This window comes from Chenopodium album, chromosome 21 (genome assembly GCF_948465745.1).
Source record: "Chenopodium album chromosome 21, dcCheAlbu1.1, whole genome shotgun sequence".
Lineage (NCBI taxonomy): Eukaryota > Viridiplantae > Streptophyta > Magnoliopsida > Caryophyllales > Amaranthaceae > Chenopodium > Chenopodium album.
In genome coordinates, this window is record NC_137854.1 from 40,049,401 (window position 1) to 40,110,348 (window position 60,948).

The 60,948-nt window shown below is 34.7% G+C and overlaps 7 protein-coding genes across 8 annotated transcripts in view; 4 read left to right on the forward strand and 3 right to left on the reverse strand.

Moving 5' to 3' along the window:
- The window catches only part of LOC145601110 (UDP-rhamnose/UDP-galactose transporter 6), a 9,997-nt gene extending 6,042 nt beyond the window's left edge, over positions 1-3,955 (reverse strand). The window contains exons 1-3 of the mRNA XM_081657051.1: positions 3,659-3,955; positions 813-1,058; positions 75-259 (exon numbers count right to left, since the gene is read on the reverse strand). Of these exons, the coding sequence (XP_081513177.1) occupies positions 75-259; positions 813-942 (315 nt within the window). The 5' untranslated portion in view covers positions 943-1,058; positions 3,659-3,955. The remainder of the gene's footprint in view (positions 1-74; positions 260-812; positions 1,059-3,658) is intronic.
- Positions 3,956-10,440: 6,485 nt separating this feature from the next.
- On the forward strand, positions 10,441-17,589 carry LOC145601689 (uncharacterized). Its single transcript, XM_081657747.1, has 9 exons — positions 10,441-10,577; positions 11,741-11,863; positions 12,511-12,708; positions 13,061-13,139; positions 14,099-14,244; positions 14,806-14,919; positions 16,060-16,191; positions 17,095-17,208; positions 17,318-17,589. The coding sequence occupies exons 1-9, from the start codon at positions 10,524-10,526 to the stop codon at positions 17,342-17,344; spliced, it is 987 nt and encodes a 328-aa protein (XP_081513873.1). The 5' UTR covers positions 10,441-10,523; the 3' UTR covers positions 17,345-17,589.
- A 2,699-nt stretch (positions 17,590-20,288) lies between these two features.
- Positions 20,289-23,487, forward strand: LOC145602595 (origin of replication complex subunit 6-like). The gene is made up of 10 exons (XM_081658777.1): positions 20,289-20,470; positions 20,563-20,609; positions 20,700-20,804; positions 20,887-20,967; positions 21,289-21,400; positions 21,513-21,575; positions 21,665-21,752; positions 21,841-21,911; positions 22,977-23,076; positions 23,170-23,487. Exons 1-10 carry the CDS (start codon positions 20,351-20,353, stop codon positions 23,247-23,249), a joined length of 867 nt encoding a protein of 288 aa, XP_081514903.1. The 5' UTR covers positions 20,289-20,350; the 3' UTR covers positions 23,250-23,487.
- A 2,338-nt stretch (positions 23,488-25,825) lies between these two features.
- LOC145601621 (sphinganine C4-monooxygenase 1-like) lies at positions 25,826-33,286 on the forward strand. 2 transcript variants are annotated; one of them, XM_081657674.1, is made up of 3 exons: positions 25,826-26,095; positions 26,216-26,453; positions 32,279-33,286. In XM_081657674.1, the coding sequence occupies exons 2-3, from the start codon at positions 26,217-26,219 to the stop codon at positions 32,831-32,833; spliced, it is 792 nt and encodes a 263-aa protein (XP_081513800.1). In that variant the 5' UTR covers positions 25,826-26,095; position 26,216; the 3' UTR covers positions 32,834-33,286. The 2 variants fall into 2 exon arrangements, with proteins under 2 accessions (XP_081513800.1, XP_081513799.1); XM_081657673.1 differs by having other exon boundaries at positions 25,827-26,453.
- Positions 33,287-35,800: 2,514 nt separating this feature from the next.
- On the reverse strand, positions 35,801-37,788 carry LOC145602241 (protein PHYTOCHROME KINASE SUBSTRATE 1-like). The gene is made up of 2 exons (XM_081658415.1): positions 36,813-37,788; positions 35,801-36,680 (listed from the first exon to the last, which is right to left on the reverse strand). The coding sequence occupies exons 1-2, from the start codon at positions 37,608-37,610 to the stop codon at positions 35,973-35,975; spliced, it is 1,506 nt and encodes a 501-aa protein (XP_081514541.1). The 5' UTR covers positions 37,611-37,788; the 3' UTR covers positions 35,801-35,972.
- A 4,174-nt stretch (positions 37,789-41,962) lies between these two features.
- On the reverse strand, positions 41,963-47,920 carry LOC145600087 (putative methyltransferase PMT2). The gene is made up of 7 exons (XM_081655937.1): positions 47,388-47,920; positions 46,165-46,813; positions 45,818-46,028; positions 45,302-45,593; positions 43,371-43,745; positions 43,166-43,243; positions 41,963-42,555 (listed from the first exon to the last, which is right to left on the reverse strand). The coding sequence occupies exons 2-7, from the start codon at positions 46,804-46,806 to the stop codon at positions 42,321-42,323; spliced, it is 1,833 nt and encodes a 610-aa protein (XP_081512063.1). The 5' UTR covers positions 46,807-46,813; positions 47,388-47,920; the 3' UTR covers positions 41,963-42,320.
- A 5,559-nt stretch (positions 47,921-53,479) lies between these two features.
- On the forward strand, positions 53,480-59,829 carry LOC145602076 (uncharacterized). The gene is made up of 10 exons (XM_081658212.1): positions 53,480-53,879; positions 54,201-54,292; positions 55,538-55,645; positions 56,503-56,585; positions 56,827-56,960; positions 57,538-57,587; positions 57,772-57,864; positions 58,134-58,225; positions 58,894-59,000; positions 59,432-59,829. Exons 1-10 carry the CDS (start codon positions 53,622-53,624, stop codon positions 59,471-59,473), a joined length of 1,059 nt encoding a protein of 352 aa, XP_081514338.1. The 5' UTR covers positions 53,480-53,621; the 3' UTR covers positions 59,474-59,829.
- The last annotated feature ends 1,119 nt before the right edge of the window (positions 59,830-60,948 follow it).

The window sequence follows — 60,948 nt, forward strand, 5'->3', positions numbered from 1 at the left end:
ATGAAATAACAGCTACAGAAACTAATAACTACAGCTTTAAAAGCAAGACAAAACTAAGAGCAACAAAAATTCACCTGATAAAATCCTACTGAGTTCCACATAAGACTAACATTCATGCCCACAATGGAAAAGTTAGCAAATAAAACAAATCTCAGCAGATCTGGCAATGGCAAATGAGAGGGTTGAATATATCCAAGCCATCTGAGGACAAGTGTCATTATAGTTGTGGCAGTAAAGTGCAATCCCGTCAATGTAGTAGCTGCAACATTAAATGGAAATTTTAATCTTTCAGACTAATGATTGAATCTCCAAAATTAAAAAGAAATTTAGCAAGCATGTCATCTGAAGTATGTGGAAGATCAAACTTATCTGAAACCTGAAAAATACATTGGAACACAAAATGAAGTTGCCAGGCGCTAGCTAACAAATGCCATACTATTAAGGTCTAAATTCATGCTTTGCAATTTCTGTTCCCAACTTCTCTGCCTTTTCCATCACCAACCTTCTAAAGGTAAGGTAAAGTGAAGGGAGCATCGATAATTTATTACTTTATAGGGCCAATAGGGGATATCTAAAGTAATTATTCTTGAACATAAATTTGTATAGATAATGTCAGTGTTTAACATGGATACAGTGTCAAATGATGACTGCCCTGCAAATCAGTGAAACATTGTGCAACAAAGTGGATTTTAAACCTCATCTGTAAAAAATTACGATTTTGTTTCCAAGAATTGTACTTATATATTAATAATACAAGTAATGAGTAATATTGTAGATTTGTAGTGCATAATATTAAGCTTAAGAATAGTTACCAAAACTAAACCCATATGTGGCCATCAGAGCTTTATTGACAATAATAATTCCCACTGATGTGACAACATTGAACATCCAAGCAGATGCATCAACAGCTGCTTTCTTCTCTGCCTTAGAACTTGGAGCCATTTCTTCTTAATTCTTGAACAAAACAAAATGCTCAGTCTTTGACTTTAGTAGTTTAGTTATACGATACACACCATTTCTAGTACAGAAGCAATTACTTATGCTTTACCACAACATCTCTGCAAAGAGCAAAATACATATTAAAATTGGAAAGTGGCATTTAATATACTACCAATAGTAGCATCACCAAACTATTCTTTCAACAATACCAAAAGGCTTAACTACTAGTATACTACTCTTACTATTAGCATTAGTACTGCTCGTTTACTAGATATTCCCTTCTTTTTTGAATGTGTGATAATGTATGAGCTTTCATAAACCTCTCTATGACTATCAGATATGGGTAGCTAAAGGCAAGGTTGCAAAGATCTCAGACTCACCACAAGTAGAATCCAAAGTGGGGATTGTTGACATTGACAGTAAACAGAGAAGAACAAATTTAAAGAACTTAAAGGAATAGACAGTGTGTTAGACCTTCTCACACTAATTACCTTCTCACAATGATTTGTTGGAGACATCAAAAGTTACCCCAATAGAAAAATATAATATAGGTCGCCCTTAGTTATACTTCCTCCGTTTTTTTTATTATAGCACCATAAGGGTTAGGTACAAATATTTTGGTAGTGGAAAAAAGTAAGAGAGAGAAAGGTTAAATACAAAATTGCCCACGTGACATATTGATAAACTAAAAAGTAAGTGTGAAAAAGCAAGGGTATGTTGGGTATTTGTAGTAATGAATGCTACATAACTGCATAAAGATATGCATCATTATCTGGAAATTTAATACAGTTCCCTAGTTTCTGGTGTCAAAGAAATCCCTTAAAGTAATGATAACGATAACAAGAGACACAGAAACGCTGAGGGTAACAACTGTAAAACCTTGACCCTCTTCAAATGCCTCTACATAAATAGATACAACAAATTGGTGATATTACAACTCAACACAGAGACAAAACGCCGAATAAAGAAAAAAAGGGTAAAAATTAAAAAGTATATTTCCGAAATTTATATCATTAAAGTGAATCCAACAACATTTTCAGAAAATTTCACGGATAAATTAGTTCATTGTTCAAGACTAAATTGTTATTTTTGTCTCCAAGCAACTACAAACAGCCAACCAATGCAGAAGTCAGGATCCATGTTCAACAGCGATATATGTATAAAGTAGATATCCAACAGTTAAAAAGGAAAAAAAATGAAGAACGACAAACCAACAACTAAGGGCTTGTTTGGCATTATTTTTTTTTCAGTTTTCGGTTTTTTAGAAAACAAAAAACCAAAAATAGGAAACAAGAAAAAGGTTTGTCGTGAGTTTTTGGTTGTTAGTTTCAAAATTCATGATAACAAACACCTTTTTCTAAAAAACTATATATTCACTTTTGGTTGTCGTGAGTTTTTGGTTGTTAGTTTTTCAAAATTCACTTTCGGTTGTTAGTTTCAAAATTATCATGAGTTTAATGTATTTGACTAATTTTTTATACATCATATGACACATAACATATGATTTTGAAAAACAAAAAACCACAGTGATGCCAAACGAACCCTAGTCTAATGAATATATAGCACATTAAAGTCTTACTTATGTAATTTAATACAGTTATAACTTGCACCAACATAATTACCATGAGACAACAAAGGGTCTATGTTACGAAGTTACCAATAAGGTGCATCACAACATAGATTGCATAAAATGAAGACCTAAGACATTTCCATGTCGACGAGTTCTCTAAGACCAACTTCGCTCAATATAACTCTCTCATCAACCGTCATTCCAACTCAAGCCCAAAGTAAAATTCCTAAAGCCTGTTAAACTCTAGCTCTCCACCTCCCACTAACAGACCTTGAAGAGGCCATGGTTGAAAGACAAATGATCAAGTCCTGCTAAGTCCTAATTAGATCTGACAAGATGTATTAATTGCTCAATAGGTGTTCAGCAACAATTTTCCTTTAGGCTCACGGCTAACACCTGTTTCCCCTTTATTGGTGCGACACGAAAGCAAAACATACATTGAAGTTCCTTGTGACACAAATCTAGACACTTGAGTTTCTTTATAGCCCATTGAACAAAAACATACTTCGGAAGTTTGGATCCAGATTACATTTAACCCAATCCAACTACTGCCTACACAATAAGAAATACAAAAATCAAATCTTCATCCATCACTCAAGGATCACCACAAAATTAACATCCCAATACTCCTCGAGTAATGTAAACATCAAAATTAACCATTTTTAAGCCGGGTTGCATCATATAACTCGAAACATCATAACCCTATCTGAATATCACTCAATCTACTGAACCTTGATCTTCCAAAAGAGTAAGACAAAAAAACCCCATTAAACAAGTTCAAATTTTCCACATTTTTGCTCCACAAATCCCCACTAACAATTCTCAAACTTACTTAAATCGCCAGAAACAATCCATAAGTAAATCACCAATTAAAAACTCCAAATAAAACCGCTCATTTGCACATAATCATCACAAATGCACAATCCACATCAAACAAGCTTAAAACTTTGACATTTTAGCACTACAAATCACTGATACAGCTAGAATTACAAATAATAATTCAAAAAAAAAAAAAAAAAAAAAAAAAACCCCAGAATAAGTAAATCATCAATTAATAAAGCCCAAATCAAAAATCATGATTGCACAATATAATAATTATACCATATAGTACAACCCAGAAACCAAAAGGAATTGTAAGCAAAAACAAACCTTAAAAATTGTGAAGTGCAAACTGTAATACGAGTAGTAATTAAGAGTGAACTCTGTAGATCTGTGACAAAGGAATGAAATCAATCAAGGGAAATGTCGGAAATAATAAATGAATTGATTGAATCAAGGATTTGATTGATTGATCGATCTCGATTTTGTGAAATTAATAAACACTGGAAATTCTGTGTGTAAATTCACAGTTTCACAGAGAGCAATGGAGTAAAGAAGAAAAGAGGAGAGAGAAAGTGTAAATAAAAGAGCGAATGATATTTCGCACGAAGTTGACAATGAGTCTTCGTTTCTTCGCTGGATGGAGGCTTTGGTTGGTTGTACCACTTTGTACTAGATGCGTCGATTCGGGTCATTAGGTTGGGTTTTGGTCTAATTCTAATTTAAGTCATGCTAAACCATTGTGACCAACTATCGTGAAAGTTGAATTCTGGATTGACTCGCTTTCGGGTTAAGTTAGCCGGTTCAACTTTGTACTACTGTCTATTAAAGGATTTTAACCAAAAAAATTTAAGGCTTGTTTGACATTGTTTTTTGTTTTTAGTTTTCAGTAATCAAAAACAGGGAACAAGAAAAAGGTGTTTCATTACTCTGCTATTAGTTTTCAAAATTATCATGATTTTGATAAGTTTTGAGTAGTTTTTGATTCATTATATTATATATAATATGATTTTAAAAAACAAAAAACCACAATGATACCAAACGAACTCTAAGCTAATAGAGTATAAAATATATTTTTGGATTTCAATCATCAGTTTAAACTTTTAATTAATTTGGTTCTTTATATTTCCTCCGTTCTTTTTTACTTGACTCGCTTTGACTTTTACACTATTCATCACCCCTCCTTTGACCGTCTTTTGTGAATAATATCCAAGGAAAAATATATTCATGTAAGATCTTTTTTAATTCGTCTCAATAAGTACTATCATAATATGTAAATTTTACAATTTTTACTTATGGAGAATCAAAGTTATTGATCGTTAAAGATTTGCATTAGCAAGCGTGATAAAAGGAACATGTCAAGTAAAAAAGAACAGAGGAAGTATATATTATTTGAATTATCTACTCCTAAATTAATAATAACTGAACCATCAGACTTCTCTATTCAAGGGTATTTTATGGATTAATAATCGCTTAATAATTACGTTATTTTTATTCTACGTTATTATTTTTTTTTTAAAGCAAAATAATAATAATAATAATAATAATAATAATAATAATAAATAAATAAATAATTCTACTTGATTCCCAATTCCCAATTTTATCCTGTCAAAAAAAAAAAAAAAAAAAGGTAAGAGATTTTATGCATGAAAATAGCTAATTGCTCTTGCTAGGACTTATAGGATGTCGTTCTCAACGTATGTAATATGTATGATTCCATGAAAATAGGTATGATTGAATGTTAGGGAATTGAAGCAATTAGTTGATAGAAAGAAACTCTTAGTATTGTTACAATTATTAGTACTACTGCTACTACTATTATTATTTACTTCTTATTAGGCCCCGTTCTCTTCACCTTATTTTTGCTGAACTTAAATTATTTTTACTGAACTTAAATTAATTTTACTGAACTGAAATTATTTTTGCTGAACTGAAATTATTTTTACTGATATTAAATTATAATTATTCTTTAAGTAAACTAAATTTAACTGAACTGAACTTATTTTTACTGAACTAAAATTATTTTTACTTAACTGAACTTATTTTTATTGAACTAAAATTATTTTTACTTAATATTATTTTTTTAAGGTGAAGAGAACAGGGCCTTAGTTAATACTTCCTCCGTTTCTTTTTAGTTGACACGTTTCTTTAGTCACGTTTTCCAATGCACTTATTTAATCATTAATATCTTTAATTATCGATAAGCAAAAATTATGAAAAGTTGGTACTTTGACAGTATATAACGTGACGAATCTAACAAGATCTCACATGACTATATTTTTCATTACGTATAGAGCACAAAATACGGTCAAAGGAAGGTGGATGAATAGTGCTAAAGTCAAAACGTGTCAACTAAAAAAACGGAGGTAGTATTGTTTTAGTATAGATTTATCAACTTTGATTGGTTACTTGTTTAGTATTAATTTGAGTTAGTTTAGTTAGTTAGTCCTTAGTCTCTTAGGATTCGACCCCTACTTCCTCAACTACATAGTATAGTTAGTTCGGTTATTTATGTTAGGTACGCGACACGCTTATCAAACAAAAATAAAATTTTCATATTATTATTAGAAGATACATTTATAAGTTGGGATTATTCCAAAATAATCCAAATTTGGGATTATTCAAAGAAAATCTGTCAAAGTTGGCATTACTAAAACCAATTTTTTCAATAATTAATCCCAATTTCCTATTCTATTCCCAATTTTTAATTTTCAACCCACTTTATGAGCCTTAACACACTCATAATATCTATCTCCATCTCAATTCCCCGCCTAAATCTTCTTCTCTCAAGCAATAAGTTTGGCTAGAAATTTTGTTTCGGATTAAGGATTAGTATAGACTCTTATTGCTTATTGTTATAGATATGCCGATGCTTGTAAGGATGTTTTTGACAAAGATTATATATGTTTGTTATTTAAGTGTCTGACGTATAAGGTTATTAATATATAGTTTGTGGGTAAATATAAGAGATGCAAGATGGTATTGTGTTGACTTTAGATTTTAGATAAATAAATATATGAGTTATATACAACTTCACTTGGAATAATAACACAGTCTATTCTAACTGCATTTTAGAAACAATTTCAAATGTTTAGGGTAGATCTAATTTCCTTGAGAATGTAGTTGCTGAGTCGAATTCGATTATTTTGAATCCGTCATCCTGTCCGAACATAAGATTGTCTAGTCTAATGCCAGAGTGGGCTTTGCAGTGTGAATGTGCATCAACCCTTGGACCAGGCCAATACCTACTCCGATGAATTCTCGAAACCGAAATTTTTTACTGATGTCCTTTAGTGTCTGGGGGCAATATTCAAGAAACAGGTAAGAGTATTCATCGTCAGGATCTTCGTAACTCCCTAGTAACTTGACAACATTTTTGTGAGGACACATTGCTGATAAAGTCGTCTTTTCTGTCTCAAAATAATATAAAAATTATGAGTATATCAATACCATATGTGTAAACAATGTGCAATATAATATACGTGTAACTTCACGTAATTTGTTAATTTATAAATTGATTAATTTTGATTTAATTTGAATCCATTTGTAATTTAGATTTCTATGGCATTATCACACCACTGATTACAGATGTAGCTTGATTAACTTATCTGGATAACCTGATCTTTTAGTTTGAGAGTTTGTTTACCGAGTTAGTGTTGTCGATCAGACTCTTCCTGTTCTTTTGTCTTTGTGATATAGATGTTAGAGTTATTTAATATCCTAATGCTTTAAGTTCGAGACTAGATAGTAATAGTACATTTATGCACACATATTTACATTGTAAAAGATTACAATGGATGTGCGTCATATCATCAGGCATCACCACTTATGAGTTGCAAACAAATTAACATTTAGATGACTTGTTTACAAACATTGAACGTGAAAACTTGAGAACTCATATGACCAAATTTAGCCATTTTTCTTCACATAATTATATGACTAAAAATTTAATAATGATCTTTTTCAAGTGACAAACCAGTTCTCATTTCGGCGATATTGTGAGTCATTTTTGCGATTATTGGGATGCGTAAATATTTTAAAATTCAACCTAAGACTTTTTACCGTTGTCCAAAGTCAAAAGCTAATGAACATAATCTTCAAATTATAATAACAAAAATTAATAGTGAATTGTAAATCTCTAAATTACATAGCTAACTACAAAGCCCCCATTACTAACCCTTTTGTTAAACTTCGTGAAGTAAGGGAAGAGAAGGATAGGTGAGAGGATGGGAAAATGAGCGTGGAAGAAGACACAAGAGGCAAAAATTTGAAAAGAAAATGAAAGACAAAAGAGAGTAAAACTAGACAAAAGAGAAGGAAAAAGAAATGCAACCAAGGGTAGTTTCGGTTCAATTTGAAATAAAATTGGTGATTCTGAGAATTTTTTTCATTCGAATCCCATTTTTTAGTGATGTAAAACAAAAAGTGACTAAGGAGCGCACCAAAGAGCGCGTTTTTTATAAGTAGTTTAGGGCCACTAGCCTGCACTCTTGTTACCCTTGTGCTTAAGTGCGCCTAAGGCACATTTTTTAAAACTAAGTTGTCGACAATGGTGGATATGGCGATGATTGGGGAAAGAGGAGGGGGAAGCTTCTGTAATACCCTTCATGATTGATTTAAAGGATTTGATATACTATTCATATCAACAAGATGCATTTTCTTTTTAGGGAGCTCATGTCTAAGATACTCCGCAGTTAAGCGTAGTGTTGGTTGAGAGTAGTCTTGGGATGGGTGAAGTTATATATTGTGATAATAATTATTTAGACGAATCTAACAAGATCCCACGTGAACATAAATATTTTCCGTCAAAGGTAGATTGGTGAATAATTAAAGGATAACGGATGTGCTAGCAAGTTTATGATTAAGGACAATAAACACAATAATCGAAGAACAAAACAAAGTAAAACAAAAAACAAAAACGAATTTACAGTGGGAACCTGAGTGCCGGGAGGAAATCCACCAATCCACTATGGAGTAACTTAATGATGATGATTACAAACTCTCAATACACCATAAAAGTTCACACTCACACCTCACTTAATTCACTCTCTTAAACTCTAAGAAGATGAACTAATCTCAAGAAGCTTTTTCACTCTCTTAAATCTAACTACATAACCTAATAAATGAAATACATGAGTATATATAGTCTAAGAGTATAAAATACAATCCAAGGGCTAAGATTAAAACGCAGCAAACATTGAGAAAATCAGCGGTTGAAACAGAGCGCAGAGAGTTCGACCGAACGTACCCTGAGTTCGGTCGAACTTGGGGTGGTGTGGTCGAACTTCTTGGAGGTGTGACCACATCTGCTGTAGAAATGAAATTGCTGCAGGTTATGCCTCTTTTACCTGGTTCGACCGAACATTTCACAAGTTTGGTCGAACTCGACGGCAAAACAACTTCTTTGCAATTCACCTTATGCCTCCATACTCTTGAACCACACTCCACACATTACAAAACCCAAATAATATAATATAAAGGAAAAATACACTTTAATAAGCCCTACTATTGCCGATTTACCTACAATAATCCTAACTAAGGTTTATTTTCTAATAATCCTAACTATTAGGTGAGTTTTCCTCCAGCAGTCCCAAAAACCGGTTACCTGCTAAAAGGGTAAACTATTTTTTTAAAATGCCACATGTCAGCACATAATTGGCTTAATATAAAAAGTAAAATAAAAAGAAAAAAATTTATCTAAAGTCATCCCAGCCACCCCCTTCTCCCTTCAGCCACCTTACACCCACTATGAAACCCTAGGCCATGGCGGCTCTACCCTTTTTCTTCGCCCAACACCGCGGCTCCGCCGCCTCCACCATCGCCTCGACCATTCACCTAACCCCTCCAACCAACTGCGGCAGTGCAGCCCCACGCTGACGAACACCCATGAAACTCCCTTCTCTCTCCTTCTCGTGCCTCTTTCTCTCTCCCCCACCCTAGCGAACTACCACCAGCGCCACCCACCTGAATCGCCACCGCTGCCTGCCGCTACTGCTCCCCCTCCTTCTTCCTCCTCCAACCCTAAAAACCACCAGTCACCCCTAAACCACCAATCGACATGCCTCATAACCCCAAAACAACCAGCTACCGACACATCACCACCGAATTCTCAACGTTGACCTCATCTTTAACCTCAAGACCCAATCAACGCCTGTGACGACCTTTAAGGTAGTCGAAGTCAAGGTTGGGCTCTCTATAAATCGCAATATTTAAGGTCGTTTTGGGGGTCGAGGAGGGCTGGTTGGGCGGTTTCAGGGGTTGGGGGTGGGTGGTAGCACTACAAGAAAATTGTCTTTTTGTAGCGATTATTTTGTAGTGATTGAACATTCACTTCAATATGCAAGTATGTTTGTAAAATAATTTAGGAAATCGTATCATTTTACAATCGTCATAGTTTACCCATATAAAATCGATACGGAAAACATAATAATACATATCCGCACTATTTTTGCACAAATTTAAAATTATGAGAAATCGTATCATTTACAATTGCCACTAAATCTCTAAAATCGATACGAAAAGCCTTTTCTACACTAGATATATAAATATTGTTTGACAAAGAATACATAAAATGTGTCATAACTTATTGATAAAATATTTAATATAACAGTTTGAGGTTGCATGTTCGAATCTTGTAAAGATCATATAATAAAGGTTAAAATAATTGCTATGAAAAGGTAATTTTCTTGTAGTGTAAAGGCTGGCCGATTTCCGGCGAGATTGAGGGTTATGGTTAGGGTTCCGGCGAAGTTTGGGGGTGGGGGAGAGAGTGGTTGTGATTTTGGGGTTTTTTATTTATTATTTTTTTATTTTTTATGGTTATTATTATTATTATTATTTTTAAAAAAATTGATCAAATCACGTGTTGACACGTGTCATGGTAATAACAGGTCGTTGACTTTGTGTTGACTGGTTGAGACTGCTGGAGGAAAAATCAGGGCATAGTTAGGATTATTAGAAAATAAACGTTAGTTGAGATTATTGTAGTTAAATCGCCCATAATTGAGATTATTAAAGTGCATTTTTGCTATTCCGTATTATGAAAGTCAAAACAGGTCAAGTAAATATATATTGGTATGTTTTATTTCGTCAATTGTAAAGATAAACTTGTATTTGCCGATTCTTCTTTTTCTCTCAAAGACCGGTAACTACGAGTGGTTAAGTCTTGGTTGCGGCGAGCACTTAAGACTTATCAATGGCGACAGAGCTTGAAGAATTGCTGGATTTTTTATCGGCCCCTTCTCCTCCAGTAAGTTTCTCAACCAAAACCTTGTTTATTCTTTTATTTCTTCTTTAATCAAACTTTATTCACCAAACTATATAGAGAAAATCAATCTATATTGTATATCTGGATATACCCTTTTGCTAAATTAATCAGCTACAATCTTCCTAAAATATAGAATTGTTATGAATTGTTTTGTTTTTTTTTTTTAAAGCTGTCAAGAAGTCTTCGGATTTGGCTGTATGTTATAAATATGTGAGAAAAATCTTGTAGTGAAAAACCCTTTAATTGTCAGCATACTAGAATGGTTTGACTCAGGTGCAAGCGAGGTAGCTTAGTTAATTGTTAAGCATATGGGAGTGGTGCTGAGGATTTAGGATCGAATCCCGTCTACATCATTGCCCATGGCGGCTTCTGATGCACCAATAATCATAAGGTGGAAACCATAGTAGGTTTTGGGGTTTATATAGAGGCAAGTACTCGGTCTGATGTCGAAAACTTTTCTTATTAAAAGCTATGGCAGTAAATGAATAAGGGGAGGAATAGGGAGGTTTGAGAAGGTAATTTGAAGCTACATTGGTGTGCAATAGGCTGCAAGGAAATGTTGTAAGAGGCAATAAATCATGCAAATGTTGGAAAAAGTGATCTTTTTTGGCGCTTGTGTAAGTACCTCACGAGCCGACAGGAACCTGAGTTTTGTTTCAGATACTTTATGCACTCTTGGGATTGTGAAGCCAACATCAGCCGGGATATAATTTTGGGATACCTTAAAAAGTTAAGAAAATTAGGGCCTGTTCTCTTACGTTGAAATTCAGTTCAGTTGAGTTCAGCTCAATTCAGTTCAGTTCAGTTCAACTCCTAATTTCCTTCTCTTATAAAATATTCAGTTGAGCTGAGTTCAGTTCGGTTCGGTTGAGCTCAGTTCAGCTGAGTTCAGTCAATGAGAACAGGCCCTAAATGTGTGATAGAGGTGGAAGTAACTTGAACGTATAATTTGTTGTTGAATTTGAACCGTTGATCTTGAGCATATAACTTGAACTTACAAAGTTACAATTGAATTTCAAGGAACTATCTTTAGATTCCATTGAGGGGCCTTTGATGTTGCTGCTTTGTTATTAATTTTGAATTTGCTCTCAGTGTTTGCAATGTTATTTTGTGTGGCTCCTAAGAACCTGTTAAAAAATATGCAGGTGAAAAGGGCCGCTGTGGACATTGTTCGTAGCTTAACTGGGTCTGAAGATGGTATAAAGTCCCTTGCCCAATATTCCAAAGTGGTTCTGCAAAAACTATCTGACCTTTTGGGGGATCCCAAGGTGAAGTGAACTTCTCCCTCGACTCTAAGACTTTAACTTATTTATTTAGTCCTTGGGACTAAAGCTTGCTTGGTGTATTGTGAATTGCTAAAATGGAGCAATGGAAGATAACTCTTAAGTTGCTTAGGAGATTATATTGAAGAATTGACCAATTTCAAAAATCTAGAGCATGAGTCCATTTCTGAAATACTAAATTGTTCATGTTATCCTCTATATAAGGGTATGCATGGTCATTGTAAATGATAGTTGAGTCAATTTAGGGAGGGTTGCGAAGATGCATTATCATAGTGTTATAAACTCCTCAATAAATAAAAGACGGAATAAATATGGTTGGGAAATGTAAATAGTCCCGTTTGTCAGTTTTGGTAAACAACGGTATCTTATTTGCTGCCCTAGTCATTTGTATATAGTTTTCAATGGGCTCATGGTCATCTTATATTGTTTCTTAGTTACATTCTGTTTATTGGGCTTAATATTCTGTGCTTCTGTCTGAGAGCTACGTATTTTGTTTGTATATTAGGTAAAGCATAATTTCTTATCACGGTGTCTCACGTTAAGTCATTAACTGTGCTGTAAACAATAATTTGCAGTGAAATTAGTCATACAGTACTGTGTATGTATGAGGCTTACTATTATTCTAATTGCAGGAAGTATCAGAACCTGCTGCAGAATCACTTGTAAATTTATCACAGAATTTAGATCTGGCAGGCCAGATGGTATCTATAGGAATGGTTAAGAAAGCCATGGACCTCTTATATAAGCCTGAATCTGCTATTCGAAGATTGCTGGTTATGCTTCTAGTAAATCTTACTCAGCTGGATGCTGGTATTGCTTCCTTACTTCAGGTGCTTTGAGTTAATTTATGCTGTTGTCACCAATGTTTAATTTCAATTCATTATCTATAATAGATCAAGAGCACATTTAAATTGTTTCACATGTTTCTTGGTCTCTTACTTTGATTGAATTTCTGAACAGTCCGAAACTTCCTAGCTCAATTTATGAAAAGCCTCAATACTTTTTAATTTTTTTATTTTATTTTGTTGTGGAGAAAACGGGTTTTAGTTTTTTTGCTCCTTTGGTGGGTGAAGATTTTGAGATTTCAGCACTTTGTCCTATTTCTTTGGAGATGATGGGGTTTGGTTTTGTTGCTCTTTTGGTGGGTGAGGATCTTTATGATAATGCTTTGCTTGCTTACAGGTTGAAGATGAGAAAGTGCAGGGGCTTTATGTGATGAAGCTTGTGAGGTCGTTTTGTAGATCTCCTGATGGGAGCAAAGGTATGTTTGATTAGTTTAAACCTGGATGTTAATTTTTATTCACACACTTATCAATTTTAGCAAAGAGTTAGCAATCTTAGCATGGAGCAATAAATCTCATCCTTGTCTCTTTAGAATATAGAAGCTTGATCTTGCCCAATGAGTAGATCACCAACTAAAAATGTTTATTCTATATAACCAATAGAATTTCCGAATACTGTTGAAGACCATTCTAGTTGTGGGAGAGGGACAAAGTTTAAATTACTAGGTTGTGTGCGTGCATGTGAGTTTGCGTGAATGATCATACAGACATAAACTGGATATAAGTGAAAGAATGACAACACAACAAACTAGGCATGTGAAGGGTATAAACTGAACAATGAAATTTTTAACAGGTTTCAAGAAGAATAGCAATGCCCACAAATTTTTCCATAACTATAAAGTTTGTGCTATGTTAAAATCTATTCGTGTAATCTCATTTCTAGCCCGGAGCAAAACATTTCTAAATTTTTTGCAGAATACTCCTTCCTTTGTAAGTACCTTTTGAGCTAGACTTGTTAGTTGAAGTAGTAGTTGGTTACATTAATATCCAAAATCCGGCTAGTGATCTCGTTACTATGATGACATTACTATTACGATGTGATGAGTGATAACTGATAATGATAGTCTAATACTTTTGCTATTAGTAATATATCATTACTATTAAGACATTACTCTCTCATTACTATATAGTAAAAATGATAAGTTTACTTAAATGGACAAATGATAATGTTATTCTAATGGAATGATTATCTCCTTTGATGCCTAAAGTAACAAGATCCAAAAATTATTCTGCATTAAAATAATTTCTAATTTCTTGTGTCTTTTGATTCTCTTTCTCCTCATCACTTATTCCTTTTTGTGCTTTTTATCTGTTTTTCTGTGTATGTTTTCCCCATTGTTTGCATCTGACATCTCTGTTGTGTTGCATGTGTTATTAGATGATCCATTTGAGCATGTTGGCTCTATACTTGTGAACATTTCAAAGAAAGAAGCAGGAAGGAAAATTTTGTTGGATCCCAAACGTGGACTTTTAAAGCAGATAATTATGCAATTTGACTCGACCAGTTTACTACGGAAAAGGGGGGTATGTTAAATAAATTTGGGTGTTTTATCTCTTTGTTGATGTCTTCATGCTTTTGTCTACTTGGTGCTTTAAAAAAGTCATTTGATATCCTATAGCTTGATAACAATGAAAATGCTTAAGATTGAGACTCCAGTTTCAAAGCATGTGCATGTGATTGAGAGATTTGAGTCCTGCTTTTCAGTTAATAGAATATTAGATGCAAAACATTGGAAAGTCATGAAACTATATTCATGTCTGGTCTGATATGCTATTATTACATTTATACAAAGAGGCATCTACTAGTCAACTAATGCTATTATATAATATTATATCAGAGGGGCTAAATGGGATGTATAAGGTTTGTTTGATGTTTATTTGTTTTGTTTGATGATCTTTTTTATTTCCTGCAACTCCTGAGAGATGGAATCTTCTTTAGAATGCATTTAATTTACTTGGAACTCGAATTTAGAAGTAGAACAAGTTCATGTTAAGTGGAACGTGATCAGACTTCACCTGTTTGGTTGAAGAGTTTTTTTTTTGTTATATTTCTCAGCAGTAATTTTTTTTATAACTTGACTTCAGGTCTCAGGGACTATTCGAAATTGCTGCTTTGATGCTGAAAATCAGTTGGCAAACTTGCTGTTAACATCAGAATTTCTTTGGCCGGCTCTTCTATTGCCAGTTGCTGGAAACAAGGTAACTTATGGTGTAGCTTGTTGAATTTCATCTCTTGTTTTACGATGTTGTTGTCATTGTTTTGCAACGGAATGCGTGTGTAAATAATGTTAATAAGGGAATGATTACGATATTCGATTGATTAAGCACAACAGCTTGCATGAGGCGTTAATGGCTTTAGGCCATCACTCTCCAAGTTTGCAAATACAACTTTCTGAATGCCTACTTCTTTAGAGACAACTACTATTTATACCACCACTACCATACAAGAGTTGGCAAGAGCCTTAATTGCTAATTACTTTACTATTTGTCTTCTTTTGGAGTTACCACAGTGAATGGCAAATAAGCCAAACTTCTCTGCCCTCTCTGTTTGCTGTAGCTTTATTGTGCTGTTGGCGGGGTGTTGTTGGTGCCCTGCTGCTGCGTTGGTCGCCTGCTGTAAGTCAGAGTGACTGGTGGCCGCGGGTGCATTGCATGTTTTGATTCGCATCAAACTCTCTATGTCTTTTGTGGTTTATGGATGCTTTTCTGTAGAATAATCTGAATATCTGATGCTTCTATTTAGTAGTTCTATTCTTTTATTTGCTCTTTTCGTTTTTGTTAGATAAGAAGCTCTGTATCTCCTTTATGAACTTATTTGAAATTGGGTGAATAACAAAATGCCACATATACGGTAGTGGTTTAACTATGAACATAGCATTAAACTTTCTGCACATTCATGTAACCAAACTGCTCACTGTAAGATGTACTCAACTTCTCACTTCTAAGTGGCACCAATAATGAGAAGATGTGTTTAAAGTAACTCTAAGTGGCATCAATAATAAGAAATTGTGTTTAAAGTAGTATGAAGGTATAGTGACAGAGACAAGAATTGATGTTATGGAGAAAGTGACTTTACCCTGAAAACGTCAATGAGAAGTTTTTTGTTTGGGGAGTGGGGACTTCTCAAAAAGGGAAGTGGAAAGGTAAATATAGGACGAGAAGAGTATATACATTCAGCTTGTGCTTATCTAGGTCTGAATGTTGGCCATTTTTTCCCTTTACATGAGATAGTATTTGATTTTGCCTCATGTTAACTTTGTACAGCATATGTTCATTTCGTTACTTTGTCTTATAAAATTGTTTAATTCTCATTTGCTTATGTTTTGCCTTTTGCTTCAGGTATACAACCAGGAGGACACATCCAAGATGCCCTGTGAACTTGGAAATGCTCTCTCAATTGAACGTGATCGAGTTACTGATGTTGAGATTCGTGTTCAAACTTTAGAGGCAATCTATCTGATTGTCTTACAGGTAAAATTGCAAATGTTTTACTGAAAGATACAAACCTGTTTTTGCTATTGACCTTATAGCCTATAGGAATCAAGGTTGTATGGAGGATTCCAATAAGAAGAGCTATCTTGCCATTTTCATTTTATAAATAAAGTAAAAAAAAAAAAAAAAAGACTTTTGTACTTCATGTCCTACCCTTTCTTAAATTTGCAATATAAGGCTAGTTAATATCACTCTTACTCACCAAACAAAGGATGGTTTTTTCTTTAAGATCGATAGTCCCTTATCTGAAGAAAGGTGATAGAATGAGCTTCCCCCTCTCCCCTTTTACCCCAACAGAGAATAACCGGACAATAGGAGAGTGGATGGATACAGCATGTATCTTCTTGGGAATTCCATCAGCTCTTTCTTAACCGTTACATATATATAATGTCCCCGAAGACTTGCTGTTGTCCTCTGTCCCTTCGTTTTCTCTTGACTGAATTTGCCTTCTAATTCTTTAGTGAACACGAATTATACCAAGGCTTAAGCTGCGTTGACTCAGGTACCCATGGATACGTGTTCAAGTGTTTGACTTGGCTTTTTCGTGAAAAAAACTTTATTTAATTTGGTCAAGAGTAAAGGGTCAAAGTGTCCTATACTCCTATCCATGTGCAAGTAGTCAAGTATTGAGGATCCGACACAGGTACTCGAGGTAAAATGAAGAATTTAAGTGACACAAGGCATAGTATTGAGTAGTCTGTTATTTTATTAGCTTTAACCTTACTGAGTTCCCATTACAGATATCATCTCATATATTTGGATATGCTGCCTCTTTTCAAACATTTTTTGTTTCACTTAATTTTTTTTATTGTTGGAAGAGTACGTGAAGACCTCAATGTTTGGATAACAGCTTAAGCATTGTAGTCTGTATTATATTTGCAGGAAGCTGGTCGAAGGGCCTTTTGGTCAGTTAATGGTCCAAGGATTTTGCAATTAGGGTATGAAGATGAGGAGGATCCAAAAGTTATGGAAGCCTATGAGAGAGTTGGCGCCTTGGTAATCCACCACATTCTTCCTGTTAACTTTTTTTTCTTTCTTTTTCTTTCACTCTCTCGTTTTCAGGGGTTGAACTTAAACCTTACGTTTTTTAACACTTGCTTATCAGTTGGTTGATACGAGTGGGACAGAATAATGGCCAACATCAACATCAATATACATGGACATGTCAATTCAAGAATTAGTGTTCACAAGGATAATATACTTCGCCATAGGGTATAATTTTCAAGCTCGGACATGTTTTTGATCTTGTAGAAATTGATATCGTGTCATTGTGTGAAAGATCTGAAAATTGGTTCATGGATGCCTCTCATGTTAACTGTTGGTGATATTATCAATTACCTTGAAAGCTTGTTATTGCAGAATATGGATACTTTTTTATGCACTCTAGCGATCCAACATATATTGTGAAACATAAAGACACAAAGCGTGAAGCAAATTGTGTAGCATGTTGTGCAGTGATATCAAGACCATCTAAATTTGCCCAAGATAACTTAGTTATTTTTCTTCGTCTTGGTCTCTTGCTTCAAGTAGTTTAGGGTTTAATCATTTGACCTCTAGGGAAGGCATTTCTAATAACATCTAATGTCTGACCTTTACAGATGCAATTTTTGCTCATAAGGTTGTCGTTTATGTACTCCTACTCTTCATCCTTTGATGATCTGATCCTCCTCTTCGTTCTTCGTATATTTCTAGTCTTCATCCTCCTCTTTGTCGTCACCTTCCTCCTCTTCTTTGTCGTCTCCTTCCTCCTCTTTGTCGTTGCCTTCCTCATCTTCATCCTCCTCCACCTCTTTGTCGTTGCCTTCCTGCTCTTCATCCTCCTCCTCTTTGTCGTTGCCTTCCTCCTCTTCATCCTCCTCCACCTCTTTGTCGTCACCTTCCCGCTCTTCATCCTCCTCCTCTTTGTTGTTGCCTTCCTCCTCTTCATTCTCCTCCTCTTCTTCGTCATAGTCAGGGTAATCATCATTTGAGTTACTACCATTTTCTTCAGCCTCAACATCGCTATCGTTGGGACCATCATCCTCAAAATCTTGTCGAGCATTCTCATCGTCTGTGTCTTCATCATCACCCTCAACGTCATCATGCTCATCCTCCTGATGTTCACCATGGTCTCCGTTGTCATCATCGTCTCCATTGTCATCATCTTGTGTATAGACAAGCTCTGCCTGAAGGCTGTGAAAAGTTGCCAAAATTTTTAATTCCTTGACAGCTCTACAAGTTACATTTTTAAAATTTTTTTGTAACTACATCATATACCAAGTATTGGTAAGTTTCAAATCAAAGTCAATTTGGTGAAACAACATGCTACGAAATACTATATAAAATAAAACGATTTAACATTTTACAAACTATAAGTAACAAGTAGGAAACCAGACAGAGAGAGAACAAACCTTTGTGGATGAGGCATGACGGGCAATAGAATTTGGATTATCATTGTTACCCAATATCAAGCTTAAGCATAGAACAGTGTCAAAGCTCACAATTGTTTACCATAACAAATTTTTCATCATTATTTTTGAAATTGTGATGACTTGTAATAAACAAACATATAATAAAATGAGTAAGGGAGATTATATGGTTATGTGATGAAATGCTAAACGCCTAAACTAGATGGTATTTATAACAGTCAGTCATGAAGTTGAGACTCGTAACAAATTTCTCAACTACTACCAAAGTACCTAACAACTTAGCAAATTATATCAACATTGAGGCAACAAAGGATAGTGATACATGTAGTACAAAGACTACGAACACTCATTCTTCTGCATGTTGAACATGATATCGAGGTTCTCTCAGGCGTTCACCAAGGCATGATACACTTTTTGGGTCAAAGTCTAATACAATCAACTATAGCATATTAGCATGAACACTCATGCAAACTGTATGTAAACCAACTAAAAATGTGTAATATACTTGTCCAAGGTCTGTCCAAATAAATAATAATTGCGGCCCGACTTCCACCCAAATTTATTTTTATGTCCATGAATCGTCCAAACAGGATAGGCCAATGGGCTGAACCCATGTTGATTAGGTTTAGGTAGTTGTTAGAGTAGCGAGTAATTGTTAATTAACAATAGATAGAAGTTAGTTGTCAAAGCAACGGTTAATAACACGAGTGTTTAGTAAATTTAGCAGTTGAATACTAAAATACATATTGCTGTTTAAAAAAGTAACCAACATTTGACAAACACTTTTTAACGTTTGAGAAAAGCCACCAAAACGCTATGGGCGTGTTCGGCAAAATATAGCTGTGAAGGTAGCTGTAGCTGTGGAGGCAGCTGTTAGCTGTGTAGGTAGCCGTTAGCTGTCAACAAGCTGTTAGCTGTGAAGATAAATAATTTAGATATGAGTGTTCGGTAAAATAGTGGTTGACTAGCTGTTACATATAAAAATCAATATTTTATTTTTAAAACTATAGATTAAAATTTCAACAGCTACCTCTAATTTCAAAAGCTAATCTCTCTAACTTTTCACAAAAGCTACCTCCACCATTAAAAGCTACCCTAACCACTACCTTGCCAAATACTCACATTTTTTGTTAAGTAGTGGTTTGACCAAGCCAAACCACTAAAAGCTACTCAAAAGCTAGCGCCGAATACGCCCTATGTCTACCACTAATTGCTACTTGAACTAATACCTTGGCAAACACTTTTATTTCTCTCTAATAGTGTTTTGACATATGCCTCAAAAAAATACTCCGTGTTTTGACATAGTCAAAACCACTTGCTACTTCAAACGCTATCGTCAAAGGGTCATACTCATAATGGTATGATATAACGTTAGTTTTTGTAAGAAAATAATTTGCTATGAAGTTTGATGTGGTTTAGACCGCACTCTAAACAACCCTATCCGACAATCCATAATCACATGGGCTCCCCCACCCCCTCCATCTTTCAAATTTCACCCAAGTCCAGCTCCCAACTTATAACTTGGCGTAGTCTCCCGCCACTAAACACCCGCCAACTAAAAATTTCAAAACTCAAAACACAATGCTCACATTCCCGCCATCTTTACCTCTATTTACCCTTCTCCTTCAACCTCCTTCCTCATTTTCTCTCTCCTCTTTCAACAATCAACCCTCTTCACAAAATTCAAACCCTAATTATCATTCGTTAATAACAATCGATTCGATCGATAAATGGATATTACTGATATAGCAAAGAAGCTAGACCTCGCCGGTAACAAGCCTGTTGTTCGTAAAGCTGCTGAGTTCCGCCGCCTTTCCGATGTCAAGTTCGATTCATCTGCTCTTGGCATCGTATGTTATATCTCCTCATTTTTGCATTTCTTTCTTTAGCATCATCTAATAAGTTTTAAGATTGTTGAAACCCATAATTTTTTTTTGTTCAGGGTGAGATTTGCAAGGCTATAATCTGCTTAGAAATTGCCGCAAACAAGTGGGTTTTCCCCTAATTTTTTGCCCTCATTTTCAATTTTGATTTTTGTTGATTGGTTTGTTTATTTATTGAATTGGGTTTTGATTGTAGATATGAAGTTATATTTGATCGGCAAAGTGCGATTAAATTGAGTGGGATGTCAGAGAAAGCTTACACCAGATCGTTTAATTCTTTGCAGAATGTTCTTGATGTCAAGTGGGTTTCTTTTTCATTTGATTTATTCTATGATTTGATTGGATGTTTTGGGGTTTAAGTAATTTGATTTGATTTTGTTTAGGAATAACTTGGATGTGAGAGAATTGGCAATTCAATTTGGATGCGTTAGGATTATCCCTTTTGTGCAGAAAGGATTGAAAATGTAAGTATTTATGTATTCAATCCAGAAAAGTGTTGTTTGTATGATGGACATTTGTTGGGTTTAATGAGAATTTGAGGATTCATGAACTATATTGATTTGCCCATCACATGTTTGATAAAATGCCTCAATGGGATGTTTTCTTGTTCGAGTACATTAATTGGTAATTTTGGTATTTACGTTGATTCGTATATTGCGTTATCAGTTGCTGTTGAGCTTGTAGATGAGGTTCTCATAGGTTGTAGAATTAGGGGGTGTGAAATTATGTATAAAATGTTATGTATGGGAGTTTTAATTGTGGTGCTTTGCTGATATTACTATTAGGTACAAAGCCCGATTCTTTGCTTCGCTCCCAGCTAGTAGAAGAACTAGCACTGATTTCAGTAGACCCGTGTTTATGGCTGTGGCATTTTATCTATGTGCTAAGAAGCATAAGGTATGCACTTCTTGCTCGTTGATCTAGCCCATTTCGGTGCTATAAGTGTAATGCGAGCATTTGGTTTTCTATGAGCAATTGTTGCTGATTGTATCTTGTTTTTCTTTGACAGCTTAAAGCTGACAAAGTTAAGTTGATCGAGCTTTGTGGCACTTCAGAATCAGAATTTTCTAGTGTAAGCACTATTGTGTCTTTGAACATCCTTTAATCCTTTTTTCACTTGCTTTGTTTTGGGTGTACTAATAGTTGAAGATTCATATGTAGGTTTCTAATTCGATGAAGGACCTATGTCATGATGTTTTTGGAGTTTTGAAAGAGAAGAAAGACCCCAAAGAAGTCAAAGGGAACCGAGGTAAAAACTTAGTTATTCTTTTGATGATTCTTAATACTCCTCATTTGGTTTACTAAACTGAATTGCTCTGATATTTTGCCACTTACAGAACTATTGGATGCGTTTCCTGAAAAAAGAGGATATGATGATGGTGGCTATACCTCTGATGAGGACAATGAGGTACTTTTAAATAATTTTTGTACTTTTTACATGTAGATCAAGTTACAATAGTCAAGAGCTAACCACATCGAACTAGCTATGTTACTTGGACTGTTCAATTCACCACCTCAAGTACCTTTGTTGGGTCCTTGATATTTTAACATGGGCTTGGACACAACGAGATAATTTAATTAAAAAAGCAAGTCTAATACATGGACTAGTACCTATAATTATCCGATTCCAATTAGCATAGAAGATTAGATTATCAAGAGCTAACCACATCGAACTAGCTATGTTACTTGGACTGTTCAATTCACCACCTCAAGTACCTTTGTTGAGTCCTTGATATTTTAACATGGGCTTGGACACAATGAGATAATTTAATTAAAAAAGCAAGTCTAATACATGGACTAGTACCTGTAATTACCAGATTCCAATTAGCATAGAAGATTAGATTATCCAGAACCCAAGTTGATAATAGTTATTTGGATTTGGGAAGAGATACTCTGTGTTTTAATAAGTTCATTATACCACCTGAGGCATTCCACAAGCTCACCTAAGTCCTTTGCTCCATAAGAATAAAACATGATCCTGTTGATCAATTTTGATCCTTGGGTTTTATTTATTTATTTATTTGTTATTATGCAACTTTACTTGAATAGCACTCCCCTCCACACTTTCTAGGTGGATGTTAATTGTACCTCATTACCTGAGTTAACTTCCACAGTTCTTTGTATTAAACACCATAGTGTGCATGTGAAAAGAATCAAGCACTGAAGCAATTGATCTTCTCTACATTTCACCAATCTAGTAAAAGCCAATCTATCAAAGTAACGTGGTTAACTAATTCGTTGTATGCTTCAAGTTTACTTTCAATTTGTGTAAACTTTCTCTATCATGTCTAAATGGATCTCTTACATTAACAACTAGATGTGACTGAAAGATGCAATGTTAGCTACTTCAGAGCTATCACACAGTATATATATCTAGTAGAAATTTTATATGTTTACCTTGGAAAAGTTATTACTTCTAAATCAGTTGCTGGTAATGTTACAATTTCTAATTCATCATTAATATTACTTGCAGCCTTCAAGCTACAAGAAACGAAAGAGAATGGAGAAACATGATTATGAGGAGTGGAAATCAACTGTGGTTTCATCAATAAACCAGAAAAAAGATAAAGAGGGTATGATTTTAGATTCTAATGCTATGAAAGATTAACTATCTAGCTCCATTATGCTGCTTCTTTTTCTTGACTGTTTCATACATTCCTTTTCAGTTACTACCAAGCGGACAAAGCAAGCCCGCTTGAACTTTCCAACGATAGCTCGTGATACTCAAGATTTGAAGGTTACATAGCTATGTACACAATTTGCCCGGTGTTAGGATTTTAGAATTTGAAGTTGCTCATAACACCTGTTTTCTGTTCAAAGAGGCGAGGATTCAGATTTCTATCTGCTATATGATTCAGATTTCTCATCCACTCTTCTACAAAAGGTGTAATTGTTTCTGAGCTTTCATGTTACAATGTACAGAACATATAAGTTTTAAGTATTTAACATCACAGAGCTGATAAAATTATAAAATTATTTATCTGCCAGACAACATACATGAGCCTAAGCAACATCTGGTTCTTCTATTCTTTTTTATAAATCTGTATAGATAAGATTGTTTTCTGTAAATTAATTAAGAAATTATGGATGAATCCATTTTTAGTGAATGTTATGCATGTGCTAGATTCTGAAATTTTTATCAAATTATGTAGAGTTAATTACTGGTTGACAGTGGTTCAATCATTGATATTGGAGCTTTCCACAGGATTATATCATTTACAAAAAATCCACTATACTAACCGCCAAAGTAGAAACAATTACATTACAGCTCATGTTTTAATGGAAGGAAAAATAATGTTTTATTACCGGACAATTGCAGTTTGAATCTGATAAGTAGATCTAGTTTGGACTCAAATACTCTTCTAATGTTGTGCACTTGTGTTTATAGAATAAAGAGTTGTTATTACATTGATATTAAAATCTAAATCCACAATTCCCTAAAAATAAAAATGGCTAAATTGAGAAAATGTTGATTGTATTTAGTGAATTATAGAAGAAAAGAATCGCTTTGTGAGATTGTGTTAGTTTCGTTTCAAAGTAATATTCATAATATTAAATTTTTGTAAGTTTTCTTATATTGATGATTAAGACAACATACTAACATGTGCATACTATGAAAAAACAAGTGTATAGTATAAGTGTTTTTTTAGTTGACATAACAATACACGGGAAGTGGAAATTTCCTAGAAAGTTGGACATGAGAAGTTGTATGATTGATAAAATTAGAGGAAGTTGCTTCCCTAACTCTTCTTACCAACCAACAATTTGGACTTCCTAAAAAGTGGGTCGTGCCCTATATTGGGCTCGCAATCTCGCATGCCTTTTTGTTCAACTAAAAGCATGACCCACAATTAAGCTCACTCGTTATATATCATGTCGTGATGTGTTGAAAGTCCTAAAAAACGGTCAATGGAGGACCGAAACCCACGTGCTATTGTGTGGTGCTTAAGTTAAATTTAACTTATTCTATTGTGCTTTGTCGTGCTTCTCCTAAACATAGCATAAGCTCAACTAACAACTTGCCGAGCACAGCAGTGTGTTTGTCATGCCTAATCCATGCTCATGTCATGATGTGCTCGATTCGTACTGGATCAATAGTGCCATCTTTATCCATACATGGAGTAGGTACTCTGTATACGAGTATCTTTATTCTTAATAAAAAAAAAACCAAATATCATAGCACAAAATTAAACCAACGAGATTATTCAAATATGGAGTATGACAACTAGGGACTAGTAGAATAGTAGGGAAGTACAAGTAGTAGTAGCAGTGTCAGTATGTCACCATTACCACACTCACATAGTCACATGTAGTGTATTGTGTACAATTCTGTACTCCTTACGTGATGCCCTAAGTCACTGGTAATATCTTTCAACCAAAACTAACCCAGTCAATAACGACAACATAATCAAATTATTCAAGGCCCATATATTCTCCGCCTTACATCTTTGAATTTTATTCAATTTGTTTAACTTCCAGATTAATTTACCACTATTTCTTATCATAAATAATAATACCAATAGCCCAATACCAACCACAGAAAACTACAGTTTCTAGAAACAAATACTTTTTCAATATCTCTCTTCTAATTATCGACGTATTACCTACCGACATACTCTATATGTATATACCGTCAACATAATATCGACAGTTCTGATTAGGGGTGAGCGTAGCAGGGTACCCTGTAAAAATATCGGTACCCGGAACCGGAACCTGTTGCAACAGGTTCCTAAAAATAGGAACCGGAACCGGAACCTGTTGCAACAGGTTCCTAAGAATTGGGAACCGGAACCGGAACCTGCAGGTTCCGGTTCCTAAATAGGGTACCCTGTTTTTCAAAGTAAGCTTAATAGTTACTTGATAATTGTGACAATTCTATATTTTTAAAAATGGATGTTCACAATAAAAGCTTACAACTTTAGTAAACTGCTTCAAATATAACAAACCAACACTACTTGTCTAGAATATTCAATACCATATAGGTTTCGGTTGCATGTATCCTATAGGGAACATGTACTAACAGGGTACCCTACAGGTTCTAGGTCCAAAATTTTATTACCCGGAACCGGAACCTGTTGCAACAGGTTCCTAATTTTATTACCCGGAACCGGAACCTGTTCAACAGGTTCCGGGTTTGGAACCTGCGGTTCCGAACAGGTTCCGGTTCTACATCAGGGTACCCTAAATTTTTGCTCACCCCTAGTTCTGATCCAATATTATTATAGTCTATATTTTCATTGACTCTTCACTTTTTGATTTTTAATTACTCCGTACCTTATAAAATAATTGACACACAATGTACTAACATACGAAATATGCATATACCGTCCACATAATATCGATAGTTCGATCTGGTTAGGTATTTTATATGTTCATTGACTCTTCCCCTATTTGATTTTTCCCCAATTAAATTATAAAACCCTAACTACCAGCTACTCATCTCTTTCACCTTTTATCGTGGCTGACTTTCTCTCTCCTACTCTCTTAGGAATCAAATTCCCCAAATTATAATTCCCCTTTTTTTCCAGTCAAATCATTTGATCCAGCTTCATAATTCCAAGACCTGTCTCCTGCAACCGTCGTATTATCTGGGTCAGATCATAATCACCCATTAATTTTTTGCATTAATCAACATTAATTATTTTCTGGGTATGCGATTTTTCCCAGATTTTTGAAGATTTTTTTATATTTCTTCTTCATTTTTGAGAAAAGGATGAAGATGATGGGTGCTGAATTTGAGGTTTCCGATGAGATATTGGGGACGTTTGCGCCGATTGTTGTGTATTGGGTATACTCTGGGATTTATTTGATGTTTGGTTCATTTGATAATTATCGTTTGCATTCGAGAAAGGATGAAGATGAGAAGAATTTGGTCTCGAAATCTACTGTTGTTAAGGGTGTTCTTCTTCAACAGACTGTTCAAGCTGTTGTTGCTATCATACTTTTTGCGGTTAGTTGTTTTGATCTTTGTTTTCCCCTTAATTTTGATCTGGGTTTCGTGTTTTTCCAGTGTAGTGGATTGATTTGTGGGGTTTGATTAGTTTTTTGGTAAATTAATATTGATTGTAGTGCTATTTTTCTTGTATTAACTGCTAATTTTGAATTTAAATGGTTAATTTGGAGTTGGTTTGAGCTTATAATGATGAATCAAGTTTAATTTGAATGGGGATTTTTTTGTCTTGGATAAATGCATGATGATGACAATGCTTTCTATTGTATCTGAGTAATTTGTGAAATTTTTGTTTTTTATTGTCTAAGTGTATTGCAATTGACAAAAATTTTAGTTAGACTATAAGTGTACACTGTGAAGTGTGTTTAAAATGTGGTCAAAGGTGGCTATAGTTTGTCTTGACTGAAAATTGAAGGATCTTTTTGTGCTATCTTCGTTGAGTTGTTGATGTTTAATTGGAATGTGAGTGGCAAATATTGTCTTTAGAGGAGTGTTTGATATTATTTATCGTTTAGTTGAGCTGGAATTTTAGAACTTTCACATGGCTTATTGATATGAGAAAAGTATTCTTTTTCCAAGAGAAGTGATGATTTAGAATAAGCTTTGTACTGAGGACATTTTTTAGGAGGTATGATATTCGGGTTTTTAGGAGATGTGATATTTGGGTAAAAGCCTTGTGAAGAGGATTCCTTGGGAAGTTCAAGTACAAAATGTTGTTCCCTCTTTTATGGGAAAGTGATAGCTCAAGGATCTGGTTTAAAACTGATATATGAAGAGATAATGAATAGATTATGCTTCCCCAACTTCCAATGAAACAGGAACAATAGCTTTTGGTGAGTAGAGAAGATATTAATTTAGGATATCAGGGGAAGTTGTAGATTGTTACTGTTAGTCTGCTAGCTTATTAGTAATGCACATGAAATTGGAAGTAGTTCTATATTGCTTGAGGGGAAGAATGTGCAACCACAGCAATTAATTGACATTGTTTTTGGTAAGAGGGATTAACTTTATGTGAAATTTCCAATTTTGGTAGCTCTTACCTGCCGAAAGTTGCCCCCTTTACTATTAGGCTTGTTTGTAATATCCATTGTTCATTTTGTAGTTGGATTTGAGAAGAAAATGGTTTTCCTCATTCAAGAAGATAAGTTTTTTTTTTTTTTTTTTTTTTTTTTTTTTTTTTTTTTTTTTTTTTTTTTTTTTTTTTTTTAAAAAAAAAAGGATTCTAGAAGATAAGTTGACGTTGTTTGTATTGTAGCTTACCATTTCGAGTAATAGTAGAATCATGTTACATTGTACGATGCTATATATAGGTCCTTGTGACAAAGCTTATACAGCTTTTATGTATGTAGAATACAGAATAGTTTGTTTCCTCTATCAGATTCTTTAATGATGTCTTGAATACAGAATAGCCTCTTTTGTAGTGTATGAGTACTGATTAATGAATAAAGAGTAGTTTGTTACCTCTTGTCAGACAAAGCCAATAACATCTTTGTGTAATGAATTTTTGTTGTATCTATTAATAAAAATAATATGGTCAAGTAGGATATGTGAAACAGAGTCATAGTGAAACAAGTAGGAAAAGAAAAAAAAAAAACAGGAGTAGTATTCTTGTCTTGGAGTTTATGGGATTGTTTATTGTCTGGGCTTTTCTTTTCCTGAGTACTCTAACATGAATATTGACACTTGACATATCTTGAACCAATGCAATTTCTATGAAGTGAATGAGATTAACAATGAGACACATACCATAATCGACTGCAATGCCCTTGCTTTAATTAAGTATGTCAACATCACATGGGAAGAGGTGGGCACCTTAATCTACCCAAACAACTCATGTGACCAAAACCCATCACTTTAGTTTTGCTCTGTTCCATGTTTAGCTTGTGACAAATTGGATAATAATGTAATAAGATACTCCCTTCATCCCGAAAAGAATTTGTCATGTTTCCACTATAGTCAGTTCCAAAAGGAATGCCCTTTTCTTTTTGTGGGTTGGGACGCTGGGTCCACTCAAGGTGTTATAGAGTAACATAAATCCCATTGTTTCCTCTTTTATTTATTTATTTATTTTTTATTTAATAATTTCCTCACTTCCGCTCGCATTAATAAAACTAATACTTCCTCTTTAACATATTACTTGCACCGTAGCACTTTGACATACATTTTAGGGAAGATATTTGAGGGTTTAAATGATAAAATTAATCATAATAACTTTAATATAGATAGCATATAATATCCATCTTGCTTTAGTTGCTTGTGTTTCAATTACTTTGATTAGTATGCTTGTTTACACCATCAATTCTTTTCCTTAAAATGTGTGCCAAAGTGCTATGTTGCAAGTAGAAATATGGAACGGTGGAAGTATAAACAAAAGCTTTTTTATTCAATCTTCACTCAACAATGACTTTCACCAGACTCGTTAATAATGGGCAATAATTTTGGCTTTTTAGAGACGGAAGGCATAGTATTAATATCTACTTGTATGTTTTAGTATAAATGAAAAAAACGTTCTATAACCTTGCTGCAAAATCTAGTGTCTTGAGTTTGTGATGGGTGCACACTTGCCTCACCCTCACCTTACACCTTGAATTTGAGGCCTTGTTCTTTGCCTCTTAATAAAGGCAGCACCCGATGGTGCTGGCAATCTGGCATAGTGTCTGACTACTCGTAGTTGTTTTTGATTGGAGTATTAACTGTACATGGTAGATATAAATGGTCATATTTTGTTGTATTGTTCTCTGCCTCTATGGAATAGAATCAATTTATGCCATTATTAAATTTGGCGTATAGCTTATTCTCAGCTGTTTTGTTAATATTATATAGCTCTTTGTACATGATTATGTGGCTTTAGTAGTGTTACCTAACCCCCCCCCCCCCCCCCCCCAACCCCCCCACAAATTATGTATTGGGAACACGGGGTATTGGATATTACATGTACTGGTATAATTAAATTTTTTGGACTAATTCAACATAATTAGATAGTGAGTTGTGTTCTGCGTACCCATTTGGTGTATTAAATCGCACCATGGATTAGGAAAAAAAACACTAGGCTTTGTTGGTGTCTTAACATGTGGCTTAACTATTATGGTGTACGAGTAAGAATTGCCAAACCATAGGTCTCTTGTATGTGAGCATGTTGAAATGTTATCGTCTCCCATGATACTTGTGACATCCATTTAATTTCAATATGTGATTGTTGGTTCAGTCACTCACTCTCTTGAGACTCCATCTTGAATGAATGATTATGATTTTTTTTCCCCCTTCTCGAGTGTCTGAGTCTAACACTGAGATACCATAGCTGCATCATGATGTCCATCAGGCCAAAAATATTACCTCAATATATTATGCTGAGCTTCTTACTGTTGCACAGCATGGGCTGAGGCACACACCTCAGTACCTCAGTGCATTAAATACACATGTGGCCAAAATATATTACTTCTGTTTCGCACTTTTTGATTGAAGGAGAAGAAACTCAAATCTGTCAATGTAATAGAAGTTATTTGTTTCTTGTAGAAATAATCTTATAAGATGATAAATAACCTTATTTGAAACCTAGAATCTTGTGCTAGTGAATGTTGTATCTGCCCCACACCTCACACCTCTAATTTGACCTTCTTGTGCAGTCTGATCAAAGTAGTTGTAGTCTGATCATGTGCAGTAAATTCAATTGATTAGTCTTTTCATATATGTAATTCTTTATGTTGGCCCTGTACTTGAGAGATTGGATCTTGTTCTTATGATGTTTCAAAAGTCTATAGGGTATAGTCTCTACTTATTCTATACAGTATATGTAATTCTTCCATGGTTCCACCAATTTATAATTTTTGGGGTGTGTGTTGAGTTTTTTAGATCTGGTAACACTGGGTTTTCTTTTTACATATCTTATATTTGGAAATGAAAAATCTTTTATTTTAAAAGTAATTATTTACTAAATCTATTTCAATGAATAACTCTGGATGAGAAATACATAGAAAATCCTATAAGCATGTTTTTGGTTCACAAGTTTCAGGTATTTTAACAGATATGGAATCCTCCAAATCAATGTGAGGGGCAAACCCTCTATACCCGCAAACTATAAGGTTCCAGACCCCATGGGATTTGTGGGTTTTTTCCAATCCCTCATGGCCTCACTGTGGAATTAAATAAATTAAGAGGCTGAACACCATGGCTTGATCACCATAAACACAATCACCAGCAATACAGCCCTGGTCACCAAACCACCATAACAGCTCTGCCACGTGACCTCCCCCCCCCCCCCCCCTCTCTCTCTCCGCCTCTGCCTCCGACCTAATTGTATATGCCCCTTCGGTTCCCTTCCAATACACCGCTGCCAACAAGAATCACTACCATGATGTTCAATCTCTTCATCAAGGACATCAACCTCTTTGATCTGCACCTTTGATTGACCACCAGTCCCAAACCTGGTAACCAAAATTGACCATCATTGACTTACATTGTGCTAAGTTGTTGAAGAGGTGTTGATTAATCTAATTGATCTACATTATTACACCTTTTCCTGAGAAAGAGAGAGAGAGAGAGAGACCTAAGGCTGTTGTCACCTGATAACCAGGCTCCATACCATGAGAGGTGTCTAAGGCTATTGAGGCTAGAAGGTAATCCTACATTTACTTTTGGGATTAGTTAATTCATCAAGTGAATTGGGATAGGGCTGCTTGAGAATTAATTGTCGTCAACTAAATGAAGCTGATTCTTTGTTTATTTAGAACCTTGCTTTTGTTTGTGGGCCCAAGTTGCCTTGGCATTGTAGCCTAAATTGGCCTTATGTGTTAATCAGCTGTCTTTGCATGAGCAGCTGATGCTCATAGGTCTTCAAAGAGGTAGTGTCAGAAAGACGCAATTTTAAGGACTGCATTAAAGGTCTTTTTGTTTATTTTGTTGGTCTTGGTTCATTTGTCTGCATTGCAGATGTTACGCAATAAGTGTCAATTTTGATTACATGGTGGCTAATTGCTTGTGGCCTTTCAGCAAGGATTCTGATTGTTAAGCAGTTGCTTATGTGTACATAGACTTTTTTTTTTACTGCCTTTTAATTTCTCTATTGGGCTGCTGATTGAATTTATTGTTGAGTGGCAACCCATGTTTTACACTTAGGCTCCGTTTGGTTTGACGTTAAACATTTTCAATGGAAAATGAATTTTCATAGAGAACATGTTTTCAAGGTAAACTACATTTGCAAATTAATTTTCCTTTTGTTTGTTTCCTTACCAGAAAAGTCATAAAGAATTTGAAAATAGGAGTGGAAAGGTGAGGATGGATGATAGAAAAGTATAAAGGAGGTAAGGAAGAGGTAGGAAAATGTGGCCTCCCATATTTTGTAAAGGAAAATATTTTCCACTATTGAAAATGTAGTTTTCTACTATTAGGAAAATTGTTTTCCACCCCTTCAAAAACCAAACGAAGGAAAATGAGGGAAAGGAAAATCGTTTTCCATGAAAACATCTACATCAAACCAAACACACTTTTATAGTATGTTGCTTCCATTTGCTAGGTTCCAAAAGTTTCTTGAGAGGCAACCCATGTTTTCCTGTCATAATGTATTTCCATTCGCTAGGTTCCAAAAGTCTATTTTCTACAACTATTTGATGCTTTACACTTCAGAAATAAGTCATCTCTGTGGGTCTTTTGTTGTGACAGTTCCTCAGTAAGTGTTAGTAGCATGTGTGTATTCTGTCTTTTTATATGGTAAATGAATAACTTAGTGAGCCCCCTACAAACCTTCGAATTATGTTTTGCTGAGCTCCTATCATGAGTATTTACCCAATTTTTGAATCTCTTGATTGCTGACTTGAAATGCTCATATGTAGGTAACAGGAAGTGCTGTAGAGGCTGCAAAAAATCAAAAAACTTCTATATTTGTTCTTGTATGCCAATTTGTAACTGCCATGATGGTCTTGGATACCTGGCAGTATTTCATGCACAGATACATGCATCATAACAAATTCTTGTACCGCCATATCCATTCCCAGCATCACCGGCTTGTTGTCCCTTATGCTTATGGGGCTCTTTACAACCATCCTTTAGAGGGGCTTATTCTTGATACTATTGGTGGGGCCTTGTCATTTCTCGTATCTGGGATGTCACCAAGGACCTCCATTTTCTTCTTTTCCTTCGCAACCATCAAAACAGTGGACGATCACTGCGGTCTTTGGCTACCGGGTAACCTGTTCCATATCTTGTTCAGTAACAATTCCGCATATCATGATGTGCATCATCAGCTTTATGGAAGCAAGTACAACTTCTCGCAGCCTTTCTTTGTTATGTGGGACAAAATCCTTGGGACTCACATGCCTTACTCTCTAGAGCATAGAGAAGGTGGTGGATTTGAGGCGAGACCTACAAAGGAGTGCAAGGATGATTGATATAACCCACTGTATGTGCTACATGTACCACTATTCGTCTACTGTCATATTTAAGTTACCTTTGGAATGTGTTTCTATGTACATGCCGGTTTTTGTAATCTTATTAATTTGTGTCTATATGAAGTTTTTTGACGCTTGAGCAGAATTTAATGGTGTAGAGTTGGGAATTTCAGCATTATCTTTTTCGGAATAGCCTCTGGTTTATACTGCCTTTCTGATTCAGGCATTTCCTTGGTTGGATGGTGTATTAATTTTATTAGCTCAAATGTCTTTAGATAAGGATTATTACGTGTCAAAATTCTAATTTTCATTGTCACTGGTTACTATAGAGGGTGTCATTTTTTAAGGAAGGAATGTAATCTCTGAAGCACAGATCAGCTGTTTGCTTTGTTACTCTTTGATCAACATATTTTTGTCCGATACTATCTTATAAATTGTGTTATGACCTTTGTACAGACTCGCCCAAATACTACAGTTGCATAGCATGGTTGAATTGACACCATTCCCGTACCCCCTTTTGCTTTGAGATATGGCCTCGTAAACGTACGTTATATGATGATTTAGCATCGGTTCATTTCTCCGTTCCTCCACCTTGAACGCATGACATTATGTTTTCAAAGACATTAGAATAGTTCTACATTGTTAGATCTCTCTTTATACTTCGCATGTGAGAAGAATTTTGGGCGAGGAATGTTATATACTTCATTTTTCTCCACTAATTTTTGATCTTTTGGCTTTCCCAAAAATTATCATGATGCAATTTGCAAGTTTAGATGTTTATCAAAACTCAAAAGTGTTGGTTATATAATTTGGTTATTAGAGAGAGTTGGTTTATTTCATCATTGACCTAGTTTATGTGTGCTAAAGTCGTATACTCGTATCAATATATTTTTTGTTCTTTTTTATTTGAAACGTAGTGATTATCTTTGTATCTCTCTTTCTCTCTTATTTTCTCTTTCGTCTTAAAATATAGTACATTTTATATGTTGCAATATTAAAAATGAATGATATACATGATATGAGTACTGGTATCAGTACAAGTCATTCATTGTTCATGACCATTCAACTAAATTTTGATGAAGTGATTATAAGTACGAACTTTAGCTTGGTCAGTGATCATTCAATAGTTTGGATCCACTCAAAGTCACAATCATGCATCTCGCCCATTTTATTATTAAGGTTATGCATATGCCCTAATTTTCTGACTTGGGACTTGGTCTTATCTAGTCTGGTCGAGCCAAATTTGAAATTGTCCGAAGCCACCTGTATACACTAATAATAATCAATTATCTTCACATATTAAGCGAGGTAGGCCGATAGCCACACTCAACTACTCAACCATGTATACAAGTATCATCGAAGCTGACCATCCTAATCTTAGTTAATGCTCTAACAATCAGAACTTAGAGTACATTGACAAATATTCTCTTTTCTTTAAGCTTTAGTCCTTGTTATTATATTTATTAAACGGATGCCGACGTTTTTGCACGGCCTTTACTTTTTAAAATTGTTATATGGTTCATTTTCTTTCCACGTAAAATGATGGGCTTCCTCATGATTGTAATACCAATTTAATAATATTTGTTGGTATTATTTTATTTGGGCATTTAAATTGAGCAATTTTAATTGGTGGGGACTTGGGAGAATATGATAAAAATTAAATTGTGAAATTCCTACAAATTTGTAGCATGAATATTTGGTTCATACTAATTTGTCTTTCATAATGTTTTTCATTACTATTTTTGTTCACTTTTTTGGTAGTTAGTACAGTGCTCAGTTTCATGCATTTTTGTACGCAGATAAGCGGATATTGAAGCTAACCATCCGTCTATGAATCACTAGTTCAAGCCAAGGCAGATTGAAGTGATGAGCGTCACTAGTACGCGAGAGCTACAGGTTAACTGTATCTTCGATTGATTTTGTTTCACTAGGCTCTATTCTCTTCACCGAATATATATACTTCACGATATCTATCACCCCGACCCCCTTGGGTCACTATGACTATGAGTACATAATTCTTTATAAGGGTATTTATAACAATATAGTGATGTAAACATATTTATCAAGACGAAGAAGGAAAATGTACAAATATCTAATACGAATTATTTTATTAAAACTTGTCATACATACTTGATGTAGCCTTTTTTTTCATTATTTTTTCTTGTGCGATATTATCTATACACATCATATCTTTAGGCCCATTACGAAGTTAACTTTTACTTCGTATGTGATTTGGACCGACTAAACTTTGTAAAGAAGACGGGATGACTACTTTTTAAAAGAAGCGTCGTAACATTCCTAAGTCCATAGATGAGTGGAAAGCTGGAAACCGCTGACTGCTACAAAATAATTATATTAGGTGGTTACAAAATTGACATTAGCAATCAAATCAATCCAAGCTTTATATGTATTAATAGATGGTGGATGCAAAGTTATTATATTTAGCCATTATAGTTCAGGATTGAGAATACAACTAATTAACGTCTTCATGCTAACCTACTCTCTTTTATTTTGTCTCACTCATTAAGTTGTGTTATCTTTTTTCTTTGCATGTACTTTTTTTTTTAAAAAAAAAATCGATAAAAATTGACTTGCACACATCTCCCTTGGAAAAACTTTTATTTAATTATTGTGGTTGTCAACTACCTTAATTAGTTAGCCGTCTTGGCCGAAAACTTGATATCGAATCACGTTTATGTATGTAGCTCTCTCTATACCCGCAAAAAATGGATGATACTCTGCACACATTACATAACAAATGCACCATGTTTGAGTTCAAAAATATTCTCCTGACAAAAAATTCTATAAATTTAAGTTTGATGTACAATAGATTGTACGTTCGTTTGTACCTTGTTTATTTTTACCTTAAACCATATTCATAAGTTCATCTTACATGTGATTATTTTCTAATCGAGCACATGTATCATGTAAGAGGCTTAGCTTGTTACAATAGTATAGTGATTGACAAAATTAGTACAATATCGGAAAAAGGAGAGTGCTTGAATTAATCGAAAGGTTAGGAAGAAGATTGAATAATGTCCGAGGTTCCTAAGATGTTAATTATCATCAGGGCAAATATAATGCAGGTAGTACATAAACATAGAGGACAGTAACAGATAAATTTTACAAAAATCGAAAGCTATTGAATGTACAAAAGTTCAGGACTTAAGCTTTTTCTTTGTCTATGACTAAATCCAGGCAGCTTAGCCTCTACTTGGAACCTTGTAAATGGAGTGAATGAATCCGAGAGCCTGTGCTTCCTCTGACTCTCAGAAATTCCTCTAGCAGGACTTTTTCGATGAACTTCTCGTGCCACATTCACTGCTTTCTGACTCTTACACCCTAAAAGAAGGCTAGAACCCGGCTTTTGAACCTCCTTGCTCATGCCCCGTTTAGCAAATGGACTAGATTTTGAGGCTGATGACTTGTGGCGCGTTACTGAGGGTAGTGCCCTTGATCTTTGGTCCTCTGAATCAGAAGCAATAGAGAAATCTGCAGCACTAGCAGTTACAACACTCCACTCGATGCTAGCCTCACTAGGTGCATATGCAGTTGTTGGGGTGTTGCTGCCATCTGAGGGTACTAGTCGAGGCCTCTGAATTACCGGGTTAGAAGTACATGACAGGCACTCAATCTCAAATAAGTCGGAACTAGCATCGCTCTCTGTGTCCTTGTATGTCTCACTAGGTGCCCCTGAGGTGCTGATCTCATCAGTTCTTGGTATAGCATCCCATGATAGCATGTTGAGCCTCTTTTGTAGGCTAAATCTCTTGCTCCCATCATCCAAATCACTAAACCCGAACACTTCTAGTGACTTTCTTGCCTCCTCTTCCTTGACATTTATCAACTGCAGGGTTAATTCCAACAAAAAAGAAAATTATTGGAGGCCAAACAAAATTTATAAATATATATATTGAGAACTAGTATTGTTAAAAAAATATGAAGATTAAGTAGGGTCAATTAACCCCATTAGCCAGACCTTGTTAACTGCTGTAAGACTGGCAGAATCTGAGACCGGGAAGACAAAGGGTTCTATGGTATTATTCGGGTGAAGCTTGTTCATCCTTGTGATTTCAGCCGTGTCAAAGCTTGTCTTAATCGACCTCGTGTAAGTTCCTTTACTGTATCCTGCAGGAGGTCTGCCATCAGTGCTACCGCCTCTGCTACCGTGGTTAGTAAACTCTCGATCAATATCGACAGACTTCCTATTAACACAGCAAGAGCAGGACAGTAAAGACATAGTCTTGCCCTGATTTGCTTTGCCATAACCTTCATTATTAGTCCTAGACGGAGTCCTATGCAGACGCCTCAATAACGCGCTCTGGCTATTCGAGCTGAGTTCTGACTGACTGCTAGGAGTTCGAAACTCTGATTTCAGCTTACTCGAGTTAACTCTGACAATCTGTTCAGGTGCTTCAGGAGGCTCTTCATGATTATGTTCTGACAGTTGGAATCTTGCACTTTTAGACCTTGTTGAGTTACTACGCTCCTGATCTATTATCCCACTGCTGAAGTACTTATCAGCACTGAATACGTCGATTTCTCCATCCTCGACCTTCTTCTGCCTCGAGTTATGCAGATGCTGCTGCTGCTGCTGCTGCGGAGGGTTTGAAAGTAGTTGATTTTGGCTAGACTCAATGAGGCTACGGATGTACGTTTCCTCGGAAGAATTGAGATAGGAAGAAAAGGAGGCTTCACGAAGGCTACTATTGTTGCTTTCCGAGGACCAAGAAGGCGGTAGGCTCAGGCGGGTGCTAGTGGGTGATAGTGAAGCCATAAATGGAGTATCAGCAAGATCAGGGTGTAGTAGATTGTGGTAAAGAAGAGAACTTTATGTTAGGAGATAATGACTCTACAAAGAAGAGAGTTAATTTTATAAAGGAATATAAAACATACTCGTATCAAATTGAAGCAGGCTAATGGCTACAAGAAGGCCGAAAATGACTATACCTTGAAAATGTCTAGAGAGTAAAAGGTACTAGAAAGGAGCAAAATATCACCGATATAATGTCAAGGCCTCGTTTTGTTCAACTTAATCTGACTTATTTCATACGTACGAAGTTCTAATAAGTTTATACAATATTAAGTTTTTAAGAGAATTTTAAACAAAATGAGTGTTTTATAAACGAGTTTAAACTCAAAAAAGTACTCCGTATTTCTTTTAGTCAAATTAAATTCACATAAGATAAGTTTAGACAAGTTTTGATTAGTTGTATGATTGTATCAATAAGAGCCTGAATTAGATGGTTACTTTGAAAATTCAATGAATTGGCTTCAACAATTTGTGCATGGAGATAAGACACATGACAGTTAGACACAAACAAAACGTAATTACGTATAGTCAATTTCATCCAAGTTTTTCAGGTAAGCTGGTTTTGTTGCGGGCTATGTCACTCGGACTCTTCATTCCACCTCACATACCAGTGTCGGACCCTCGACACTTGGACATGGGTATGACACTTGCACACTTCACTTTTAGTTCAAAATCATGGATTTTTTTCACAAAATACCGAGTCGGACGCTTGGACACATACCCATGTTGGACATGGGTACCTGAAGTAACATAGGTTGCGGGGCAATTGAGTATAAGACGTCTAATTTCATAAGCATTATCCTCTAGTAAATGATTCATTTGGATTGCATTGAATTTAATTGATGAGTCACATTCGAATGTTGAGTTTTATGATTCAAGCTCATTGATCACGGTTATATATACACGAGATTCTTATTTTAGAAACATTAATCACTTTTAATTGTAATAATTCACTTCGAACATTTTTCCTTCAGCTGAAGGTAAGTTTTGCCACGCTTCAAAATACACATCAAGAAAATTCGGCCATCTTTGAAACACCAAAATAAGTGAAAATTGAAGGTACATGCCAAAAAAAAAAAAAAAAAAAACCTTGTAACATGTGGTGTTACATTATTCACATAGAGCTAGGGAATGAGAGAGTAAAGTAGAATTGTTGTGATTTGCATCATGACAGTTGGATGTGTTTACAAAAATTCAAGAAACATTTAAGTTATTGAAAGCTTTGACGTTGGCCTTGCGCTTTTAATAGTTTGATTGCGATATGTTGCTCTTTTTTACCATGCATGAAAATGACAACACCTTATCATGAGAATAAAAATTACACTTGATCAATTTTTATTAATATTTGATGTTATTATCATTGACATGATCTTATGACATGCACAAGTAATAGAACAAAAGGAACCTGTTTAATTCGATTACATATATATTATATAATATGGTCCCTGAATTATTACACTTTAGCTTCCATGACCAACATATATAAAGCTTGTTCTATACTTTTATGCTCGTTACTTTTTTTTTTTTTTTTTGAAACAAATTATGCTCGTTACTTCTCTATACTTGTTTACGTGCATTTTAATTTTTTTTTTTTTTTAAAAATATTGGATAGTGCAGAACAAAAATTATATTACTGGTTGTATATATAAGAGAGACATATAATAAAGAGCAATAGGTGTAATTAGTCGGTATACTATCATATGCTAGTCAAAATTATTATATTATCGATCGATGTTATTATTTGCCTATTTGGTATTCAATAATAATTGAAGGTAATGAATCTATATAACATTGCAACTTTGCAAGTATAAGAACTTGTGGTAATGTCAAGAAACTTTAAAAACACCGCTAATATAATGAAGAGTTCTTTTATGATGGTCTATTGTTTCTTTCTATATTGTTACCTCGTGCTATCATCTCAAATCAATCCAAATTCAAATAATAATTGAGAAATCTGATAAACAAATGGATTAATGAAATTCTAGCCATGCAATTTCCTTCTTTCTCCTATTTTTGAAATCATTATTCTTGTTTTTAAAATATAATTCATACTATAATGCTTGCCCGTGATACGTGGGTCTGGGCTAAAGGTCATTATTCTTAGAAGAAATTGCAGGTTCTTGTATTGTCCAAAGAATTCTGCTATTTGTTTCTTAGTGAAACAAACATCATCAAAATTCAAAGTTAACTCCTCTAATTTAAATACTATCCAATCCTAACAAACATTCCATGAACCACATTATTAGTGCTTTTACTTCATTACTTTTGTAAACCCTACATACCAATAAGTTAGAATTGAAGTAAGTTCTCATTTGTAATGTTGGTGTTGATTTGAAGCTAGAATTGAATTCATACACCTAAAAGCGTATCTTGCTAAGCTCATTTGTAAAGCTTTTAAGTACACTCGAGTGTATAAAATTCGCATTTAGTAAGAGATCATTGTTAATTCTGATGTAGTGTAAGACCATATTATTCGACATTGATAATTGGTATTAGTTATTTACTTGAATTCTTTGACTAACAGGAAGTATTGAAGTATATCCATAGTAACGACACTTGTCATAATATGAATGGTAAAGAAAACATCCCACATTAGTGGATAGTTGAAACAAATTTGTAACTATATGACTATATTAAGAAACTCCACATGATAATGTATTTATGTCATTATGTGCCAACAGAAATGACAGTAGAATGCGGGCAATCTTGTTGCTATTCTCGCTATTCTCTCCAAAAGAAACACACAACTAGCGTATATATTTTTTGACCATAAGTGGAGAAAACCATATAATATATGGTTAAAAATATAATTGGGTAATTGTGTCACTAATAAAGGAACAAAACTATTAGTACGGACTAACATAATTGGTAGAATAAATTTAAAGATAAGGAGGGCCGGCTTCCCCCACTTTTGCTTGTGAAATGGAGAGGGAAAAATATGGCATTAAATGCATAATGTTACATTTTTTAGGGTAAAATTGAGAAATAAGGGGAAAAGAATAGTGTAGAGATATGAATGAATGATTGATTGATTGAGTATGGAGAGTTTTTAAGGCTTTGTTGGCTTTCTCAGGTCCCAAAATTGATTTTGTGGTTCTCATTGGTAGGAGTTGCATTTTGTTGTTAACCCTGGCTCTAACAAACCCTCACCCTCAAATAGTACTATATAAACAAGAGTGCGCAATACTCATTGTACGTGCAAGGAACACATTGCATACCGACATGTCCATATGTAAAAGAACAAATTGTTGTGATAAATAAATTAAAAAAACACGTTGAATATACTTTTATTTACTACTTTGTATTTTATTATAGCTACAAATATAATAATATACTTCATGATCTTTTATCATAATGTTTATGTTTTTTTCACCTATGTACTTGTGTTCTTTGAGTGCGCAGTAAGCACTATACACCCTGGTCCATCATTTAAATAGCACCCATTCTTGCCTCAATGTAGATGTTGTTTCAAGTGTTGGCTAGGCAAGTACATTGTTGAAATCGTTTATGGAGTACTCTCCTATATGACAATCAATGTGCACAGTAGGGATGATGAAGAGTATAACAAACATGTATTAGAAGCAAACATCAAAATTGTAAAAATAATACTACGTATTTGAGGTGACAATCAGGTAGTTCAAACTAACTTAAGACTTGTTTAGTTCGAATTCAAGTTCAAATCAGGTCATTTTCAATTCTATTGGCAGTGTGTTTATCTTAAGAAATTTAACATTACTAAAAACATAATTATCGGGTCAATTTGGGTTAAAATGTAACAAGTGATTTCTAGTAAAGTTTGAGTTTTAATTCAGGTATTTTAGATCGGACAATTAGGTATGAATTAGTTTTGCTAGGTCTATAATTTGCTACCTTAGGTGTACTTACTAGATGATGGGAAATAGAGATTTAAGAATTGGAGAGGAATGAGGATCCTAATTGACACAAGTCACATAACCTATAAGCTTTTTGTGATATTGGAACAACATTTTACTAATTTTAGGGGGAAAACTTTCAAAACTTTATAGGTTATGTCAAGGAAGTAAGACAGTACATTCTGTAAGGCCTCATTGAGGTTCAGCATATCTCAAATGGACTGCTCCATCCAAAGTACAACAGCCTCAACTGCAAACCAATTATCTTTCCTTTTTGTTTTTCCATTTTATTTTGTCCTTGTGTTTTTAATTTACAATGATAATGGGGAGAACTAATGAAAATTGTAAAGGATGTAATATCGTTAAACAGAAATTTGCAATATGAGTAATAATTTAGACAGATTTTTTTTTTTTTTTTTTTTTTTTTTTTGACAATACAGTAAATAAGTTGCGAGTACAGATTAAATAAAAATTGAAGAGTATAGAGTACATGTAACACATATAAAAATCAAAACTAATTAATCTCTTTCTTTCTCCTAACAAAACAGTACTATAATTAGCTATTGCTTAGAAACTAATTACTAAGAAGGGTAGCCATAAATCGAAGCAGACAAATACACGAGGGCATCGACTCATCTAGCAGGGTGTTGAAAAAATACATTTGCTGAAGCAAATCAATGAAAAGAAGTGCACACACCCAGTAGCTTAAGGGTGATATTCAATTCAGAACGCTCGTTACTGATTTGAATTATGAGATGCCGAGGGAATTGCATGGGTACTCACTAGTTTTGTTTTGGCATAATCATTGGGTGGATGTACTATTACCTCCATCAACGGTCCAGTACTGCTTAACTGCAACCAGTATCTTCTCAGGAACCAATGGACCATCCTCGTGATCCACCAATCTCGTGTCCCACCTCATCCCAGCTACTATCTTTTTCACCTTTACCAACACGTCCACTTCATCCCGAATTATTACTGCTCCTTCGGGACGCAATATGCGGTCCATCTCAAGAAGTATGTCTTCCAAGTTGCACCTGCATTCATCGGATGAAAATCTTCAGAATTATAAGGAGTAAGGACAAAGAAGACAATGACTTTCCAGTAAGTATAGACCACAACGCCTTGGTAATTAAGGCAGGGGGTGAAGACAACAATTTTAATCTTTCAGTCTCTTTCAGACAGCTTAAGTTAGTTTGTAACTCCACTGTGCTTCGAGTTATAAGCTAAATTGGATAATAATAACAAACAGCTGATACACCACCAGACAAAGTAAGAAGTGGTCACACCACTAACGAAACAGCAATTGTGTTTATATAATTTATACTACTAACTGCATGGGTTGGAGAAAAAAGTACATTTTCCTGACTAAAATAATTCATCTCTTCTTCTTCTTCTTCTTCGCCTTGAACGCCTTAATCCCATTAATGGGGTCGGCTACATGAACCAACATGGGGACTTCCCAGGAGGTCACCCATCCTAGTACAATTCTCAATCATTGTGGCTCATGCCAAGCGATGTGACTCCACATGTTTGATATGGAATACAACGAAGATATCCAAAAAATTTTGATACAGTAGTAACATAAGTAGTATTTGAAAACAAAGAAATGATAGCTTCAAATTCAATGGCAACGTTTTGACTTACTTGTTTTTGTATAGACTGAAGACGCCATTAGCATGAATCAAGTCATATGTTCTTGGGTATGTAGAGAAACCCTCACACCTGCAACATAAAGGGGTTTCATGTCAATGGAAACCTAGAATATACATAGAAAACTACTGACATATTCACTGCAAGCAATGTCCAGAAAGAAACTTTGCATGTTCAAAAGCTGGAAATCATCACTAACCAGTCGTGATAGATGCCAACTAGTCCTCGTTCATATACAACACCCAAGGTATTCTTTTCAGCTATAGTCGGCATGACATTCATAACCCACAATTTGGAAGAATGGATTGCAGCAGCAAAACCTCCTAACCCAGCATTCATATCCATTATGTTGCGGTATCTTCCAGTATCAAGTAGGCTATTGATTCTTTTATACGCCTTTACATGCTTCTTCCACAGACTATTGTCCTTCAAGTAATCATCAACTGATATTCCAGGGACAGATCCACTAGCTATCCTGGGAGGTACAGCATACAGCCTCTCAGGGAATGGCTTCAGCCTATCGCCAGAACCATCATTAGGAATTGGAGTAATACAAGTCTCCATTTTCTTGTACCTGAAAACAAGACAAAGGAGCAAGCTAAGAAACCAAGCCAATAAAAGAGATTAAGAGAGACTCACAGCACGTTAAGACATGGACAACTTGTTAGACAAAACTCACAAGTCACAACCAACCTTGCTGCTAAAAGGTTTAAGTTTAATGAATGCTTAGTTACACATAATATTTATCTAAAACATTTCTAATCGCCATAATTCATCATTTATGCATACTCAAAGCCTGCAAATAGTATTAGTATGTAGTGTTAAAAGCTACAGCCATTAATAACTTATATACAAGACTCAAAAATCATCATTGTCGCTAAGAGGTTCAATGATTCCTTAGACATATTATTGTATTTAATCATATTCATTTACCATTATTATTTGACACTCATGAATTATCAAAGGACCAGTATGTAATTTGAAAGTCACACATATACAAAGTTCACTGACATTTTTTATCATCAAGGAATTAATGAGATAGGAAAGAGAGGATACAAATAGAGATTCTTGTCCACATGATTTAATCACACTAATTATTTTCCCCATCAGAGGTTTTATAATTAGAATTCAATCAACAAATTTAAAGTAGCTCGGCTTTCATACTGTTGGTCTTGACAATCCAGTATTAGAACACCATAAACAAAACTTTTGACTTGAGGATAAAGCAACTCATACAACTATAAACCTGGATTTCAAAAGTGCACAAGGACATTCACATTTATTTCTACTTTCCAAGACACTTCACCAAAACTGGTATCGCTTGGGTGAGAATCAGAAACCAAGGACCTCACTGACGTATGCACATGTCATATACTATTATGTTGCTAGAGATGGAATATAGACTGCACATGGTAGATAGAAGTCTCTTTATTTCCATCAAGAAAATAGTCAAGATAAGAAGGATATTTCCTACAAGAGATTATAAAAAGGCTGGGTGCTAATTTTGTGATGGATGTGAAGGAATTTCCAACAGCAGCAGTTTCTTTAGTACCCCAGAGGTTCTCTTCACTGATAGAGCAGCAAAGCAGATCAGAACAAAGATAGCATAACCCACATCAAATTCAAATCTTATTTGGCAAGAGAAACAAATAATGACACTCATACTCCTAATATAGCATCACATTTATAAGGCGTTGCCGTTCCTAACATCTTTTTAAACAGCAAGTCCTCTTTGTGTATCAATACTAAGCTGCATCACATAGTACATGACGTGACAATTGATGTGGCACGAGAAGTCCATTTCTTAGTAGTACACTAGTGCTCCTCGTAATTCAAAATAACAAAGGTATTTCTTAGACAGGCCTTGAACCTTTAACTCTGAAAGCCACTCATCAATTACCATGCCACAAAAAGAGTTCAAAATTTCATGACAATAATGTTAATATAGAGTACACTCAAATTCCTAGGCACCTCCATACAGCACCCTTATTTGAGTTTGAAAACACCATGCAGCATCCAAACCAGATATTAGTTTCAATTATTAAAACTGAAAGGCCTGAAAACTACAAATAAGAAGTACGATAGAGAAAAGGAAGTTAAGAAGTAAAATTTATCAAGACAGAAGCATACCAAACTTCATCGGGATTGGATTTACAAACGGTAGCCTGGGACTCTTCTAGTTTACTGCGACATTTATCAGCATCAAGACTCTTTTGCCAGACAGCTATTTCACCCTTCTCGTGTCTCTTTTCCCAACAAAGAAGTTTAGCCACTTTTTCAATGTTATCTTGTTCTTTCTGCAAATCCTCCTTTGGACGTTGCCATGCTTTGTAGTTATTCTTATAGTTGATAGGGGGGCCTGAAAGCACCCAGTAGCCACCTGGTCTAAGAACACGATCAACTTCCATCATATACATTCCAGCTGCAAAAGGAAAGAACAAAAATGTGGCATATTAGCTAATGCAAGTACAGGGCAGTTATAATTGAAAAAAATCTATTGAGATCCTCAAGCATGGCTCATATATTTACACAACCGCTCCAATTACAAGGAGACGAGACCACAAGTTACATTTCAAGGAGCACAAAGCTACAAAACCAAATGATCATTCATCAATCAAAATGACAGCACAGCCCCCAAAATCTCACCATTTCCACCCCATGGAATTAAGCAACGAGAACAATGTGCCATATCAAAAGCATTTGATGGATACGGCATTTTTATTGTTCCAAGAACGCCTATAACAGCAGGTACTCCCCTTTCAAGTGCAAACTGAACTTGAGCCTCGTGAGAATCTCTAGGTGCAAATGACATTGCAATAACATTTCTGCTCCAAAGGTATGCTCCCCAACTTGCAACCTAGTACAATCACAAAAGTCAGCAGGAAAATACAACACTTGCAGAAAAATTAATTTTTCCTACCTCGTCAAACAAGAACTATATGATGACAAATTGACAATGGAGATCTAATGAAAGATGAGAAATTCAAACATACCCCACATCCAGTGTCTAGAGCTGTCCTGACTGTCCCATTCTTCATTGGAATTACAGAAGCTAGCTGATCAATATATTTATCTGCTCCTTGAGGAAATTGTGTCCCGCCGCCTGGGAACCTGAAGACATTTCCTTCGTATTGGATCCAGTTTTGAATAGCCTTCTCCACTGTCAAAGCTTTGTAAGGAGCATTCGCGAATGGTACATAATCACGGCTCTTAGGCCATGGAAATGGAGTTACATATCCCTTTGGTGCTGGTACTAGACAATGCAATTTCTCTTCCTCGGGGGGACAATGCCTTTCTCTATAAACCATATTATCTCTTGGGAACATCATCGCACGCTTTTGATCTTGGCATGGAGTGTAATCGGTGTATTTAGCCTTGCATGGCTCAAACACTTTCGTATCAATAGTAGAATCCCCAGTCTTAACCTCTCCACCATGATGAGTCTCGAAATTCAAGTTTGATAGCACCGCACAATCCGCCCCACTTTTAGTAATCTCCATAGCAATGCTATCTCCCTTCCCAAACCCACTTCTCTGCCATGCCCCCAATAGATAAAAGAAACCACATAAACCAACTATGATAAATATAGATATAGAACTCCTTGTCCTACTGTCACCAGACGTTTTGTTCGCCATTTTCCGCCTGCAATTGTCCCCATTAATTTCAACTTCGGTCAATCAAATATTGAAAAACAGCATAAAGAACTAATATTCATAGGATAACCAACACCTCCCACACACCCAATGCTGATCCTGGATCAATTTTGATTTTCGATTCACTAAATGTTAATCTAATTAGCTGACGGTAAACAAACACATCATCTATGTTAATAAAACCCCAAAACTTTTACAAAATGAATACTAAAACAAGTTGGATTTTCTCATCGGATAAAGAAAGCAACAAAAACAATCAGTAAACTCAATTATTGCCAATTATGCATCTAATTTCTATTTATAACCAAATTAACAATATTTAATGAACAAATAGACAAATCAAAGCTGAACCCCACCAGATCGAGATCAAATCAAACCAAATCTAAACTACAAATCAAAAACCCCATCTTGCAATATCCAATTAACAAATTACCCATTTAAAAGAAATTAACAATGCAGCAAATTAACAACCCAATTCACAAACCTCTTTTTAAGAAATTAAAAACACAACAATTGAATAGAACTATGCAATAAATATTATAAATTGAAATAAAAAAACTTACCAAAAGCATCAATTAAGTGGGGAATAGAGAAAAACAGCGGACTCAATCAAAATAACAATTCCAATTGGCGACTTCTTCTTCCTCTGCTGCTACTCAAAAAACAGAGATCGACACAGAATTGCGATGAAATCGAAAATCGTGGCAAACCCAGAAAAATTGGGGGAAATTAAATCAATAAAATCAATCAAAAAGAAATCAAATCAAACAAATTAAAAAAAAAAAACCCTAAACTTGTTTTTTTTTTAATAAATTTTTTCTTGAACAAATTATCCCCAAACTATCTTTTCTGCCTACTACAGCTATAAGTAGAAAGAGTAGGAGAGCTGAAGTGAGAAAAGGGAGTGTAGTACAATTATAGTGGCGTTCAACTGAAGAATGAAAGATTGAATTTTTATTTATTTTTGAAAGCAAAGATTGATTTTTTAAGATGAAAGCAGATCTGATTATTATGGGATGTGGGTCCCACGCGTTAATTACAGAGTGATGGAGGAGAGAGAAAGAAGAGAGAGAAAGGCAACGGAGTTAACGGCGTGAAACAAGGGTTTGGTTTTTCATAGGATGTTTTTGGGAGATTTTTGTCACTGTTAACAAAACAATCAACTCGTCTTCCTATGTTAAATTGTTAATTACAGTACTCATTGCTACTGTCACTTCAATTCTATTTTACTCAACTAGTGGATGGATGAATGAATGTACTCAATTTAGTATCTTATCTCATGTGCTATCCAAATCAATATGCTTGCCTTTGTAAATGAGATAATTTCACCTCTAGTCTCGCTTTCATGTCGGTGATTACGAGTCGTTTTCAAATCGATGGTTGCAGATTGTCACAACACACCAGATTTTAACTATATTCTTGAAAATTTCGTGAGTTTTTCTTTAAATGCACTTTCTCTGATTAATAATCGAAAAATCTATATTAATGTATGAATATAACTCAATTGGGGACTAGCTATGGAGAAAAGTAATGATAGAGTGATTGTTATGAAGTGATAAATAGTGGTTAAAGATTATTTAATTCTCGTGATAAGGGCCTGTTCTCATTGATTGAACTCAGCTGAACTGAACTGAACTGAACTCAGCTGAACTGAACTGAACTGAACTCGGCTGAACTGAACTGAAATGAATATTTTATAAGAGAAGAAAATTAGGAGCTGAACTGAACTGAACTCAGCTGAACTCAGCTGAACTGAACTGAACTGAACTGAACTGAATTTCAACATAAGAGAACAGGCCCTAAGTTTTGATAAGTTTTAATTATTGTGAATTTGTTCATGTATGTGTACTATTGTGTAGAGATGGCAATAAGTTAAGGAAATGCTTAAGCCAAAACTATTATCTTCTTCTTTAGGGAATTGCATGTGTAGATGGTGGGGATTTCTCTCATTAGGTTGGACAAGGTTTTCTTGTTGATTAAGGAGGAAGAGTTTTCTAAATTGCATATGAAATCTCATTAGTTTAGATGCAAGAGGATAATGACAACACATGATTAAAGAAAGATGACTAGTGACCTTTTTGTAGAAGGCTGATGGGTGGTTGTTAACAAGATTGTAAAGATCAAAACATGTCACAAATCACCTACTAACCCACTATGTAACATTGAGTTGTGGTAATAGTGTTCATGTGTTTAAAATGTGTATTCCACAAACATTTCTTAGCTTTCTCATACATTATTATTTTTTCAATATGGGCCAAGCTCACTATGTAAGTTTGATTAAAAATTCCAACATGAAATTGTCACACCTATGAGGCTTTGCCCTCTCATTAATTAAAATGGGATAAACATTAACCCACTAATATTTTAATATGTTTTAATTCGTTTATTTTAAAATTTAAATGAGACAACGCAAGATGTGAAGCTGACTAATATTTTTTGGGAATGCGCATCTCTTTTAGGGCTTGTTCACATTTACTGAACTGAGCTGAACTGAACTGATTGGAGCTGAACTGAACTGAATTGAATTGAGCTGAAATGAATATTTTATGAGAAAGGGAAATTAGGAGCTGAACTGAACTGAACTAAACTGATTAGAGCTGAACTCAACTGATTAGAGCTGAACTGAACTAAAATTAAGTAAATGTGAACAGATCCTTAGTGTCAATGTTGTTAAGATATATATGTATATATATTCTGCAACTGTAATTTAGCTAAGCATATATTTAGATTGATATGATTGTAATTAGTTCCTAAATATGTGCCTTGTATTATGGCTAGCAATATGCGGCTATCTTGTATATATTGAGAAGTCAGTGAATGAAATCCCTTGAGGAAAATATTCCACAAACTCTTTCACGGTATCAGTTGCCTACGGCACGATTTCCTTCATCTTCCGCTGCTTTCCTCGGCTATTTTTTTTAATTGCTCACGTTTTCTTTCCATCTTTTCCATCTAATCTCTTCTCTTCTCTGTTTTTCACCATTGGTGAATCTAAGTCTCAATATCACCCTGCTCTCCTTGTTGTCCCTAACATCAAGGCAAACATTCCCATTACTCTAGAAATGGCAAATATGCAATACTCTACGTGGGCGGAGTTGTTCAAGCTTCACGCAAAATCTCATCGGGTCCTTCACCATATCATTCCCCATGCTGAAGGCAAGGAGAAAGTTCCGTCTACCGAGGAAGAAAAGGAACTATGGCAGACCCTTGATGCCGCAGTTTTATCGTGGCTCTATGGTACTATCTCAACTGACCTTATCAACACCGTTATCGAACCAGATGCAACAGCAATGGAAATATGGAATAGGTTGCGTGACCTATTTCAGGACAATAAACATTCTAGGGTTGTGACTCTTGAGCAGGAGTTTTCAACCACGAATTTAGAGGACCTTCTTAATTCTCGGCTTATTGTCAGCGTTAACATGATTCATTTGACAATCCTAATTGTTCACTTGACAATCCTAATTTAGAGGACTTTCCTAAAGTTAACATGATTCATTTGACAATCCTAATTGTTCACTTGATCATTTAGTTCACTTTGGCTTACTACACATGGTAAAAGACACAATTCATGCTTCAAATCTTGAAAAGACTAGATATAGTACTTCCTCCGTTTCTTTTTAGTTGACGCGTTTTTTTAGTCACGTTTGCCAATGCACTTATTCAATCATTAATATCTTTAATTATCGATAAGCAAAAATTATGAAAAGTTGATATTTTGAAAGGATATAACGTGACGAATCTAACAAGATCCCACATGATGATTATATTTTTCATTACGTATAAAGCACAAAACACGGTCAAAGGAAGGTGTGTGAATAGTGCTAAAGTCAAAACGTGTCAACTAAATAAAAACGGATGTAGTATATGATAAGTATGCATTCTATTTCGTGGTATGAAGTATGTGGATAGAAATACAAGGTAACCTTTGTACTGTTGAGTGTTTTAGGCTTCTTGTCAATATATAATTAGTAACCCACACTCTAAAAGAAATCTACATGTCATATGGCGCTCTTCATCTATCATTTATTGTTTTTCTTTATATGTCATGTCATCATATCTATACTTAGTATTTAAAAACACAAACCACAAATTTTTCATATGACACATGGCATCACAATTCACAAGTCACTCATCACCCTATATGCCACATGACACCTCTCTTAATATGTATATTTAAATCTTAATGCAACTTGCAAATTCAAGTAAGAAAATAAAGTGTTTCATTTTCACCATAATAAAATAATGTTCAATTAATTAGTATACATTACATAAACATATGAATTTTTATAAAAATTGTCTTTTCATATCCTAGACTTTAAATATAATTTAAATTAATATGTCATTTCATATCCTAGACTTTAAATATAATTTAAATTAATATGTCATTTCATATCCCACATTCTTTCATGTATATATATCTAACTAAATTCCTTCATGTTCTCACTATTTTTTCTTTTAAGTTTTAGAAATGAAACAATTACTTTGTATAAAAGCATACCTACTATGAATATGATTAACCCAAGTAACAACCCGTACATTGTACGGGCCAAAAGGCTAGTTTAGATTCAAAAAGTTGCAAGTGTAATTTGCAAAAGATTCGATTATACAACCTCAAAGGCTTAACATTGGATGTCTTGCCACTAAGCTACTTGTATACCATATATAATTTCATGTTTCTATTGCAACAAATGATCAACATGTAGTATGTAGTGAATGATAATTGAAATATATTAACTGACGCTTTGTTTGGATAGCAAATAAGGAAGGAAAGGAAGGGGAGAGAAATAGGAGGAGGGGAAGGAGAGAGAAAGGGAGGGGGAGGTGAAATCCATTTTCTCTCCGAATTTCTCTTATTTCGGAAGGATTATACTTATTAAAGAGAGAGAGAAAATGGATCCCTCCTCCTTTTCCTTGATTACCTCAATTATTTACTCAAACAAGAGAGTTTGTCCCCCTCCCTTTCTTTTCCTTCCATTTTCTTCTATCCAAATAAAGTGTAAGAGAAAAATGATCATGTAAAGAAACATATACTACGTGTAGGTGTTAATTTTGTGTAATGAAGCGAGGTAGGTATCGCCTGAACCCAAATAATGGTTAATTCTAAGAGTACAAGTTTAATTAAACTTGTCCTAAAATGATCACTAAACGTCTTCCTCTTATCATGGTGGTTGATACTAGTTAATTCTAAGAGTACAAGTTTAATTGAAGTTATCCTAAAATGGTCACTAAACGTCTTCCTTTTATCATGTGTGGTTTCTAAGTCAATAGCACCCATATTTCAACGAGAAGTAGTAAATTATAACTTTTTATTTTTCACTTCCTCCATTTTTTTTAATACTAACACTTGTGATATTATGAACTCTTAGGTAATTTTTAGAGTAGAAATAGATAGAAAAAAAAAATAATAAAAAGAGCCCGTGTAATATTATAGAGTTTTTTTTTTTTTTTTTTTTTTTTTTTTTTTTTTTTTTTTTTTTTTTTTTTTAAAGTGATGTACTCCATTTATATAAAAAAAAATGGATCTACAAAAGCAGAGGAAGTACTAAATCTAGCCTTATCTAAAATCATAAAAAAAAAAAATTAAAATAACTAATATATATTTATAAAAAGCTATATATATATGTGTGTGCCCCATTAATTCAACTCTAAATTTAACAAATACATTCAAACAAAGGTTTCCTTTAGTTTGTTGAAGCCATGATTGTTGAATTGATCTTGAACTGTGCACGGTAGTCGGTGGTACATCTATCGTACACCCTGAAATATACAACCTTTATAGAGAGATAGTCTAACGAGGGTGTAAATGAACAAAAGCTGATCAATAAACTGAACTACTCTTTTATTTATGTTCATGAGCTACTCGTTTGAAGTGATAAAATATGATATCTCAAAGATGGAAAATGCTTTTATGTGAAAGCTTTGATGTAGATTGATTATTTTATAAATTATTGACTTATTCCAATTGTTAATTTAAATCTAAATTTGATAATTAAGATTTAATTATTATGCCGATTATAAGATTTTCAAATGTCAAAAGTACAAAGCTCATTTATCATAGAAGCTCGTTTTATAATTAAGCTTGTTCATGAAAAATACTCGTTTAATAAATTAGTTGCTCACAAACCGTTCACGAGCACTATAGTGTACTAAATGAATCGAGCTTGAGCATATGTTTGAGCTCAGCTGAAAGCGATCGTGTTCGGACTCAGTTAAGTTAAATGAAGTTAAACCACAATAAGGTGTTCAGGTTCTACTTGGCTCGGCCCAAGAGCTTTAAGACTTGTGTATTATTTTAAGCCTTTATAGATATTGTGCTTACCTTGTTTTAAAGCATCCTCACCAAACCAAGAGACCCTCAAAAGACGCCTTCATCTTGTCGGTTCTGCTTGTGCCCGCTTCGAAGCATCGGCCATCACAAGCCCCGACTCAGCACCCGTGGTTGATGAGTGCTTCCTTGAGATACCTTTGGTCCGTGTTGCTGTGTGCTCACGAACCTCTCTCGTTCTAAACTTGTGTCCTTGTCGTTAATAGACAAGAGTGCACCGTACGCTCCGGAGTCAGAAGTCTCGTGACAGTGAATGCCCCTATGTCTAACGATTCTTTTAATACTCGGCTCGGCCCATCTACGCCCCTACGTCTAACAATTCTTTATACTTCGTACAAATAGTAGTTGCCTAATTGGTATATTCTCTCCTTATCTTTCTTCCTTTTGCACTTCAAATCCAAAGTCATCATCAGTTGATTCATCACTCATCAGCCATCCACTCTTCTTCTATCTCCACTTTCCACCAATAATGGCGTCAACCCCATTAACTTCTACTTTTTCCTGCAATTTCTCAACCAAACTAAACTCAAATTCTTCTATAATTCGACCAAAACTAGGCACCCCCTTCTCAATTAACCGCCATTTTCACACCCTTTATCCATACCCTCCTCAGAGCTTCTTACTTCCCAAATTCACTGTTAATGGAAGATCAAAGTTGGGTTCTTCATCACGTTTACTATCAGTTTCTTGCTCTTACAATTCCCAAAACGGCAATCCTCAACCAAAGGTATCAATACCCTAATTAAATGTTGATTATTAGCTTATTTTCATCAATAAATGTTTCAATTGTTTAATTTTTGGATTATGTATGATAAAATTTGGAGAAATTTGGTGGGTTTGTTTCTGTTTCTGGGTTTGGGAATTGTTTGTTTAATTGGTGGGATGTATTGATTGATAATTAAGTGTTCTTGAGTGTGCATGTAAGTATATAACCTTGGAACGATATCGAATTTGATTGGTTATGGGATTGAAATCTTATTTGAGATGTGTATGTGGTCAGATAGTCTGGCATTGTATTGAAATTATAGTAATTGTTGTTGTTATGCAGGGAGGTGGATTGGACTGGCCAATTTTGAAGCGTTGGGATGTGCCTTGGCCATGGCAAACTGTTTCGCTTACGTCGCTTGCTTGTGGAATAAGGTTGTTTTTTCCCATTTCTTCATGCCTTTATAAATTTTGATCTATGAATTATTCTGTGGTGTGGGTGTTGTGTTATTTTTGGGAGTGGGGTGTGGTGCAGTGGTGGAGGAGAAACACGGTTTTAGTAGGAATAGGAGGATGTCATGAGAAAAATATAATTAGATGACAAGGGTATTAGTTAGTGGTTTTGTTTTGAAAAGAAGTTATATGGTAGACCATTGAGTCAAGGCACTAGGCTATCTTGCTATGAGTCTATGACCTAACCGCATACGTTGGTAGGTGAATGGTGATGATGTATCTAACTGGACTGGTGTCTGTTTCCATGTATTTAGATCAATATATTATGGAGTTACATGGTAGTCTCTTTTTGTTGGATATTTATTTTGAGGAGGTGTAATGAATGATGGAATCTACACCATTTCATTGCCATTCTTAATGCAAATTACTTGGAGGGAGCTCATTGAATAAAGGAACAACTATCACGGAAATTAGAAGCTGGGATTATGTGAAATATACTTGGAAAGGTTCTTTATTACAAAGTGTGGCCAAAATCTTGAAACTCTTGTGGACAGAATGACAGATAATGTTTACAACAAGAAGAAGAGAATAGAAAGACTGATAGTATTTGTGACTCAGGAGTAAGGACAATGACAGTATTTAATTTTGGAGCAAAAATGGAATTTTCTGTATTGTTATTGACCTTCTTAGATAGAAAGAATAGAAGTTGAAAATACAATTGATGAAGCCTAGACTGGTTTTTGATTGAAATGATGTTTCTCTCAGATATATTTTTAATGTAGATCTCTGAAATTTAATTTCATAAATCCACATCATTTTATGTAAAATGTAAAATCTCATTGATTGAGAATTTGAGGTCAATTTTTTATGGTAAGAGTGGCAGCTAATCATGCTGCATATATGCATGGCTATTTTGTGGACTGTGACTAGAGTGGAATCGATATATTTTCTATGGCAAGGCTGTCACATGTGATATTTTGTGGCGTAAAGTCAGATTGTTTAGCTTCTTTGTGGGCAAAGGCTGTTGGGGCTTTCTTAATAAATTTTTTAGGGAAAACCAAAGATATTGGGCTATTGTAGTTGGGGATTTTTCAGTTACTTGAGGACATCTTATCCTCTTTTTGTACTTTATTCTGTGTAGTTCTCCTAAAAATTTATAATAATAATAAAGCACATATGCATCTGGTTGATCTTACGTGAATGTGTAACTGATGTGGTTTTAGGCAGTTTTGTGGTAACAGGTTTGATAGAGGCTCAAGCATTGCCATATCTTGGATTTAACTTTGCGGATTTGACGTTAGATGAAAAGGCAGAACTACTATTTCTGGATCAAGGGTAAGAACTTGAAAATAAAATATAATTGTATATATATCATTTTTTGTAACTTTGTATCATGTTTTCTGCTACCTATATTATGTTGGATTTTTCTGTTTAACATAAAACCATGATTAGCTGTATGCCTGTATAGCATTATTCTATTGAGCATTTAGCATATTGCTACAATTCTACAAATCTAGCAGGAAAATATGAACCAATAAACTTCAACGGAAGATCTTCAGTTGCTGCCATAGTGCCATTACTTGCTGAAAAATCGCATCACTAGCAAATAGGCATTACAATTTCAAGTTCTCGCTTAATAACACAATTAAGGATATTTAATAATAAAACATTTGAATTAGAGTTTAAAGTAAGCCAAGTAATATCTAAAAATAAATCAACTTGCCAGTGAATAGATCAACTGAATTCTGGGATCCAATCCGAATTTTTGGAAATCAATATCTGAATCCACATCCGATATCTGCTATTTTGGATCGGATATCCGATCTGAAATGAAAACTTGAATCGGATATCCGAAAGATTGGATTGGATGCGGATCGGATTCGATTGTTTTGCACAGGTACTAATATATAGGTCTTGGCAAGTGTAGATAGCATATATATTCATGGCTGCTTTTTTAAATTAAATGTCATACCTATTATTGTATATCACACCATTTCAAATTCAAGTTGTTAGATCCTTGTGAGGTAGAGACTTGAGACATTGAAATTAGGTGAGAAAAGAAGTTGAAAACCCCGTGGTTGGAAAAAGCAGTTGGTGAACTTCCATTGATTCTAGTTTTGGTTTCTCTTTGTGATCTCAGAATTCTATTGCACCAATGATTTTAACATATAGGACATTTCTTTATTGTGCAGCATAACTACAGCAGCTGTTTTAGGAGTCCTTTTCAGTCTTACCAAGTCCTTTCAGCCACTTCCTGATGACCTCTATCGATATGGTATTCTTTTTAATTTCTTTCTTTGGCATCTACAAGTTCTAGTCGGCTCTAGTGAATCTAACCATTAAGGAAAGCTTCTTTATCGATTGAAATAATAAGTTCTGGAAATTGTTTCTTCAAATATATGTTCTAGATTAAGACTCTGCTTCACTGATTTTGAAATGATGCTTTAATTTGGAATGAGATCATAAAATTCTGGTATCTGTCAGACTCAGAATTTTGTGTGCATGAATGTTGTCAGATTTGAGAGAACCGTTCAATCTACAAAAAGGATGGCTGTTATGGGCTGGGATTGGGTTTGCTGGGGCTCTTGGAGCCATTGCATTGACAGGAGTAGCTCTGTCCTTCTTTAGTGGTGAGAACCCACAAAGAGAGGTTAGAATTATATGCTATGTTGTATATTGCTGTAATTTCTGAATTTTTTGTCTCACCTGAACTACAAAATGAAGTGCTACTTTTTTTGTTCTTCATTCATCAACTTTGTTTGTGTCATTGAACTTCTTATGGTCTTTAAGATACTAATTACTTGTATATCATTATTTCAAAGATTCGTAAGTCTGATCAGAATATTAACTTGGACACATTGGAATTAAAATAGTACTTGTATTTGCATACTAACTGAAATGCTTATGTATGTAATTATTTTACCTTTGTTCGTATTATTTAATCTTTCTTATATGTTATATTCCTGCATTTTTTTTTTTTATTGCATTCAGGTTTCTTCCATGTAATATGTGCTTAATTATAGATTTTTGTTGACCGTATATGATGATTAGGTAAGCTAGGGGGGCATGCTTTCATGTTGCACAATAGTTCCTTCTGTTATAACCCTACTGGAAGCTGGATGCTTCTCTTTATTATTTTGAGACTTCATTATGTTTCTCATGATTTTATTAGTTATTAGAACTCTAATCTTTATAGGAATGCTTACCAACTCACTTTCTTTTTTCAGACTGATGCTCTGGTTCGCTTGTTGCCATTGATTGGATCATCAGAAGTTAGGTAGCTTTCAGAAAATGCACCTTAATTATATTTCTATTTGTACTATGTGATGATGCTATCAAGATTCAGGAGTGCTGTACTTCTGGTCTTATAGGCACAAAATCTGTGTTTTAGAGCCTGGACTTTTGAACATCTTATTTATTGCCTTTTTATTTACTTATAATTTTTTCCAAATTGTTTTCAGCACAGTCTGCTTGTTGGGAGTCACTGGCTTTCTTGCTCCACTACTTGAAGAAACTGTATTTAGAGGATTTTTCATGGTATCCATGACAAAATGGTATGCTGGACTAATTTCTCTATACTTCCAGCTTCTTTTGTTCTTGATAATTCTATTCTTTTTTGGATATGTGTGGCTGGATATTTATTTTAGCACTTATGCTGCATAGTTGATATTTACGCTAAAATTGATAAAGTGAGGATGTAATGGCTCCTTGCCCCCTTACAAAAATATACAAGTAACAATTGAGGAAGGTTTTTGCTGTTATTTCTATCTTGTGTTTATAGGAAACTGTCAAGCAATCATATTTTTTTTTTAACTGGCTGCAGGATCCCAACTCCGGTAGCTGTGGTAATTAGTGCTGCTGTATTTGCACTAGCTCATTTGACTCCTGGTGAATTCCCCCAATTGTTTGTTCTTGGTATGTCAAATCTTATTGTCAATTTTTTTATATGTTTACTCATATTGCTGCACAAACTATAGTCATATATAGTGAGATCCATGGTTGTTGAATGTGATTTATGCTCTAAAGTTTTTGATTCAGATTTATGCCATATGTTGGAAAGCTTAGAGAGAATGAAAGAAAGCTTAATTATATTGTCATATTGATGTGATTTTATGAGTTTATACAGTACATGAGTAAGCAATAATATACAACTAGATACATTTGACTAGGTATATTAACTAAGAGTTAGGGATTGCACAGACAATAAACAGTAACTAATATTGGTAAGTCATCATAATCCTTTACAATTTGTACCTGTACCTAGTATTGTGGAGAAAAGGTTCCAGTGTATTAAATGGAAGATTGCAGTCCTTTAGTTTTTCTGAATTTTGAAGCAATAAATTTTCAGTTCCTGCGTTGCCTTACATTGGTGTGCCACGGATGTTCTCAGTTCATATATGTTCACATATATAGTGTTCTAGGTAATCAAATAGGAAGTCCTTTATGTTTATTGATGTTGCTTTTTGAAAGATGAACTTAAAAATAAATGCTGAATAGCCAAATCTCTAGAACTTCAATTATATCGAGATGCTAAATTTTACGCAAGTAAGAAACATACATCACAAGTTTGCATATTTTTGCAGGTACTGCTTTGGGATTATCATATGCTCAAACTCGCAATTTGCTGACACCCATCACAATTCATTCGCTCTGGAATTCTGGTGTTATCTTGCTCCTTACATTTCTTCAGGTGCATTTTGCATGCCTTCTCTTGTTTTATGGTTGGTAGATAGGTTCAACTGAAAACCAAAAGGCTCATGTCTATAATAACTTTCCCATTGTGGTGCTGTTGATTTTAATTCTCAGAGCCTGTCATTACTTCGTAGTTTATATCTCTAGTGTAAAATGTTTTGTGCTTTGTCATTCTTATTGCTTCACAGAATTTATGTCCTGTAAGTAGCGTAGATCTGTAGTCATTCAAAGGGAAGATGTTGTAGTAATCTTTGAAGTAGTATTTGTAGATGAAGAATATTCTCATTTCTTGCATTCTGTATTTCTGTTGAATGGAACAACATTTGATAAACTCTAATTATTATAAGGGAAGTAGGGAACACCTCTTGGTCTTGGATCTTGAATATTTTCCATTCCCGTGTCATAATTTTTTTATTTAATTCTTTGCAGCTCCAGGGCTATGATATCAAAGAACTTTTGCAGTCTCAATAAGGAAATACAGTAAGGAAACAGGTGTGCAACACCGTCACTTTCACACCAATCCAACCTCAATCATGGTTACCTAAATATCTTAGGTCTTACATTTCTTTGATCGTTTGACTTTCGTACTTAGGTGAAGCGCATGTCTTATACTTGTTCTTAGATCCTGCTATGTTGCAAATCTAATAGGCAGCCTAATTTTTTTTCAAGCCGAGACATGTAAATGGATAAGTATATACTGCTAATAAGTCAGGTGTACCATGAAATTTCATGGTGGTGGCCTCATAAAGTCACAAGTCATATATTGCCCTTAATATACAATACAATATTATTGTTTTATGAGATGGAGTTTATGAACTTTGGTCAGAGTTGATATTTTACCTATTTGTTTCATCCACAACTAACCACAGTTTACTTGCTTATATGCTGCCATTCTGGTCCTTCAGATCGAAATTTTCCAACATGTGTATCGATTAAATACTGGTTTATTTTTGCTCCAACCTTTGGTGCTGTATTAAGTTGATCAAATACAATTTATACGTCTTTACTAAGGCTATTTGATAAATTCGCCGAGCACAAGTGAACATAGGAGGAGAGTGTTGAAATTGCACTATAATCAGCTTCTAGTCTTGGAACATACCATTAATTCCTTTTCAACGGATATAGCCAAGGATTTTATGGTTGACACAGTCACACAATTACGTACTTATTTCCGGCAGGAAGGTTGACATTGATAAACTTGTAACAAAAGTGGGCTCTAACAGGAAGCCAAAAGCCCATTCCATATTTTGTGGGCTCAATAAATCTTGTGCTGATAAAAAGGAGAAAAAAAAAATGTATTATTGCGATGGTGAAGGTGGAGTTTTACCACCATACTTATGTTGTACCTTGACCCTTTTCATACTCCTATATCTTACACCAAGCTAAGCTTAGTTTAATGGAAAATATTTCAATCTTCACTAGGGACACGGGATGGGGATCTCTTATCCTCCCCCCGCCTCACTTTCAAAGTGTTTAATCCACAAATCCACAAAATTTGTATATCCATCGAATGGCTTGGTGATTCATTGTTTGTTTAGTATTTGAATATTAGAAGTACGTATTAATTTTAATGTCTTTAATATTAAATCAAATTTTATGGTTAAAGTTATACATTGATAATATAATTAAAAAGTCAAACCATTGTACCTTAAGAAGAACAACCAAAAAAAAAAAAAAAAACCCTCTCAGTTCATTATTGCTCTACTCACTTTATTTTGTTTGTGATTTACTTCGTATCTTTTCACCACTTCTTCCTTTAAAACCAAAATAATTAGAGCAAATAATCCCTACCTACTAGCTTGGCCATTGGAGTTAGAAAATGCAATGCTTGGGAAATAAAAATATAAAATGAAATATGAAAAGCTAATTAAGGGATTGAGATTCATTTCAATAGTTAGCTAATAGCTAGCCATTGGAGCTCAAAGTAGCTAAATTAACTTAAAAGT

Excerpts from the sequence above, each read along its gene's own strand:
- LOC145602241 (XM_081658415.1), bottom strand. The coding sequence starts at position 37,610 with ATGGCTTCACTATCACCCACTAGCACCCGCCTGAGCCTACCGCCTTCT. Across the intron at positions 36,681-36,812 it reads GTCTTACAGCAGTTAACAAG|TTGATAAATGTCAAGGAAGA; the intron begins GTCTGGCTAATG and ends TTAACCCTGCAG.
- LOC145600087 (XM_081655937.1), bottom strand. The coding sequence starts at position 46,806 with ATGGCGAACAAAACGTCTGGTGACAGTAGGACAAGGAGTTCTATATCT. Across the intron at positions 46,029-46,164 it reads CTCTAGACACTGGATGTGGG|GTTGCAAGTTGGGGAGCATA; the intron begins GTATGTTTGAAT and ends TGATTGTACTAG. Across the intron at positions 43,244-43,370 it reads GTTGGCATCTATCACGACTG|GTGTGAGGGTTTCTCTACAT; the intron begins GTTAGTGATGAT and ends TTTATGTTGCAG.
- LOC145601621 (XM_081657674.1), top strand. The coding sequence starts at position 26,217 with ATGAAGATGATGGGTGCTGAATTTGAGGTTTCCGATGAGATATTGGGG. Across the intron at positions 26,454-32,278 it reads TTGCTATCATACTTTTTGCG|GTAACAGGAAGTGCTGTAGA; the intron begins GTTAGTTGTTTT and ends GCTCATATGTAG.
- LOC145601689 (XM_081657747.1), top strand. The coding sequence starts at position 10,524 with ATGGCGACAGAGCTTGAAGAATTGCTGGATTTTTTATCGGCCCCTTCT. Across the intron at positions 13,140-14,098 it reads ATCTCCTGATGGGAGCAAAG|ATGATCCATTTGAGCATGTT; the intron begins GTATGTTTGATT and ends ATGTGTTATTAG. Across the intron at positions 16,192-17,094 it reads TCTATCTGATTGTCTTACAG|GAAGCTGGTCGAAGGGCCTT; the intron begins GTAAAATTGCAA and ends TTATATTTGCAG.
- LOC145602076 (XM_081658212.1), top strand. The coding sequence starts at position 53,622 with ATGGCGTCAACCCCATTAACTTCTACTTTTTCCTGCAATTTCTCAACC. Across the intron at positions 56,586-56,826 it reads TGATGACCTCTATCGATATG|ATTTGAGAGAACCGTTCAAT; the intron begins GTATTCTTTTTA and ends GAATGTTGTCAG. Across the intron at positions 59,001-59,431 it reads TGCTCCTTACATTTCTTCAG|CTCCAGGGCTATGATATCAA; the intron begins GTGCATTTTGCA and ends AATTCTTTGCAG.
- LOC145602595 (XM_081658777.1), top strand. The coding sequence starts at position 20,351 with ATGGATATTACTGATATAGCAAAGAAGCTAGACCTCGCCGGTAACAAG. Across the intron at positions 20,471-20,562 it reads ATTCATCTGCTCTTGGCATC|GGTGAGATTTGCAAGGCTAT; the intron begins GTATGTTATATC and ends TTTTTTGTTCAG. Across the intron at positions 20,805-20,886 it reads CAGAATGTTCTTGATGTCAA|GAATAACTTGGATGTGAGAG; the intron begins GTGGGTTTCTTT and ends GATTTTGTTTAG.